Source organism: Chrysemys picta, chromosome 16 (assembly GCF_011386835.1).
Source record: "Chrysemys picta bellii isolate R12L10 chromosome 16, ASM1138683v2, whole genome shotgun sequence".
Taxonomy (NCBI): Eukaryota; Metazoa; Chordata; order Testudines; family Emydidae; genus Chrysemys; species Chrysemys picta.
In genome coordinates, this window is record NC_088806.1 from 8965361 (window position 1) to 9036375 (window position 71015).

The window sequence follows — 71015 nt, forward strand, 5'->3', positions numbered from 1 at the left end:
TCACAGGCTGTGCACTGGAGAGTTGTGCCCATGGGATTTAGACGCTTTAGAGGAAGGTGATTGTACATGTGTTGTGTCACATCTCCAACGCTGAACTGAAATGTGGTCTCTGCATTCTCTGCCGGGGTCTCCTTAGTCTGATGATTCAGCAAAACCAGCCCCTCCCCCTGCTTTTCTCCTGGTAAGATCCAGCCAGTCTCCTGCCCCCTCCAGGTTGAGGATTCCCCGATTCCCCGAGTGTCACAAACCCCCTGCGAGGGGCCCGGCGGGGCAGGGCCAGGCCCCGGGAGGAGCCGCCCCTTCCTGCCCCAGCCCGGGAAACCTTTGTTTTTGCAGCGGGGCCATGGCCGGGGCCGGGAGCGCAGCGCGGAGGCTGCTCCAGCCCTGCAGCCCGCGGGGCAGCGCCGTGGGTCCGGGGGCAGCGCGGAGCGGGCAGGGCCCGGGTGGGCAGAGACACGCGTGGGGCGGACACGCTCCTGCCAGGAGGGGCCGGGCCCGGCTGCCTGGTTCGCCCCCTGCCCGGGTGGGTCCCCGAGCTCCCCGCGGCCGGAGAGGGGCTGCCCGGGGCGAGTGTCCAGGGCGGGACGGAGCGGAGCAGCCTCTGCTGCGGGGCCGGGGCGACGGAGCCCGGGAGCGGCTGGGCTGGGAGCTGCAGGAGGGGCCTGGAGCGCGGCTCGGCTGCAGAGCTCGGAGCCCAGGAGCGAGGGGATGGGGGATCTGGGGGGTGGATCTGGGGTGTCAGAGCCGGGCTGTGGGGTGGAAGAAGCGGCTGGTACTGGGGACTGGGGCTGCTGGGAGTTTGGGGTGTGCTGGGGGGTCAGGGCTGGGGATTGGGGATTTTGGGGGGCTCCAAGTCCAGATCTGGCCCTGCGGGAGCTTTGGGGGTTGGAGCTGGGGAAAGTGGGGGACTGTCTGAAGTTGGCTGCTTGGGGTGTTGGTGAGGCCCCGGTCATGTGGGGAGCTGGGGATTGGGCTGCACCCCGTCACTGCAGCCTGGGGTCCTGCCTTTTCTCTGGGAAAGCTGCTCCCTGTTTCACCATCTCCTCTCAGTCTGAGTCCCAGCGACTCTGCACTGGAGTCTGCAGGGCAGGATGGGCCATGAAATCTGACAGCTGGGAGGCCCTTTACAGCAGTTTCTAACCCTCCCTCCCCTGCTTCTTCCAGGAGGTACCAAAAACGCATCTGGCCCCTCTGGGAAAAGAGAGAGAAGCAGCCAAAGCCGAGGAGGAGCGGCACAGCGAGGAGCTGCTGGTAGGTGCCCAGAGCTCCCCGCCACTTAGGTTTGCCTGGCATAAGAATGACCTGGTGAATGCAGGGCCCATCCTGCCAGCCTCAGCCAGAGAACCATCCCCACTGGAGCCCAGGGAGAGGGCAGGGTCACGGGCCTAACATGATGCCCTTAGGATCCAGGAGGCTGCTGGGCAGGAGAAGGTCAGTCTGTGTTAGCCCAGAGACCTGCCCATGGGCTGTCTGGATGTCACAATGACCAGGGATCCTTTCTAGCTCCTAGGGAGGATGGTGGGGAAGGAGATGAAATGTGGGCTGCAGAGATGGAGGATTTGGCTCAGTGCAAGTTGATGAGGTTTTGGGGAAAAGAGTCCCTACTGTTGGTGATGTACAGCTCACCCCAGCCCTGAGCCCTCCTCCCTTCCCAGGATAAATGAACTTCCCATTACTCACCACAAGAGATCTTGTGTTCTGGTAAATAACTCTGCCACCTGCCCCGAGACGCATTTATGATTTTCCCCAGTTACCGAGCAGATGAATTTCAATGTTGATAAATGCAAAGTAATGCACATTGGAAAAGGTCATATCAAATACACATAATATGATGGGGTCTAAATTAGCTGTTACCACTTGGAGTCACTGTGGATAGTTCTCTGGAAACATCCACTCAATGTGCAGCAGCTGTCAAAAAAGTCAACAGAATGTTGGGAATCATTAGGAAAGGGATAGATAATAAGAGAGAAAATATCATAATGCCTCTGTTTAAATCCATGGTACGTCCACATCTTGAATACTGTATGCAGATCTGGTCACCCCATCTCAAAAAAGATACTTTGGAATTGGAAAAGGTTCAGAAAATAGCAACAAAATGATGAAGGGTACGGAATAGCTTCTGTATGAGGAGAGATTAATAAGACTGAGGCTATGGCTACACTACATAGCTTTTAGCAACACGGCTGTGCCGCTACAGCCGTGCTGCTAAAAGGCGCGCAGTGTAGCTGCTGTTTGTTGGCAGGAGAGAGGTCTTCTGCCGACAAAAATCTTCCACCCCCCACAAGCGGCAGCAGCTTTGTTGGTACGAGAGCGCTCCTGCCGACAAAGCGCTGTTCACCCTGGCGCTTTTCATCGGTAAAAATGTGTTATTCGGGGGGGGTGGTGTTAACACTCCTGAATAACAAGTTTTGCTGACGAAGTGCCAGTGTAGACAAAGCCTGAGACTGTTCACCTTGGAAAAGAGACGACTAAGGGGGGGATATGATGGAGGTCTATGAAATCATGACTGCTGTGGCAAAAGTAAATAAGGAAGTGTTATTTACTCCTTCTCATAACACAAGAACTGGGGTCACTCAGTGAAATGAATATGCAGCAGGTTTAAAACAAACAATAGGAAGTATTTCTTCACACAACGGACAGTCAACCTGTGGAACTCTTTGCCAAGATACTAACTCGGTTAAAAAAAAAACTAGAGAAGTGCATGGAGGACGGGTCCATCAATAGCCATTAGCCAGGATAGGCAGGGATGGTGTTCCTAAGCTCTCTTTGTCAGAAGCTGGGAATGGGCAACAGGGGATGGATCACTTGATGATTCCCTGTTCTGTTCATTCCCTCTGGAGCACCAGGCATTGGCCACTGTCAGAAGACAGGATAGTGGGGTAGATGGACCATTGGTCTGACCCAGTATGTCCGTTCTTATGTTCTATGTTCCCCTGTTACTGAGCCACCCTCTCCCTGTTGCAGAAACAGACGGAAGCTGAGAGGCGGAAGATCATCTGGGAGTGGAAGGAGCTGCGAGGGTTTTTGGAGGGGCAGGAGCAGTGGATGCTGTCCCGGCTGGAAGAGCTAGAGAGAGCCATTGTCCAGAGAAGGGATGAGGGCATCTGCAGCCTGTCCTGGGAGATTTCCCTGCTCAGTGAGAGGGGAGGAGAGAAGGGGAAGCAGCCGCTGAGCCAACCCCTGCAGGTCAGGCTGTCATTGCAGTGATCATACGCAGTGTTTCTATAGGAGCTTCTGAGCCCTAGACCCCAAAGCACTTTACAAAGTGGGGTCAGGGGCATTATCCCTACGGGACAAATGGGGAAAGTGAGGCAGAGGAAGGGGCAGAGCCCTGCCCAAGGTCACACAGTGAGTCTAGCAGTGGTGCCAGGGATGGGTCCTGGGAGTCCTGGATGCTGCAGCCCCAAGACCTTCTCTCCTGGAAATGTCTGTCTGCATTTGCACTTGGAGAGTGAAATCCCCTCCCCCACCATGCTGAGGTCCCGAGCAGGCCTAAGGCCCCTCCCACTGCAGGTTAATGGGTTTAGTGGGGCCAGGGGCCTTCTGGATCTCTCAGCACTGGGCGGAATTTGATTCTCAATGCAGAGAAATATCTTCTGCCTGTAAAGTGCCCGGGGAGAAGCTTTCCGCAGTGGCGACCTGCCTGCAGGGATTGCTGGGGCTGTGTAGGGGAAAGTCCCTGGTAGGGGGTGGCAGCTGCTCTGGGAATGTAAACCTGAAATTCCCGTACTACCCGAGGCTTCAGTGGTGACCTCTGCAGACCAGGAGACCTCCCCACCCAGGGACACTCCCACTGACTGCCTCCTCTTTGTCTCCCTCTTTAGGGTGCTGGGAGCACTAGGAGCAGGTAAGTCCTGGGCTCCATTTCCCTCCCCCTCATGGGACGTTAGGTTTGATAACTGCACTGAATAGGAAGCTGCCCCCTGCCCTTGGAGCGTGTGATTCTGTCTCCCGTAGTGGCTGACTTGGGTAGGAGAAGAGCCGTTTACTGTCTGATCGCTAATGAGGTCACAGCAGGACTGCTAGACATAGGGTCGATGGGACAGACCAGGCCTGTCTCCTGGACTGATGTGGCCGCATCACATATTCAGAGGGTGCAGAATCTCAGCTTTCACATTTTTTAAAGTGAGTTCCTGGCCCTTAGCACCTCTGCAGTGTAAACGGAGACAGTGTTGCCTTGCTGGGGCTGGTAGCAGCCTGAAGCTGTAGCTCTGAGAGCGTGAACTCTCCTGTCCCCTGTTAATGTCATCGTGGTGTCAACTGAAATGACGACACTTCGATGTCAACATTAAACGTTCTGTGGCTGATCACTTGAGCAGGTGGAACGAGGAGGGGGTGGGAGTGAAGCCTTTGTGGGGTGGGAATAGGGGGTTTCTGTGGGGAGGGAAGAAAAGAGGAGAGACACAAGGACAAGGAAGCAAGAGAGAAATGGAGAAAGGAGGATGGGAAAGGAAGGGAAACACAGGGAAGAACTAGCAGGGGCCCAACAGGGGTGTCCGGGAGGGGGCTGTTTTCCTCCTGAGTGATACTGAGTGTGCCAGACAAAGACTTGGCAAAATAATAAGAGCTAAAATTATATTTCAGATACGAAGGGCAGATTCTCCCCTTGTTCCTTGTACGTGGGTGTCCCATGGAGAACAGTGGGTGTTCTGCTGTGAATGGAGCAGGGCACAGAGTCCTAAACTGATGCCCTGGCTCACTGGCCTTAACGGACAGTGCAATATGGCCCTCTCTGCCAAATGAGCTGGATGCCCCAGGGTTACTGCTTCAGCTGAAGGGCTCGAGGGTTTGTTATTTAAGGGCCCACGTTCATTCCCTGCTGAAGACCTGGGCTCTGTCTGTGGCCACTGTCAGCCTGTAGGACCTGCCCACTCTTTAGTCTGTGTCTCCTCCCTTTCTACATAATCCCAGTGCTGGTGCCCCTTGTTACTGCAGTAAACCAGTGTGGGAGGTGGCTCAGCACCCCACAGAACCAGAGCATCCCTGAGAAAGCTCCTGAACAATGTCTCCATTCCTTGCTCTAGTGTCTCCCCACTTCCCATCTCGCTGGGGAGCACAGGGTTGAGGTGACTCACCATGACAATGACCATCTCAGCCTACAAAGCTCAGAGCCAGGTTTCCTGGAGTTTGGGGGTTCCTGGGCTCAGGGTCTGGGGTTCAGGCCTATTTCTCACCCCTCCTTTCCCCAGCAGGGAGGTCGGGATGTTTCGGAAGCCGGAGCCGGGGTTAATGGAGCTGGAGAAGAGACTCAGCGATTTCTCTCTGAAAAGTGCCATGCTGCAGGAGGTGCTGCTGGGATTCAAAGGTGAATTGGAGTCTGGGGGTGGTGTCTCCTCTGGCTAGAGTGACCCTCACCCTGGGAAGGAGACGGGGACTCTAGTGATGTCACTGATCCTCGGCTCCATCTCACAGCCCAACTCAGTGAGTCGCCCTTCCCCATGGGAGTAGCCCTGTGGGGCTGGCTCTGTCTGCAGTGGCTGCGTTATCGGCCTCTGATCTCTGTCACCATCTCGTAGTTAACTGCAGTTACATTAATAAGCAATGGGGATTTCTCCATGAATGCGAGGGCCTGAATTCTCACCTCTCCCATCGTCTCCTTCCCCTAGAGACACTGCGACGGGCGCTGGGGAGCGACACAGGTACGTGTCTGTCTCTGACTGGCCATGGGGAGATTTCAGATTAATAACCATGTTAACCACAGGGGATCGCAGCCTCCAGCACCTGGAAATTGTGTAACAATGGGAAGCGATGTTACTTTGTTCTTGCACCACTATATTTTCAACTGACTTCTCTTAAATATTTTAGCTCATCAATATCACGTAAGCATTTAAAGTGTTTTGCAGTTTTTTTAGTATTTATTAATTTTTTTGCCTTTATTTTCTTTAATTATTGCATTTTTTACTGACTACATTAATTTTAAGAATTTTATTTTGCAGTTTCAATTGCAGTAATATTAATAGTGTTTTTAATTAAGTTTACATAGTCTAATTTTAAAGCTCTTTTTTAAAGACCACTAAGGTCTTTGACAACTTTTCCTGTTTTTGAGTGGCTGCTCGCTTTTTTTTTTAAAATACAAAGGCTGAGCTTTTTTTTAAACATATTTATTTGAAAGTTTGTTGGTATAGGTAGAGTTTTTTGGCTTTTTAAATAAAATATATAGACTTTTGTTGTTGTGACTTTTTAAATTGGTAATGAATTCAAATTTTTTAACTTATAATTATTTTAGTGCACTATTTACCTCTTGTGACACAGGGTGTAGCTGATTTTTACACTTTAAATAAATAAAACAGCTATTAGCATCTAATTTTGTTAAAACAGCAATTCAATATTTCTTTTTTGCATAACCTGCACTTCTTTAAGAATGCAATGTTTGGTTCTTTTAATTAACTTTTTGCTCTAAACTTTTTTTTATGCTTACATTATGCTTTAATTAATTTATATTTCTAGGAATGATTTTATTCATTTTAGATAGAATCTTAATTTTTTTCCCCCAATGCATTCTTAGCCATCCCGATGATAATTAATTTCTTGGAAACATCCTCAGCAGAATTATTTGAAGGTGTTGCACCAGAGAGTAAAGGCACAGAGGCAGTGGCTTTTGGGAAACAGGGTAGGTTTCATTACTAATGCTGCTCTTAAAAAGAAGGGTCTTTTTAGAAAAATAGTTTATCTTACAAGCACAGAGAGACTTTAAGAAAGTCACTAATCACGGGAGCAATGGGTCTCTTTGGAACATATTTTAACTGACAAGCCCTTATAGCCTTTCTGAGAAACAGGATAGAACTATGGTCAACATTAAGTGCAAATTAATAATCATGCATCATGAGGAGAAAGAGGAGGTTATGCAAGTTAAAATATAATGAAAACAAAGCCTCTCAGAAAAGAAATATATCAGTTTAGTAGCAGTGTTGCCATATCAGGGGTGAGGTGGGAGATGATTTTCTCCCCCTCCCCCATCTCTTTTTAAAAGTCCGAAAAGGAATAAAAGTGGGTGGCATAGTTTATTTTTTATTATTTTGTTTACTAATTAAATCCATATCCCTAAGACCAAATTTGGCATAGGTAACTTTGTTCCCACGTTTTCTTGTTCACCAAGCATAGATCTTAGTACTGGCCCTGAACTACATCATTAGCCTCCTTTTGTTTGGACTAATTACATTTTCTGTAGTTGGTCTTCTTGCACCTGTGCATGGCATTCATGGATGAAAATAATTTAACCTACTTTTCATCAACTTGTTACTATAGGGTATTGTAAGATCTTATGAACTTTCGTCTTCCTTTTACAGTGAAGTAAGGAAGACAGTTCAAAATGTGGGTGTTATTGGAATTAATAGTTCCCAGGGTTGGTCCATATATGTGTCGGAGAAAAACTGAGTTCTCACTATTTTGTTAGGTGCAACAAGTCAGATGTTTATTAACTCTCACATGTGCAGAGGGAGAGCAGACAGGTCTCTCTCTCTGGTAACTAATTACAGCAAGCATTTATACCTTTCATTACAGAAATAATGAGGGACAGCGGCATTTTGTTTATACATAGGCCATCTTGATATCTCATTTCCTCAGTTGTTTTGACTCTTGCCAACATACAATTATTTTCTATACCTTATCTACCCAAGGTCTTCTACACTTTATCTATGCTGAGGTCATCATAACTTCTTACACAGTTCTTTCTCACCCGCCTCACACAATCCTCGCTTCTACAAATCTCGCGTTAACAGGGTTACAGTTAGCCTGACTCTTGCTAACAAACGTCATGCATTACAGTTTCTTTCTGTCAGTTCTTTTCTCTGCTTCCACAACCCCCCCTTTTGTACTTCTAGTACAACAAACATTCTCAAATCTCTATTTGCATCAAGTCCTGGACTTCTGATTCTAAATCAGATGCTTCAACCTTAGGGGTTTTGATTGGATGCAATGACAATGCATGATTAGCATGAACATGAAAGGTATTACTATTATTACATCTTTTACAACAACAATAACATAATCCTAAACTAACTAATAACAATACAAGCAATAACATTCCCATAGCAATACTATAATGGGGTTGTTGTACAGCCTTTGTCATAAAGCACAATACATCATATTTAGTACATAAGGTAGATACTCTATAAGCAGTGTGAAAGGCATACTTTTCTACTTGATATACATTTTGAAGCATGTGAATTTGCCCTTGTACCTCAGAGATTTTCTGGATCTCAGGTAACAATGAAAGCAAATTTTGAAATCTATCAGATAGTAAGCTAGTCCAATTAAAGGGTATCTGGAACCTAAGGGCTACTTGAAAAACTCTATCTGCAGGCCAGTAAATGATATGATTGCCTGCAGTGGTAGTGAGATTAAAATGTATGTCTTGTGATATGGTGTCATTCACATACACACAGCTATCATTAGCTTGGAAGAGTAAGTGTCCTGTCAGGGTAGTTCCTTGTCCCCTACCCTCCCAGCAAACGTAGTCATAGACAGTGACAACTTCTCCTGGCTTCAGTTTACGTGTACACTGAAGCTGTGGGGGTTCTAATGGCCAGAATGTCCATAGGTTACCTAACCCCATCCAAATGTCAGGTGTAATCCTAGGAGCACTAACTAAAAATCGATTGGGCATACCAGGTGGTCTGATTTCCCAGATGTCTCGATGAATTACCCAATCCCATATGCATCCTCCCCATGGACCCGGCAGGATACGGTATGTGGGAGCCCACACCCCCTGTACCGGTCCATATGCTTGGAAGGAGCACTGAGAACGTCCACACTTCCACCCAGAAAGTTTCCAAGTATGTCTCCATGGCCACAGATCAGATGGTACTCCTGATGTGTCTGTAAGGGCAGTGGGCCAAGCCTGGTGCTCTAGATCATTCCGAATGGCCATTAGCTGGTCATTCAAAAAATCCTGAATCTCTGAGCATGCTAGATCCCACTGCAATGCCTTCCCAGCCTCAGTGATATTCAATACCATCTCTGTCAGTAACTTCTGGGTCATAGAACTAAGGGCGGAGATAACATGTAACTCACCAACTCCAGCCTGTACCTGGGTTAGTTGTGCTCCAGAAACAAGGCCTATGGCCTTCTCTAGTTGTCCCAATTTCTCATCATGTTCCTGGTTCTTAAAAATATTCCAAACTGCTGCTGCACTATTGGCCCCATCCCACAGGGATCCGGTCAAGTCTCTTCTCTTTCTAGAAGAAATAACCCAAGCCCTCTGTTGTGCTAATCTAATGGCAGCCCCTTGTGAACAGTTCGGGTATGTAGAGGTAATCTGGAAACTGGATAAGGGCAATGAAAATTTAACAGTTCCCAGTGTGGTGTTAATCACAGTCCATCGATATCCTACTACATCTCTCTTTGGTGTAGTGCTATACCACATCTGTTGGTCAAATACCTTTATGTATTTCCGGGAGGCATTAACATTAATGGTATAAGATGGAGTGTATTGCAGTAAGGTACAAGTCACATTATCAGTCACTGGAATCATTTCTATGCAGGTAAAATTTCCAGTGGCAGAACAAACTCTTTGAGTGCTTGTCTGATTGTTCACTAATTGGGTGATCAAATAACAATAAGGGCCTCTTTCATTTAACACAGTACAAATTCCAGGAACAATCATCATATCTATTTCACTATAGAACCCATCAATTGCAGTTATTAATTCTTGGGGTTCACTAGTAGTGATATCATGTACTTTTATCTCTACAGATCCATTTGTTTTCCATTCAATTGTTTGCTCATATACATTATTTTGAACTTTAAAGAATAATTTCTCTGAGCAAAATTTCAGTAAATCACTGAGATGTGAAAGTCTTGGCCAATGAGTTTCATTGGAATGTGTAGTACTGTTTGTATCTGGATAAGTTACAGTGGTGGTGGCAAGGGTCAAGGGACTAGTGGTAGGTGTAGTCTTTGTAGTGGCAAGGCGTTTTTGATATTCATCATCTGAAAGCCAATTAGGGAGGGCAGTGCATCCTGAAGGTACCTGTCCATAAGCACAAAGCCCTGATCCTGGAAAGAATCCACCCCACCACTGGACCCCACATTCCCAGGAACGTTCCCCACAGTTCCCTCCTTGCCAATAAACAATGCTTCGTTTCTTCCACCAGGGCCAGTTCTTAATGTCTTTTGTAGTTAGAAAGTTCTGGACTTTGGTGGTTTCAGCAGAGCGAGTGTTTCTTCTTTTCTTCTTCAAAAGCAGTTGTGATTCACCATAATACAGGGGAGAGGTTACTAGCACTTCACCCTGTACTGGTGTGGTTCCTGTAAAAGAATTCAAAGGCACAGTAGATCTGTCAGTGGACAAGGGAGAGGTTACTAGCACTTCACCTTGTCCTCTTTCCCTGCTGTCCAGGAGGCACAGCAGAGTTAGCAGGAGAAACAGGCTGATCAGCAGCTGGAGAATCCTCTCCAGGCGGAGGGGTCTTTTTGCAGTGCGAAGCATGGGTCCAGGTGGGCAGTCCTTGGCACTTCACAGCAGTGTTGGTAGTTAACAGGACTTGGAAAGGGCCTTTCCAGCGTGGAGCCAGGGCAGTCTTTCGCTGATGGACCTTTATGTAGACCCAGTCTCCTGGTTCCAGCGAATGGCAGGGCTGCACAGGATCCTTGGGTAGTGCTTCTTTCACCTGTGTATAGAAAGACTTAACACATTTCATTAGTGCCTGACAATACTTAAGCATTGTGTCATCCATTAAATGAATGTCCATCTGAGCTAGGGTCAGTGGGGGCGCAGTTGGTAGTCTCATCGGGCGCCCTGTCAGAATCTCATGAGGGCTGAGTCCAGTCTTTCGATTAGGAGTGGCCCTCATACTCATTAGTGCCAGAGGAAGGGCATCTGGCCACTTCAAGTTTGTTTCAGCACAAATCTTGGCCAGTTTATTTTTCAGAATTCCATTCTGGCGTTCCACTGTTCCAGCAGACTGCGGATGGTGGGGACAGTGAAGGTTGTGTTGAGTCTGCAAAGCTGCACATAACTCTTTTACAATCTGTCCAGTAAAATGAGTTCCACGGTCACTGTTGATACTCACAGGGATGCCAAATCGTGGTACAAAATCTTTAAGCAGAAGTTTCACAACAGTCCTGGCATCTGCTTTCCTGCAGGGAAAAGCTTCAACCCAATTTGAAAATACATCCACCAAAACCAATACATATTCATAGCCACAACATTTAGACAGTTGAATAAAATCAATCTGAATATTTACAAAAGGTCCCCAAGGGGGAGGGTGAGCTGCCTGCCTAACTTTAACAGCTTTACCAATGTTATGCTGCTGACAAATCACACATTGTTGACAATAGTGATGTGCAATGACTGGGAACCCAAATGCACACCAATCTCGGTTAACTGCAGCAACCATCCCCCCTTTGCTCACGTGAGCCATTCCGTGGTATACACGAGCAAGATAGGGCATTAGCATCTTCGGTGCAACCAGGCGACCAGCTGGGGCACGCCAAAGATGATCAGGGTGTAGAATACAGCCATTAGCACTCCAAAAACGTTTCTCAGCTGCCGGTGCAGCTTCCTGGATCTTGGCCAGATCCTCAAGGGAGGCTAGTGGAGGCTGTTCAATCAAAGCACAAGTATATTCAGCCTGAGGTGCAGAAAGGGCCGCGGCTTTGGCTGCAGAGTCTGCCAAAGCATTTCCACGGGTAACTTCATCATGAGGGGTCTGGTGAGCTGTACATTTCACGACAGCTATAGCTTTGGGCAATAAAAGAGCATCTAAAAGAGCAGAGACATACAGACTGTTCTTAATAGGAGAACCAGTGGATGTAAGAAAACCTCTATACTTCCAGAGCAACCCATAATCATGTACCACTCCAAAAGCATAACGAGAGTCTGTATAGATTGTAACTGCTTGATCCTGAGCGAGAATGCAGGCTCGAGTTAAAGCTACAAGTTCGGCCACTTGAGCAGAAAACACAGAAGGAAGAAAAGCACTTTCAATAACAGCATGTGCAGAACACACAGCATAACCAGCAACCAATTTACCCTTAGAATCTCGTAAGCACGAACCATCTACAAAGTAAATAAGATCAGGATTTTGCAAAGGCACATCTAGTAAATCATCTCTTGGACGAGAGAGAACCGATGTCACAGACACACAGTCATGTGGGTCTCCGTCTTCGGGCCCAGGCAACAAGGAGGCAGGATTTAGAACAGGGCAACGAGCCAAAGTAATATGAGATGAAGACAACAAGACAAGCTCATATTTTGTAAGACGAGAAGTGGATAGATGCTGTGTCTTAGATTTTAACAAGAGAGCAGCCACAGCATGAGGAACAGCAACAATCAAAGGAGATCCTAAGACAATAGATTCAGATACCTGAACAGCAAGAGCTGCTGCAGCTACAGCACGCAGGCAAGGGGGAAATCCAGCTGCCACAGCGTCTAGGGCAGTACTGTAATAAGCAATGGGACGGTGTTTGTCTCCGTGCTTTTGCGTTAATACAGCCAAAGCAAACCCATTACGCTCATGACAGAAAAGAGTGAAGGGTTTAGCATAATCAGGAAGTCCCAGGGCTGGTGCACTGGACAGACTTTGCTTGATAGCAACAAAAGCTTGTTCAGCCTCTGGAGACCAAGAAAGAGGCTCAGGGGTACCTGACTTAGTCAGATCCTGTAAGGGTTTAATCATTGTTGCATAGCCTAAAATCCATTGTCTACAGTACCCAGTCATGCCAAGAAAAGTACGCATTTGAGAAATAGTTCCAGGCCTAGGCATGTTTAGAATAGCTGAAATCCGAGAATCTGATAAATGACGAGTACCAGGAGAAATATCATGACCAAGGTAATGAACCTTGGGCTGACACAGCTGTAGTTTTTCCCGGGATGCCTTATGACCCTTAGCAGCTAAAGCAGTCAAAAGAATCAAAGTATCAGTTTTACAAGATTCAAAAGAGAGGGATGCCAACAAAAGATCATCCACATACTGTATAAGCACTGATTTACCTGGAAAAACCACATCATCCAGATCCTTCTTCAGGATCTGGGAAAACAAGGAAGGGGATTCAGTATACCCTTGGGGCAACCGAGTCCAGGTGTACTGGCGTCCTTTATAGGTAAAGGCAAACAGATACTGACTCTCAGGGTGAATGGGGATAGAAAAGAAAGCTGAACATAAGTCCACAACAGTAAAGTAGGTAGCTGAAGGTGGAATACAAGAAAGAATTGTAGCTGGATTTGGAACCACAGGAAAGGAAGGTAAAACAACAGCATTAATCGCGCGGAGATCTTGAACAAACCGATAAGTGTTCTTTCCTGGCTTCTTTACAGGAAAGATAGGAGTATTACAAGAACTGGTGGTAGCAACAATAATACCCTGCTGTAATAAAGACTCCATTACTGGGGCTATACCTTCCTCTGCCTCAGGACGCAGAGGATACTGGGGAACTCTTGGCAAAGCTTTAGAAGGATCAACAAAAATCTTAACTGGTTCAGCGGTCCGAATCTGTCCCACTTCATTAGCATGCTGAGACCAGAGATGAGGAGGAACTTGTGATAACAAATGCACAAGGTCAGGGCTACAAGTTGTTGGTAATTTAGCTGGCTCCTCTATGTGGAGTGTAGCCAACACTAGATTGGTATTCTCATCAGGAACCTGTAAGAATACGCCATCTGGTGTGCAATAGATAGTACAACCTAATTTACACAAAAGATCCCTTCCCAGCAGATTCACAGGAGAGGAGGGGCTGAGCAAGAATGCATGCTTGTCAGCGAGGGGCCCTAGTGAGACAGCAAGGGGTTTTGTGACAGGATGCGAAACAGGTTGATTTGAAATGCCCACAGCATTTACAGACAAAGTTGACAAAGGAACAGAGGGAAACTCTTCGGATCTTAGAGCAGATCTAGTAGCTCCAGTATCCACAAGACAAGTAACAGTTTGTCCCTCAATTTCACAGTTTACAAAAGGACCTTCTTGATCAATGGGAATTAAAGGATTCATGATGTAGTTACGTTCCCTCAGGCTGTCCTAGTATGAGGTAGTTGGTGGGGTAAAGGTAGATGCTTCAGGATTTGGGAAAGGAGGTGGAGGGTTCTGAGACAATCGGGCTGGGCATGCATCTTTCCAGTGACCCTCTTGGCCACAAATGTGGCATGCAGTGTACCTAGGTTGGGCAGGATACAAGGGACCCTTCCCTCTTCCTCGCCCACGACCTCGTCCTCGTCCTCGTCCTCCTCTCATTCCCCCACGGCTCTGGTTTTGATAAGTTTCTAACTGCAGGGTCAACAGTTTTGTTTCAGTAGTCTCTTTCTTCTGCTCTATGCAAGCTGCACAATGATTGGCGACTGTCACCAATTCAGAAAGGGGTTTAGTTTGCCAGCCAATGCAGATAGTTCTTAACTGCTGCTGAATCTTTGGTAAGAGTCCCTGAACAAAAGCAGCCCCTACGGCTTCTCTGGCATTTTCAGCTGGCTGAGCAATTCCCGAATGCTGTTCAAAAACCTTAGTCAGCCTATCTAGATAATCAGCAGCGGACTCTCCTTTATTCTGTTTACAATAAGTAATCTTTGTCCAATCTGTCTTCTTAGGGCAGACTTCCGTGATAGCATTTACGAGACGGTCCCTAGCCTCTCTCAAATTACGATCAATTCCAGGGTCGGCAGCTGGCCAGGCTGCCTGCCTGGTAAGCCGTTGTCGAACTTCGGCTGGCATGATCATTCGCAAGAGTTGATTAATGTCTGCCCAAGATGGATTATAACACTGAACCACCGTCCGGAGTTCGTCTCTAAACTTTTCTGGTTCCTCCCTGATGTTAGGAAATTCTTTCACCAAGTTTCTCAAATCTCCTGGTGACCACGGGGCATGCACTGTGACCAACTGTCCTGCATTTCCAGGCAGGTCTCTTAAAGGAACCTGGAGTGCATGTGCCACACTTCTAGTAAAATAACGGGTACTTTCCTCAGAAAGATTAGAATCAGGGGAGCTACTGGGAGGCTCAGAATCATCTCTTTGTGGTGAAGAGGAGACTTTTCTCCCAGGGGAAGAGAGAACAATGTGTGCAGCTGATACGTGCGGTGGTGAAACTGGCACTGCCGGGTGAGATTCGTTAACAGACCCAGACTGTGCAGGGGGAGGAGGCAGCTCGGGCTGCTGCTGCTGCTGCATGTTACTGAAGAAATCTAAAATATCCTCAGCAGTTTCCTCCTCACTGTTAGATCTAACTAATTGGGGATAAAGGGGAGTAGAAGGAATTGCTCGAGCGGGAAGAGGATGCACAGGAGCTGAAGGAATCACCCTAGGGGGAAGACAGCTGGATGCCTTGCATTTAAGCTGTAAATGTTGCACTTGAGCCTTTAACTTTTCCTGGGAGTCCTTTAGACTCCGCACTCGAGACTCGTGGAGTCTCTTTGTTGCTTCCTCCCACCAACAGACAAATTGCTCCCACTGTGTATCAGAGGCTTTTGGTGAAGCCAGAGTTTCTTTAAGGTATTTAAGTTTGTCTAAATCAAAGGTACCTTCTAGTGGACATTGTTTGGATAGATTTGCACGCGTGTAAAGATTCCAACTATCTAAATACCTGCAGGTTTTCGGGCCATAATGTACGTACATGAAATAAGCTGGGGTACCCTTAGGGGGTGAAAGGGAAGACTTAGACTGTCCCCCACCCATTTTTCCAATCACACACTCAAAGGGGAAGGATGCCCTGTCCGCGCTAGCGGTTCATAAACTAAGGACTCTCCCTACAGGGTATTCACACAGGAGTGACTAACGAGGATAGCCATGACCCCTTACACCTCCCTTCAGCAAAGAGCGTCGGCTAATCTCAGAGAGAAAGCGCCGCTTACTCTGTTGCATCCAGTGAGATGGTCAGACTGTCAGTGGCTCACACGGAGAGGAAAAGGGGAGGGAAGATGGGTGCACACACTCCTAGACCCAGGTAGCCTCCTCGCCGGACGATGCCAGGCCGAGTCAACCTACATGGGTCGGATCTCCTAAAAGATCCTCTAGTTACCGGGCTTGCGTTAGAGTAGTTCTGGTCACGAGCCAAAAGACTTCGCAGAGTACTCTGGGCGTCTTCCGGTAACACTCAATTCACACAGTGCACACACACACACACAGACACAGACTACACACACCAAGGCCTTATACCAGGTACTACTCCTGAGTACCTCCAGGTACTATTCCCAAGTACCTCGATGCATCACTTGAGGCGGTAAAAACCCCTCTTGAGGCGGTAACAACCCCTCAACACAGGTGCAAACCCTATGCACCTAGCATATGCTTACAGGGGGCGGCAAACAATTCCCCTATTACGCCGCTCAGCATCTGACCTTGCTGCACAGTCAATAAGTTCGGATGGCGTGAGCCCAACAGGGGCAGACGGCCCCACGGACAGTCCTCCTCCGACACCCCAATAGAGATTTCAAAAGGTCTCTTACCTCTATTGTGGCGCCATGGGGTTCGAAGGGGAACGATCCGTAGCAGCTGCCGTTGCCTCAGTGGGCGTTGCCATCCCGGACGAGCCCCCAAATTGTCGGAGAAAAACTGAGTTCTCACTATTTTGTTAGGTGCAACAAGTCAGATGTTTATTAACTCTCACATGTGCAGAGGGAGAGCAGACAGGTCTCTCTCTCTGGTAACTAATTACAGCAAGCATTTATACCTTTCATTACAGAAATAATGAGGGACAGCGGCATTTTGTTTATACATAGGCCATCTTGATATCTCATTTCCTCAGTTGTTTTGACTCTTGCCAACATACAATTATTTTCTATACCTTATCTACCCAAGGTCTTCTACACTTTATCTATGCTGAGGTCATCATAACTTCTTACACAGTTCTTTCTCACCCGCCTCACACAATCCTCGCTTCTACAAATCTTGCGTTAACAGGGTTACAGTTAGCCTGACTCTTGCTAACAAACGTCATGCATTACAGTTTCTTTCTGTCAGTTCTTTTCTCTGCTTCCACATATGCCATAGCACTTGGCTCATTCATGCTTTGTCCATATACAATGTAGCACTCTCTTCCCATGCGTAGTCAATGACGATACAAAATAATCTAGGCTGGTGTTTCTCAGCTGGTGGTTTGCGACCCCCGGGGGCTCAGGAAAGGCAGTCTGGAGCCTGTGAGATGTTGAGTGTTTCATTATGATCGAAAGCAAAGAAAATCTCACTCCCCTGTTCATTGTGGTCAAGTATTTTCTGTCAGCCTCTAGAAATATACAAGTTATATATAGACTCAGCATGGATACATGCTTTATTCTTACTTTTTTAGTAAATGTTTGGGGGTCGGAAAAAATGTGGCTTCCAATAAGTGGTACTTGCTTACTTATTTCAGCTGGGAAATTAGGCAGTTTTCAGCTGTGCACAGTAACCCTTTCATTGCCTGTATCACAGCCAGCGAGACTGAAACCCCTTTGGTGGTTAGTAGAGATGGGGACGAGGCAGAAAGTTTGGATCCAAACCGGCATTCAGTGCTGTCAGCGATCACAGGAGAGTAAAGGAACCCAGGGATCGTTGGTCACTAAGTCTCCCAGGGAGAGGGAGGGGAGAGGGGGAAAGAGAAGACAGAAAATTAAGGAGAAATAAGTGAGGGGGGCGGAGGTCACAAACTCCCAAACCTGCCCACAACAAGTCATAGAGTCAATAAGTCTAAGGCCAGAAGGGACCACTGGATCATCTGTCCTGACCTCCTGTCTAGCACTGGCTGCTAACACCACCCAGCACCCGCCCACTAAACGCAACCGCTGGAGTGCGACCAAAGTCTTGCAGCCCACAGGAAACTGGACTATTATATGCCCCAGGCAGAAAATAGGAGGGACCGAGGTGCACCAGTGCCCCAGACTCCTGAGGTGGCATGGAAATGGTTAAGTGAGATATTTCTGGGGAATCCTAGTGAGTGCCCCACACTGCATAGGAAGATGAAACCCCCCCACTGACAAAAATTCCTTCTCCATCCCACCTATAGTGTCAGTTAGACCCTGAGCATGGGAGCAAGAACCAGCCAGCCAAGCCCCTGAGAAAGAGAGAGAGAGACTGACTGAGTGATCAGTGCCACCTCACAGCCCTAGTCCACCCTGCCCAATATCCTGTCTTCTTCTCTGGCCATTCTTGAAGCTTCAGAGGAAGGAGATCAAATAAACCCTAGTACATTGTGGTGGGAAAAATCCCTTCCTGACCCCTAGCAGTGGTGGCTGAAACTCCTGAAGCGTGAGGGTGAGGCACATAATACATTAAATGGATGTGAGCCCCACTTAATGTTCCACTACTTGTCTCTATTGACAATGGCTTCCATCTTAACATCACCAGCAAACTTCATTTCATTTACTGCACCAGCACTGGGCAGACTTTGTCCTGTCCCTGCCTCCGCCTGGTCCCCATGGTGGGGGAGTTGCTCTCAGGGTTTTAAAACTAGCACAGTGGGTTTAGTGCTGCTGGGAGGGGCTGTGTCTGGGCTGTGATAAAGTGATGGAATGTTTTCCCAGCATGCGAGTCAGAAACATCTTGTGCAGGGAAAGGGCCAGGGCAAATCATGATGTGATAGGAACTAAAGGCCCTTCTGAAATCTTTCCTGTCACCTTTCTCACCCTGACAGGAGGCAGAGTAACACCCACCTTTGACTCCAGCTTGTCCCAGCTTCCCATGGGACAGGGAAGGGAACTGGCTGTAGTGGAGCCAGTCCAGGTAGGGATTATTGCGGGGTTGCTAGTGGCTTCCTCCTGGAGGGAGAGGGGCAGGAAATACTGAGGGCCTGGGATCTTTGGGGAGTTCAGTCTGGAGGTGGGAGGGGGCAGGAAATACCCAGGGTGGAGAAAGGGAGGGGGACAAGGCATGTGACAAACTTGCTGGGAATTGTTTAACTCAAGTCCTGGATTCCGGGAACAGACCCATGGGGTTTGGGGGAGGAAATTACCCTATTTGTGGAATGGGGTTGTGTTGGGGGTGGGGAAACGCTGGACAGCCCTGGGAAAACGTATCAGATTCCCAGTGCAAGAACATAAATCTACTCGCCAGAGGCTGCTATGAGATATGAAGGGGCGGAAGCGTTACTCATCAGTGGGGCGTAGAGTAGATAACCCCTCCCCTACCTTCCAGCTGCTGGCAATGGGAAGCCTGTTGGGACTCCTACTGGGGAGCCAACCCTGGAGCCTGCTGGGGGCCCCATCCCCCACATCAGCCTCTGGCTTGTAGGTGTGTGATGAATGAGAAGACCCTTCCCCCTCTGTCTGCTGGAGGGGAGTAGGGGATCTCTATCTCCCCTCCTGTTTTGCCTCCTGGCTGCTCCGAGCTGGGGGGGAGGGGGACTGTGCTGACTGAGCCTGCCAGAGCTTCCATTTGATTGACTCCTCTCCCTCCACGAATAGTGGGGCTGTGAGTGGGGCAGCAGGTACTGAGTGTTGGACACTTCCTCTTTCAGGGGCCGGTGACCTTCGAGGAGGTGGCTGTGTATTTCACCAGGGAAGAATGGGCTCTGCTGGACCCCTGTCAAAGAGCCCTCTACAGGGACATCATGCAGGAGAACTATGAGAATGTGACCTCACTGGGTAAGGATTCCTGTGCCCTCAGTTCTTAGAAGGGGAAATGAAGAGTTAGGATTCACGCCCCCCTCCCCCATGCCACCTCTGCTCTGCCCTGTTTTAGCAATAGCCCATTGAGTGCATTGAAATGGGGCAGACTTGGTCCCTCAGGGTTCACATGCACCTCCCTTCATATCAGTCACAGCTCTGCCAAGCTGCTCCAACTGCTCCCTCCACCATCCAGTTACAGCTGACCCAGTGCACACAGCTGGAGGGCATGCCAATAAATGCTGGTATTCCCATCTGTGAACACAACACAAACAATGGCACGTTCTTAGTCCTTCATATCTATGGTAGAATCATAGATTTTATGGCCAGAAAGGGTTATTAGGTCATCTAGTCTGACCTCCTGTATAACACAGGTCATAGAATTTCATCCGGTTATTGCTGAATTGAGCTGAATACCTTGTGTTGGACTAAATCCTCCCCCAGAAAGGCATCCACTCTGACTTGAAGACTTCAAGAAATGGAGAAACCTCCACTTCCTTTGTTAGTTTGTTAACCTTTGCATCAGCCTTACTGAGCCATTCCCAGTGGCTAGTCCCAGCTGCAGGGCTAGGGGCAGAGCTAAGGTTGCATTTTAGGGGTGGTGTGTATATTAACTCTTCCTTTTCTGGTTTTCAGAGGTTTAAGTTTAGCCACCACCAGCATAGTGGAAAGGCATGAAACAGAACTGGGCAACCTGTACTCAGTATTTATGTAGGTTATGGGCATTTGATTTCCTTATTTTTTTAATAAACTTTTTTGGCACTCTTGGTCTGCATGAGAGATTTTGCCAGCATAATTCTGTCAATTAAGGATGTGCTTTTTCACATCCCTAACAAACAGAGCTCTGCTGACAAAACTTTGCAGCTCAGAAGAGGCCAGAGTCTGCTAGTGGATTTTAAAACACTTTAAAATATTGCTCTCAGCCCTGAAATTTTGGAATCAGGGAGAAACTTCTAATAGGAACTCCTTCAGAATGCAAGCAAAATGCACAATGCAGTGTAGTGGGAGGAAAGGGATAGGTATGTGGAAGACAGGAGGGTATCAGGGAAGGATGGGTACCATGGAAGGAAGAGGAGGTGAGGAATCAGAGACAGAAGCTCCTGGGAACAGGGAATGTGGTGGTTTGGGGGAGTGGGAGCCTGGGAATGGAGAAAAGGGGGTGGAGGTCCCAGCAGTCTTTAATGAGTTCTCCATAAGCAAAGCTCAGAACCAGTACTCCATCCTTATTCTTCTTGACCTGTCAGCCACCTTTAATACCACTGACCATGGTCGTCTTCTTGAAATCTTGTCTTCTTCCTGGCTCTCCTACTTCTGTAACTACTTCTTCAGTGTGTCCTTAGGTAGATCGTCCTCACCTCCACTCCAGTTTTCTGTGGGGGTTATACAGGGCTCAGTCCTTGGTCACTTCCTCTGCACTTTATCTCTGGGAAATCTGACCCCCAAACACAAATTCAGCTACTGTCGGTATGCTGATGAATCACAGATATACCGCTCTGCTCCAGACCTGTCTCCTTCTGTCCAAACTAAAATCTCAGCCTCCCTCTGATGACTCCTCGTGGATGGCTAGCCATCAACTCAAGGTCAACAGCTCAAATGTTGATAAGAGAGCTCTTAATCCCCCAAACCAGCTCCCCACTTCCTTTCTTGCTGTTCACTCCAGAATTATCTGATGGAATGTCAGAGCCTCTGGCAATATTTCAAACTCAGATGACTGGAGAGGTCCCAGAAGATTGGAGAAGGGTTAACATAGTGCCCATCTTTACAAAGGGGAAAAAGGAGGAGCTGGGGAACTATAGACTAGTCATCCTGACCTCAATACCAGGGAAGCTACTAGAGCAATGTATAAAACATTCAATTTGCAAATACTTGGAGGATGAAGGGGTAATCGATAGCAGCCAGCATGGATTTACTAAGAAATAGCATGACAAACCAGCTTGATATCCTTCTTTGATAGGGTGACTGGTTTGGTGGATAAAATAGACCTGGACTTCAAAAAGGCTTTTGACACAGTCCCATGAGTAAGCTGGAGAAATGCAGGCTCAACAGAACTCCCATTAAGTGGATATATAATTGCTTACACAACCTCAAGCAAAGAGTAACTATGAACGGAATGATGTCAGATTGGAGGGATTTCTCAAATGGGGTTTCACAGGGATCTGTTATGGGTCCGGTGTTACAGTGGAGTTGCATCCTACGTGGGGGTTAGGTTCTAAAGTCAGTGCGTAATGCAAAAATTGCGTATAGTCAAAATTACCATTGAGTGTAATGGCGGGTGGAATCCCCCACACTACAAGTACAGTATTAAAATTGTTGTTCTCTTTTTTTATTTTTTTTGCTGAGCGCATATAGTTAAAATTGTGTACGTTGAATCCGCATATGATGTGACTCCCCTGTATTTAACATCTTCATTAATGACCTGGATGTAAGAACAGAGAGCATACTGATCATATTTGCAGATGACACAAAGCTGGGGGGTTGTCAACACTTTGGAGGATAGAGCAAAACTTCAAAGGGATCAAATTGGCGAACTGGGCTATAGACAACAATGAAATTCAACAAAGACAAGGGTAAGGTGCTACACTTTGGGAAGAAAAACCCAATGCACAAATACGGAATGGGGGATAACTGGCATGGCAGCAGCACCGCTGAGAAGGATCTGGGAGTTGTGGTGGATCACAATCTCAACATGAAGTCAACAGTGTGATTCTGCTGCAAAAAAGAAGCAAATGCATTAACAGAAGCATAGCATGCAAATCATAGGTGGTGATAGTACCGCTCTACTCAGCACTGGTTAGGCCTTAGGGGGAGTCCTGGGTCCAGTTTTGGTCACCACTGCCTAGACAGATTGTAGAGAAACTGGAAAGAATCCAGAGGCAAGTGACAAAGATGATCAAAGGGATGGAACGCAAACCAGTGAACAAAGGCTGATGGAACTGGGTGTGTTTAGTTTGGGGAAAAAAGAGTTAATAGGGAGAGATATGATAGCGGTCTTCAAATACTTGAAAGGCTGCGTAAGCGTGTGTGGCTATCCTTCCTGGTCTATCTCTGAGGGAGGGCAGGCCTCCTCGCTGTCGTGCTCTTAGCACTGCAATCAATTAAGGGGAATTAGCAGTCTTCAAAGCTCAGGCCATTTGATCCAGGCTGAGCAATAGTTAATCTATGGTTCCCGGCCCTCAGGCAGGACTGGCCACCAACAGTCAGTGCTCTGGCCTGCAATCAGGGCAGAGCTGCAAAGTCTCCAAGCCCAGGCCCTCAGTCAGGGTGGGACAGCAAACAATTAGGGGCTTTGCCCAGGGTGAGTACCAAACAATCTAGGGCTCAGGCAGGGGCAAGCACCAGTCTAGCATCCTAGCTCAGCGGATGGTAGACCAACACAGGCCTCCTGGCCAAAGGTGGGGTGGCAGGAGGTAGGGGGACCCTGGCCCACCTGACTCCACTGGGTCCCAGCCCCGGGCCCAAACAGTGGCAGTGTAGTCTGCCACTGGATCAGGGGGGATCCGCCCACAATACCCTTACTTAGTGTCAGGCCAACACTCAGCCAGACAATGGTCTAGTTTCCCTGGGCTACTTCCTACAATCCCCAGGGTTTGTTATCTCTGCCTCAATTTTCCCGGGATCGGTGGTCTGTGGCAGCTCCATCAGCTCATTGGCACCTCGACTGGCTGGCAACCCTGAGAGCTTTGGCCAGTCCTATGGCGGCCGCCCCAGCAGGTCCTCGGTGTCCCGCTCCGGCAGCGGGTTATAAGCGTCTGTCTCCCTCAGAAGCTCCAGCCCAACTGAGCTGCAGGGCCCTCCTTTTGTACTTCTGCTTCCTGTCCTGCCCCTCAGCTTCCAGAGGGGTTGAGGTGGCTTTCCTGGCTCTGTAGCCCAATGGGCAGGTTGTGGTCCCTGCTGGTCTTCCCCGCTACAGGCTGTCATACGAAGGATGGAAAACAGTTCTTCTCTCTTGTCACAGAGGGCAGGACAAGAAGGAGTGGGTTCAAAGTACAGCACAGCAGATTTAGATTAAATCTCAGGAAAAACTTCCTAACTGGAAGAACAGTAAGAGAATGGAACAGACGCCTAGGGCGGTGGTGGAAGGTTATTCACTGGAGGTTTTCAAAAGGAGTCTGGAGCCATCTGTCTTGGGTGGTTTAGTCACAGCAAATCCTGCACCTTGGCTAGATGACCTTTGTGGTCCCTTTTAACTCTATGGTTCCATCTAAGGGGAACCGGGGTTCGCACTTGGAAAAAGCTAATACTAGCATGTCGCACATTAAGGGTATGTCTTCACTGCATCTGGAAGCTGCCTCCCAGCCAGAGTCCATGCTGACTCACTACAAATAAAGGTGTAGGCACTGTTGGTTGGGCTGTAGCTTGGGTTCTAAAGCCAGGAGTTGAAGGGGTGGGTGGGCTGGATGGTCTGAACTCCAAGCAGAGCCCTAACATCAAAGCAATGTCTCCACAGCCATTTTTAATGCACTAGCATGAGACTCAGCCTGGAAGGCAGCTGACTTCCTGATGCACTGTAGACATGCCCGAAAGAGGGCAGTCCCAAGGGAGACTGTATAAAGGTTGGGCCACCTAACTCCCTGTAAATCCATGACCCAGCCCCCTCCCTTGGCACCCTGTCACCGTGCCTTAGTGGGTCACAACTGAGGATGCCAAATTCAGGATGAACCCCTGAGAAATAGGGCAAACACAACCCAAAACTGGTGGTTATTCTTTTATAAGCTTCTGAGTAGCAGCCGTGTTAGTCTGTATCCACAAAAAGAACAGGAGTACTTGTGGCACCTTAGAGACTAACAAATTTATTTGAGCATAAGCATGCCTCTGATAAAGTGGGCTGTAGCCCACGAAAGCTTATGCTCAAATAAATTTGTTAGTCTCTAAGGTGCCACAAGTACTCCTATTCTTTTATAAGATGGACCAAACCAGCCACAAAAGTAAACTCCTGTTTCACCACACTGGTTAACAAGAAAACATAAAGGCAGTTTTCTCAGGCATTCCGGTTCTTATAACACCATCAAAAACACCGGATTCAGAGATGAGTAGTTTTCAACCAGTGTCATTAAATGATCGTTTCTTCTGATCCCAAAGGGCCAGCCACTCCCAGGTCAATATACAACTTAAATTTTACCCAAAAATCATGCTGGTGCCAATCCTTTAGTATCTAATATTTAAAGGTTTATTCATAAAAAGAAAAAAAGGTGAGAGTTAAAATCGGCTAAGGGAATCAATTACATACATTAATGGCAAAGTTCTTGGTTCAGACTTGTAGCAGTGATGGAATAAAATGTTGGCTTAAGTCAAGTCTCTGGAGTACATCTACAGCTTGGATGGGTCATTCAGCCCTTTGTTCAGAGCTTCAGTCTGTAGCAAAGTTCCTCCAGAGGTAAGAAGCAGGATTGAAGACAAAATGGAGGTGTTTCCAGGGCCTTTTATAGCTTTTGCCATGTGAAGAGCATCCCATTGTTCTTACTGTGGAAAATTACAGCAACAAGATGGAGTTTGGAGTCACATGGGCAAGTCACATGTTCATGCCCAATTTCCCTCAGTCATTGCAGGAAGCCATTACCTAGATTCCAGACAGCACATTTACATGACAGTCCACTCAGTGTAGATGGGGTTCTCCCATGGTCCATTGTAAACCAAATGTGTCTTGATGAACCACTTCATTTGAACAGTCCCTCCAAGATGTGCTAGCTAGCTACCTTGGGGGTGTTACCCTGTTATGCTCATAAGAAGCACACGGGATCTTTTTCAGGGGAAAAGGCAATACGTCACATTTACTGAAGATACAACAATTAGCATATGCATTCAATCACACACCACACACACACACACTATCAAACCAGTCAATGTTATAGTTACCAGTCCAGAGTCAACCTAGTGGCCAGCTAGGTTGATCATGGGTAGGACAAGCCGAGTTCCATTGGTCATGACACATTGCTCTGGGGAAGTCTTGGTAGGATGAACCCAAAGTTTCCTGGCAAGGCACCCTGTTTATATAGCGATTTTCCTTCATTGGGACCAATGAGTTTTGCACCGTCATGCTGTAATCAATTGCTGTTTGACGAGTGCTTGTTTCCTTAAATTGTCCTTCTCATCCTTTATCTTGTTCTTTCATCAAGTTCCTCAGGGAGTTATCCCATGTTGGTTTTCATCACAGCTACCTTGTCCCCATTGATAGGTGCCTGTCTCATCTTTAGAGTCATCAATCAGCCCTCCTCTGACATTTCAATAGGGGCATGTTGCAGCCTCCTGGCGCCCTTGCGTCTGTCTCCAGTTCCTCCCTCATACATCTGGTTCAGCGATGGCCTTCACACTTTCCTCTTAACACATACATTCCTCATTCACACACAGAACAGAATTAATTTACACAGAACATTTTGAACAGGAACATCAAATTGCAATGCAAAAGAAAACAATCATGGCATTCTACTTATTTTAAAATGCTAAACCTACAACAAATTGGTGACCCTCAAAGGTCTGTTACTGCCTTGAAATCAGTCCAGACACTCATTTGGAGTACTGTGTGCAGTTCTGGTCTCCCATGTTTAAAAAAGATGAACTCAAACTGGAACGGGTGCAGAGAAGGGCGACTAGGATGATCAGAGGAATGGAAAACCTGTCGTATGAAAGGAGACTAGAGGAGCTCGGGTTGTTTAGTCTGACAAAACGAAGGCTGAGGGGGGATATGATTGCTATCTTTAAATATATCAGAGGGATAAATACAAAGGAGGGAGAGGAATTATTCCAGCTTAGTACTAATGTGGACACGAGAACGAATGGATATAAACTGGCCGTGGGGAAGTTCAGGCTTGAAATTAGACGAAGGTTTCTGACCGTCAGAGGGGTGAAATATTGGAACGGCCTTCCGAGGGAAACGGTGGGGGCGACGGACCTGTCTGGTTTTAAGATTAAGTTAGATAAGTTTATGGAGGGAATGGTTTAATGGTAAAACATATTAGCCAAGGAATACCAAGCAATGGTAGGTAAATAGTATAATGGCTAACAGGGGTCAGGTTGGAGACTCTTGCCTACATGCTCGGGGTCTTACTGATCGCTATATTTGGGGTCGGGAAGGAATTTTCCTCCAGGGTAGATTGGCTGAGCCTCTGGAGGTTTTTAGCCTTCCTCCGCAGCATGGGGCAGGGATCACTAGCAGGAGGGTCTCTGCCAATTGAAGTCACTAAAACACAGGATTGGGGACTTCAACAGCAGAGTCAAGTGAAGGGGTAGGGACGGTTTTGTGGCCTGCGGCATGCAGGGGGTCAGACCAGATGATCATAATGGTCCCTTCTGACCTTAAAGTCTATGATTCTAAATTCTGGCTGATGTATTTGCCCATTAGTCCATTCCTTTCTGTTATTCAAAAAGGGTGTCTAGCAGGATGTGATCAGATCATACACCAGTACACTTAATACATGCTACATAATTATTCTTTATCCTTCATTCCAAATTATATAAAATACCAACATAAAATCCTACTACTACATTTGGGGAAGAGTTTGCGGGAGTTCAGTTCCTGATTTTTATTTGACCTCTCTCCAGCACTTGTTTTGGTTTGGCCTTCCCCTTTCCATCCCTCTTTGAGGTTTCTGTCTCTGTCCCAGCAGGTGATGCAATGGTATGTGACAAAGAGGAGCAGAATTCTCAGAAGGAAAATATTGAGCAAGTGGATAAACACAGAGCATTATCGCAAAGATCGAAAAGGAATGTGTCCAGGAGTCATGAGCAGGGAAACTCCTGTGAGATTCAGCGCAGACCAGAAAGAGAACAGGGAAACCATCCAGGGGAGAAAGTGGGTAAATGTATTTCCTGTCGGGGAACTCAGAAGGACCTCAATGAAACCACAACACAGCAGGAAATCCTCAGGGGAAAGAGAAAAAATACATGCACTGAGGATGGGAAAATTTTATGTGACTACTCAGTCCTTATTAAGCATCAGAGAATCCACACAGGAGAGAGGCCCTATGAATGTCATGAGTGTGGGAAATGCTTCACTAAGAGCTCATCCCTTTCTGAACATCAGAGAATCCACACAGGGGAGAGGCCCTATGAATGCAGTGAGTGTGGGAAAAACTTCACTCACAGATCAGGCTTTTTTCGCCATCAGAGAATCCACAGAGGGGAGAGGCCCTATGAATGTAGTGAGTGCGGGAAAAGCTTCAATCGCAGCTCGCACCTTATTCGGCATCAGATAATCCACACAAGAGAGAGGCCCTATAAGTGCAGTGATTGTGGGAAAAGTTTCACTAAGAGCTCAGCCCTTTCTGAACATCAGAAAATCCACACAGGGGAGAGGCCCTATGAATGCAGTGACTGTGGGAAAACTTTCAATCGCAGCTCGCACCTTATAAGGCATCAGAGAATCCACACAGGGGAGAGGCCCTATGAATGCAGTGAGTGTAGTAAAAACTACACTACCAGCTCAGCCCTCTCTGAACATCAGAGAATCCACACAGGGGAGAGGCCCTATGAATGCAGTGACTGTGGGAAAACCTTCAATCGTAGCTCAAACCTTTTTACCCACCAGAGAATCCACACAGGGGAAAGGCCCTATGAATGCAGTGAGTGTGGGAATACCTTCTCTTGGTACTCAGAGCATTTTAGCCATCAGAGAATCTGCAAGGGAGATCAACACCATAAAAACCTCTAGTGCTATCAATACTTTTTCTTTAAAAATTTTCCTGATTCCCACATAGTAACTTTTGAAGCTGTTTGAACTGTTTGCAGCACTGTTATCCTTCAACTTGACCAGATGAGTGGCCCAGTTTTGCCTTTTTGCAGTTTCCCCTGTTTTGAGGTGGACCCATTTGTCCTTTCTATCAACTCCATTGTCTCATGAGTAATGGAAGTGTGCCCTTCCTCTCAGGAACCAGGGACCATCAGATTTATACCATTCCTCCTATTGCAAAGTTATTGTTAGAGTCACCAATGAGTCAGATGATATCATTGCCAGTTATTCTCACATTGCTCTGGGTTGTGCTGAAGAGCAGTAATATTGGGAACTTTACAAATTATATGTAAATGAAGAGGACCAGAGGCAGGGAAAAAAGTGTCATTTCAGCCCCTGTGACACCAGAAGGATACAGGGTGACTCAGAGATTCCCTCCTTCCCCATCACCGCAGAACTGTTACCTTTTGTGTGAGCCATGCAGAGTTTATCTTCTTCACATTCTATCCATCCACTTCTCAAAGTGTCATGTGATGAAGCATTCTCCATTGTCTGTGCTTGGAGATGATGCTTTGACTTCTTTAATCCTATATCAGAGTCACTATGAGTGGAGATGAAAGTGTCAAAGACCTGAAAGGGAAATTCAAATGAATCCCAAACACAGTTTGATCATTTAGAGTTTAAATCCGAGGTTCCATCTATTGGTAAAGCCACTTCTTACAAGGTAGCTATTTTGTCCCCCATTATGGCAATGCTAGGATACTAAAAATGTTGTAAATAACATAACTGACTATTGAAACAGTGGTGAGTGAAGCAGGTTTGAATGAATCAGAGGAGAATGTGATGGGAGAATGTCTTGTCCTGATTCTGAATAATCAGATGTAACCTGCTCTGGAATTTCACTTGACACTTCCATTGTCATATATTCTGTCTCTCTGTGGTGTGGGTTTCTATCTTTCCTGAAGGCTGTTTGGTCACCCAGTTGGATATTAGTTCAGTTTGATATGATGTAGCTCAGATTTATTGGAGAACTTAAGACATATGACCATTAGCTAAAGTCATCATTTCTCACTTCAGCTTTGCTTTTTCCCCATCCCTCTATGATGACATGGAGAAAGTTCAAGTGCAGATCTGTCAACAGGAGAGAACTCTCCAATTTACTGGACATGCTAACAAAGAAACAGCAGTGATTTAAAATCTCCATTCAGAAATGGTGAACAACAGCAAACCCCAACTAACTGAAGGAAATGCATATGATCACAGTGTAGTTCAATTGTTAAAGTCAATATTGTCTCAGATGATCTGGGGAGAGAATTCCACGGTAAGTGATTTTGAAGTAGGCAAAATGCCCATGTATTTGATTGCCAAATCATGTGTAGCCCAGGCCCTACAAAAGATCTCTCCTAGCTAATTCTATGTTATGGGGAATGCTGCCCTTCATGACACAGATGTTGAGAAAATAGAAGTGGGTTTTTTGTTGAATTTATCCTTTGTAGGTGTTGAAAATGTGTATAAAATCAGTTTTGGAAATCTAATAGCTGCAGAAAAATAGCTATTTTTGAGTAGAATCTCCAGCTCTGGTAACAAACAAAGTTTATGATCTAGCGCTGTATCCAGTCCCTTGCCTGGAACTGTGCCACCTAATTAAAGAAAAGCTGGGCATGCTTCGGGAAGCCATTCCTCACTAACATGGCTAAGATTTGGAGTGGTTTTGTAAAGGATTCTACTTCAGACAAGTGTAAATTTACCCTAACCAAGGTCAAGGATTTGGAAAGAACTGGGGTGGAAAGAATACACACTCAGTTCTTGGTTTCCACCCCAGTAAAGGAAGCTATGGGGACCAATGACCCAAGGAAAATTGTTTGTACAACTCCACTTCCTAGTTCAGTGTCACTGATTACAGTTCCAGAGGATACCAGGGTTAGACTGAGAACAATCATCCTTCACCATTTGGATGAAAAGAGAGAGTGCTTCATAGGACATTCCTTCCCCGTGAATCCCAAACTGGCTGCCTGATTGGGTAACAAGGACTTTCAGGCTGTAGAAATGATGGTAACCCATGAGGCAACTAATGTGTCAGGCTCCAATTTCAGACTTCTGGATACTCGCATGTTGAGTCCTGATTCTATGGTTTTGTGTCTGACGCTATAGCTATACAATAAAGCTGATGTCGGCGCAGCTGCATAATGTAGCTGCGCTGCTGTAGCACTGCTATTACAGATGCTCTCAGCCAATGGGAGCGATTTCTCCCATCAGACTTTATTAGTGTAGCCCCCACAAGTGGAAGTGGCTATGTTGGCAGGAGAAGCTCTCCTGCTGACGTATCACTATCTACACAGGAGGTTAGGACTGTGTAATTACATTGCTCAGTGGAGTGGATTTTTCACATCTCTGAGCAATATAGTTATACCGAAAAATGTCTTTAGTGTAGACCAGACAGTTCTCTCTTGTGTTTTATGCATTTACATCACTTCTCCTCTATCTTCACCTACTTTGAAAGATTAAAAAGTGTGAAAAGAGAGGTATTTTTCCTCATGATGCACATGGGCCACATATTTCAGAAGCTCCTGAGATATATATACTCATAGAAGTGGTTGGGACCTACATTGAGACGAACCACAAATTGAGCCAGGGTTCAGTTGTTGGCAATGGGCATTAAAAGAAAACTAACATATATTATAAGAATTTGTGATCTTTGAATATGTTCTTGTTCCCAATGAAAATGAAATTATAGGTGAAGTTATTGGTTAAAGAATAAGAGACTAATTGTATGATAATATGAATTATTTTGGAAAAGTGATACTTGTTTTCTTGTTTTGTTAGTCGTACAGGAAATGATGGCTAATCTTGAAAAGTTAATTTGATTTAATTTACCCCCTGTAGTGTAAGAAGATCCAGTAGAAAACCTCACTCCAATGGTTGGGATGGAAGAATGTGTGTGAGAAAGAGTGTATAAGAGAATATTGGTCCTGTATAGATTTTAACTTTTTGTGTTTCAAATAGAACTTTCTTTGCTTAGTTTCAAAGTCTATTTCTATTAAATATTCGAAAAGACAAGGTGTATAAGTTTTTACCCACTTAGACTGTAAGGGTTACTGACTTCCCCACTTCTCTAATTTGCAAAGGAAAGGCATGACATCTGTCATAGGATGTGTTCAGCAGGTAGGGAAGCTGCAATCGTCAACCATCAATATGAAGGAAAAGGCTGAAGTCCATTCCTTTTAGGTCAATAAGACATCTAAAGGCTGGTCTATGCTGAAAAGCTATGTTGACATAGCCACATCTCTGAGGGGTGTGAAAAGTCCTCTCCACTGAGAGAAGTAGTTAATGTGACCTGAGCCCCACTGTAGACAGTGTTAGGTTGCCAGAAGAATATTTCCAGTGTTTGAAGTGTAGACATAGCCTTAGACAGATTGATCCCCTATGGGAAGCGAATCATGACATCAATTCCAAATTTGACCCATCTCCCTGTATGTGAGAAAGCTGCTAGTATGGAGGGCTGAGCCAGCTGTCCGATCGCCTGGTTCCTCAACTGTAGCTACAGCTCTTAGTGCCCATGAATGCAAAGACTGAGAGAAATGGAGAGTTCCAACCATTGTCGTTTTAGTATCTTATTGTTCCTTTTTCTATTTTTTGTGCTGGCCTTTCTATTATATCAGGGTGTGACTGTGTAGCTCAGTGCATGTGTGACAAAAGCTTATTGGTGCCAATTGGCAAAGGGGGTCATTGTTATTCACAAGCAACTCCTGTCTCAGACCTGACAAATACACCACAGCTAATACACTGCTTTTATGATATTTATCCAAGAAGCATAGCAGTGAGATCTCTACTGAGAGCTTGTAAATTACTGATACTCCTACGCACTACAAGAGGTGTGTACGAGTCATATTTAAGGAGTAATGTAAGTACATGGAAAATTATGCCCCTATGGTATTGTCATGAAAGTGAGTCACCCCAATCATAGGTCTTAGTGGGGATGGCCCATTCAAGTGGGAGGGAATTGTCTTCTGTTCCTTGCTGACCAATTATGCAATGTATTGCTCAATTGTCAATCTTTGCACCAACCCAGAAAAATGAATGGAAAACCATCAAAGACAAACTATAGACATTGAATCCTTGTGAAAGTGAAAAGGACAATATCACAATGAGGAGATTGTCCTTTCTGTGAATAAAGAGAAAAGTCTGATTCGGTTTATAACAGGGTGGAGAAAAACACTCTGGGTCCATTTGCCAAGGAGATCCCTACTGACCAGTGGTTCTTTATGAAAGGCAGGGCCCTGGCTTCTAGGGACTAGCAATCATTGCAATAGACTGACGTGTGAGGTGAAAATCTACTTAGATAGGAAAGGTAACTATTAAAAGTGGAGGTTGCATTTTGTGATTTTGTTTTGTTGGTAACAGTTGGTTTCCATCACTCACATTTGTTTCTGTTTAAATCTCTATCCCTTGTTAAATAAATTTCCGTTTGTTCAATAACTGTACACAAGTGCTGTGTGTGATACAGTAGCAGTGGTCTACAGTAAAACTGGTAACCTGGTATGTACCATTGCTTCGGGAAGAGAGGATCTGGGATTTCTCTGAGTGTCTGGTGATCGGGGCTGGACCCCAGAGGGGGACACATTGAAGGAACTCAGGGGTTGGGTGCCTCTATTGTCAACTGTCAGGGCTGCTGCAGCTCAGAAGAGGGTGCTTGAATGTATGACAGGCTGGATGAGTTTCATCACTGACATCCAGCTGCCAAATGTAAAAGTCCCTCTTTCTAGTGGCAGATGGCAACAAGGAGACTCACAGCCCTCAGCACCCTGAGAAGGGTCACAATGTGCATCCACCTTTGAAATCCACACAGTGAAGGCACCCTTTGGCATAGATAACTGAATCAAAATAGCCCTAAAACTCTGCCCTACGAAATCATGGAACATGTGCTCTTAGCTCTGTGAAAGCATGTAAAGAATCCAAGCGCTGGAGGGTAGGGATAGGTATGACAGTGTACCCCAAAAGGCTTTATGGGGGGGTGCTTATAAATGTATGTATGACATAACTGGAATATGTTGTGCTGCCTGTGCCATGTAATGTATCTCCGTAAAGGTTATGGTCTACTATATCTATTCATCCTATTTGTACACATATATGTATATGAGGTTAAGAATATGGGCTGTGTACTTGCTTGGTTTCTAAGTAAGCTTTGTAAGGCATTTGGTCAGTTTCTTTAGGATGGATTCACAAGGTTAAGTACCTGATCAGGAAACACTTGGAGAACAATGCATCTTGGAATGCTCCAATCCATATAAGAAGTCTTCCTGGAGACATACAAGATACCATGTGGACAATGGCTTCAGCCTGTAAAGACTGAGTCATGCAGGGACATGTGACTTGCCCAGGTGACTCCAGAACTCCATCTTGGAGCTGGACTTTGCATAGGAGTGAGGAGGGGGGTCTCCACCCACAAGAGAAAGTCTATTTAAACCCGTGGGAGACCCCTCCATTTTGTCTTCAGCTGGCTAAAGAAGGAGCCTCTCCACCCCCCAGGATACGTGAAGGAAACTGGAACAAAGGACAGTAACTACAGGGGGTGTGAGTGATTGCTGGACTCAGGCTAAAAGGAGATTAGCCTGTAAAAGGGAGCATTCTGGAACTAGTGAGGATCTTATCTCTTTTTAGTTTGATTAGACATAGATTTGCACATTTTATTTTATTTTGCTTGGTAACTTACTTTGTTCTGTCTGTTACTACTTGGAACTACTTACATCCTACTTTCTGTATTTAATAAAATCACTTTTTACTTAGTAATTAACTCAGAGTATGTATTAATACCTGGGGGAGCAAACAACTGTGCATATCTCTCTATCAGTGTTATAGAGGGCGAACAATTTATGAGTTTACTCTGCATAAGCTTTATGCAGGGTAAAACGGATTTATTTAGGTTTAGACCCCATTGGGAGTTGGGCATCTGAGTGCTAAAGACAAGGAGTTGGTTATTAGAAGCTGTGGGGTTGCTAAAGAACCTGAGTAGTAATAACTTTATACCTTTATTCATAATACAAGTTTTGACAAGTTTCCTTGCCCCCCTTTTTTTGCCTTATCTCCCACCCACTATTATAATTTTTGGACATGTGCCTTTCTGGTGCCATCAGTCATTTTAAAATTGCATTTAATGTATCCTTATTGGCTACATTAATAACTGTAGCTTTCATACCTTTTCCTCATTTTAAGAGGAAAATATGCCGCCTGTAGAATTCTAAATTGAGTAAATAGGTGTATGACTCATGCATGGCTTGTGTGACAGTCAGATGAGCTCTTCTTTTGATAGGAGAGCGTATAATGTTGCCATTCAGGACCCCACGGGTAAAGGGAGAACAGAGCCGTGGGAGGGGAGGAGAAGGGGGAGTAGCTAATTCTGGGGTGCCAGGACATGGGGAGGGTGTGTGCAGGATTAGAGCTAAGAAGCAGCAGGGAGGGAGGAGGTAGTGAGTGACGAGGAGGAAACACAAGAAGCTACCAAGGTACCGGGAGGTGGTGATGGCTGAGAGTAATGGGAAGAACGGGAGGAGTGTGTGGAGGAAGGGCACCCAAGAAGTGGGCTGGATGGGTCAGTGGGAGGGAGAAGAGGTTTGGGGATCTAGAGCTGTGGGGGATCCCAGACCTTTAACCCCAAATCCCTACCCAAGCCTTATTGCTTTAGAGCCTACACTCCAGTTTTATTTCTGTTCAGTTTCACTTCATTATACATTTTTTCCCCAAATATTATTATTTTAACTCTTGACCTCCCTCTCTCACTCATTACCCCCCTCCCCATATAACCTCCCCATCTCTATGCACAGCGACCCTGGCCACCGATGCTGAATCCTTGCTGCCTTCCTCCCTCCCATAGCAGGGCCCCTACCCAGGCACAAATGGCCACTTTGTTGTTGATGTCACAGGATGGTAGTGTCGCCTGTACAATTTTTACCCCTATAAGGTTACGTATTCCAAAGCTCTTCACACCAGTCAGGTTTATCTCTATATGCCAATATAATCTGTTCCCCAATGTTCCTTTCCCAGCTCTGATGCCGCAAAGCATTTACCCCGTGACCCCCTTCTCAGCTCTCATGCCGCAGAGGTTTGCCTGTGTCCGGGTTCCCTTTTCCCATTCCCGCCCCCCTTAGCAAACATTCGACATTGGTGAGGCCTCATCTGAAGTATTGTGTCCAGTTTTGGGCCCCACACTATGAGAAGGATGTGGAAAAATTGGAAAGCATCCAGCGGAGGGCAACAAAAATGACTAGGGAACTGGAACAAATGATTTATTAGAAGAGGCTGAGGGAACTGGGATTATTTAGTCTGCAGAAGAGAAGAGTGCGGGGGGATTTGATAGCTGCTTTCAACTACCTGAAGGGGGTTTCCAAAGAGGATGGATCTCTAGACTGTTCTCAGTGGTACCAGATGACAGAACAAGGAGTAATGGACTCAAGTTGCAGTGGGGGAAGTTTAGGTTGGATATTAGGAAAAACTTTTTCACTAGGAGGGTGGTGAAGCACTGGAATGGGTTCCCTAGGGAGGTGGTGGAATCTCCTTCGTTAGAGGTGTTTAAGGTCTGGCTTGACAAAGCACTGGCTGGGATGATTTAGTTGGGGATTGGTCCTGCTTTGATCAAGGGGTTGGACTAGATGACCTCCTGAGGTCCCTTTCAACCCTGATATTCTATGATTCATAGAATCTATGATTCTATGATTCCAATTTCTCTTCCCTCTCCTGTTTGACTCCGTTTATATAGTAATATTCTCAGCTATACCTTAGCCAATCATTGTGCTGAAATTTAACTAACCAATTCTAACATATTGTAACATAATTCTCTAACCAATTACATCCCACTACCCTAATTAACTTACACCTAGCAAAATTAATTATACAGCAGACAGAATCAATTAGAGAACCAGACTGATTATGGCCACCACTTTTACATTGTTAAAGATAAAACAATACAGAAATGAGTTTTTCACAACCATAATCATTGATAAGTGATTTCTTGCCAGACAGTGTAGCCTGATTTGGGGTGTGTTACTAATGTTGATTTAATTTATCCACTTAATGTATTTCATTTAATTAATTTTTAATTGATTGATAACATTAATTAGTATGGGTTTAGGCTCGCCAATTTGTTTGATCAGAAGATAAAAGTTCGTCCTGAATCAGGCTTCACAGATGTTATAAAAGGACTTTCGGGGGTATGACAGGAAGTTCACACTGAGACAGATATAGTCATAAAGACCTTTTCTTAAAATCAATGAAATAGTAAGCAGATGGTAAAACAGTTAGAATTACAGAGTTGCAATTGTACTACATTTATTCAAGAGATACATATGATAATACAATATTATGTGCTGCAAACTTTGATTAATACTCACACTCTGTTTTAATAACCTGGTGTTGGAAGATACAGGACCCCGCCTCTGGCAGTTCTGGCTTCACACCTCTACCAGAGGAAACTGATGCAAAGAGCTGTTAAAGCTGTTTACTCTCTAACTTAACTTAATAAACCTTAAACAGAAATAAAGCGTAGGGAAACCAAGCTTAGCCTAGTCCCCTTAAAACTTAAAGTTTGAAAAGAAACAAAGTACGGCCTATTAATAGTTAATAGCCGTCATAGATGGGGAGCATCGATACATTGTTGAATATGGAGACAGTGAAGAGTAGATTGCCTCTAAAATGGTGAGATGAATCATCTTTTTATAGAGCATTGGTCAGAAATCCTTCCTCTTATGCCCAAATTTCATCCTTCCCCCACAAAAATGTTAGGGTACACTTACCTCATAGGCTAGTATGTATATGCGTATGGATGACAGGTATGTACGCACTTGTGGTGTACTTGTTAAGTCTGTGGGTACAACTTTGAAAAATGCCCTTTGCCATCCTGCATTGTGTATTGGGTTAGGTAAAGGTCTCTAGACATCTGCTTGGGTGTTTTATCTATTTGGGTCATCTTTACTTTTCTGGGTAAAGGGTCCCAATATAGATATGCTAACTTTGCTTTAACTTAACATACAGGGTTTTAGCCTATAGGTCTCTTGCATTACAGCCAAACTTACTTTTAATATAAATCTATAAACGTATTACATCAAATACTCAAATTTATAATTAAAGATATATCTATGCAAACAAGCAGATTAAACCTTAGGGCTATAACAGGATGCTATCAAACTAACGGTATGTCTACACTATGATAGTAGTTCGATTTTACTTAAATCGAATTTGTGGAACCGATATTATAAAGTCAAACGTGTGTATCCACACTAAGGATAGTAATTCGACTTTGTGAGTCCACACTGACGGTGCAAGCATCGACATTGGAAGCGGTGCACTGTGGGCAGCTATCTCACAGTTCCCGCAGTCCCCGCTGCCCATTGGAATTCTGGGTCGAGCCCCCAATGCCTGCTGGGGCAAAAAATGTGTCGAGGGTGGTTTTGGGTAACTGTCGTCATTCAACCGTCACTCCCGCCCTCCCTCCCTGAAAGCGCCGGCGGGCAATCAGTTTGTGCACTTTTCTGGTGAGTGAAAGCGCGGACGCCACAGCACTGTGAGCATGGAGCCCGCTGCGATCATCGCTGCAGTTATGGCCGTTGTCAACACCTCACACCTTATCGTCCACCTTTTTCAGAGTCAGATGCTGAGAAATCGGGCGAGGAAGCTACAGCAGCGCGGTGAGGCCATTAAGTCTGAGAGGGGCACAGACCTCTCACAAAGCACAGGACCCCGTGCCGTGAACATCATGGTGGCAATGGGTCATATTGATGCTGTGGAACGGCGATTCTGGGCCCGGGAAACAAGCACAGACTGGTGGGACCGCATAGTGCTGCAGGTCTGGGATGAATCACAGTGGCTGCGAAACTTTTGGATGCGTAAGGGAATTTTCCTGGAACTTTGTGAGTTGCTGTCCCCTGCCCTGAAGCACAAGGACACCCAGATGTGAGCAGCCCTGACTGTCCAGAAGCGAGTGGCCATAGCCCTCTGGAAGCTTGCAACGCCAGACAGCTACCGGTCAGTCGCGAACCACTTTGGCATGGGCAAATCTACCATGGAGGTTGCTGTGATGCAATTAGCCAATGCAATCATTGAGCTACTGCTGTCAAAGGTAGTGACCCTGGGAAACGTGCAGGTCATCATAGATGGCTTCGCCGTGATGGGATTCCCAAACTTCAGTGGGGCTATAGATGGAACTCACATCCCTATCCTGGGACCGGACCACCAGGCCAGCCAGTACATTAACAGAAGGGGCTACTTTTCAATGGTGCTGCAAGCACCGGTGGACCATAGGGGACGTTTTACAAACATCGTCGGATGGCCAGGCAAGGTTCACAATGCTCGTGTTTTCAGGAACTCTGGTCTGTTTAGATGGCTGCAGGAAGGCATTTACTTCCCGGACCACAAAATAACTGTTGGGGATGTGGAGATGCCTATAGTGATCCTCGGGGACCCAGCCTACCCGCTAATGCCCTGGCTCATGAAGCCCTATACAGGCGCCCTGGACACTGAAAAAGAACTCTTCAACTACCGTCTGAGCAAGTGCAGAATGGTGGTGGAGTGTGCTTTTGGGTGTCTCAAGGGGAGATGGAGAAGCTTACTGACTCGCTCTGATCTCAGCGAAACCAATATCCCCATTGTTATTGCAGCTTGCTGTGTGCTCCACAATCTCTGTGAGAGCAAGGGGGAAATCTTTCTGGCAGGGTGGGAGGTTGAGGCAAATAGCCTGGCTGCTGATTACGCCCAGCCAGACAGCCGTGCGATTAGAAGAGCCCAGCGGGACGCGCTGTGCATCCGGGAGGCTTTCAAAGCTAGGTTCCTCAGTGAGCAGGGTAACCTGTGACTATTACGTTGTTTAAAGAGAAGCTGATCCTGCCCCCGTTTCTTTACGCAGTTAATGTTGACTCTCCTCTGCAGTTACATACCCCGTTCCCCTCCATCCAACACATGTTTAAAAATAAAATAAATGGAACTTTGTTAATGAACACCGTTTTCTTTATTACGGATTTCGTGGCAAAGTGTTGAAACTGGGATGCAGACTGTGGTGGGGAGCGGGCGTAGTGATGGAAAGAATGCTTCTAAACTTAAGGAATGACAGGCTCCTGCTTCTAGAGCGGTCCGCAGTAGTGGACTGGTTGTTTCAACGGAGCCTGCCACCCCTCCTTTTCGGGACTGTGGGGGGGGGGGCTATGTGACTTTGTGGCAGGGGAGGACGGTTACAGATCTGCTGCGTGGCTCTGTGATCCAGGCTAAGGACCGCTGCATCAGATCTCTAACCGCCCTCTCGCGCCACAAAGTGACATAGCCCCCCCACACACAGAACATGAAAACCACCTCCCAGACTGACCAGGGTGCCTGGTGACTGCAATGTGTGTGTGACCTTCTGCTGAATGTGCCCCTGTGTCTGTACCCTGGTAAAGGTGACTGTCCTCTCCAATTACCAACCCCCTTCCCCCCCTTCAAACACACTCGCCTCTAAAAGAACATGACGGAAACAGTAATTAAGAGAAACATATTTTTTATTAGCAACTACACAGTTAGGGGATGAAACTGGGACGGGGGCTTGGGTGAGGTGGGAAGGAAAGGACTTATCAGATTTTTGGGAATGAGAGCCTTCTGGTACTTGAGCAGTCTGTAGGGGTGGAGTGACAGTTTTCACGGCTCCTGCCGCCCCTTCTTCTTGTGACTTTGGGTGAGGGGGGTATGGGACTTTGTGGCTGGGGAGGGTGGTTAGAGAGAGACTGCAGCGGGGCTCTGTCCTCCTGCCTCCAGTCCTGCAGAACATCCACAAGGCGCCGGAACGTGTCCGTTTGCTCCCTCATTAGTCCAAGCAGCGTTTGAGTCACCTGCTGGTCTTCCTGCCGCCACTTCTCCTCCCGTTCGCTGTGTGATCGCTGGTATTGCGACATGTTCTCGTCTGCTGGGCTGCCTCGGCTCGGGAGCAGCCCATAAGTTCTGAGAACATGTCGTCCTATGTTCTTTTCTTTCTCCGTCTAATCTGCGCCAGCCTATGGGAGGGGGATGCCGGGGTAGGTCGGGAGACAGTCGCAGCTGTGGGATGGGGAAAAGGAAGTGAATTCCTCACAAAGATACATTTTTGTGAACAATGAACATAGTCTTTCTCTGTGAACAAGACCATGCACAGCACCTATCACATGCGAACTCAGGACAAGGTTGAATTTTCGGCCTTCGCATTCAGTGCCTGGGGTCTTGCAGTGGAGATCAGACAAGCGGGGCAGGACAGCGGAATTTGGGTATCGGGCTGACATGGTAAGCCGTAGACTTTTGGCTGCTTAAAACTTAAATTATAGCACTGACCTCTTTTCACGTTCAAAGCAATGCTCCTAGCGTTGGCCAGTTCCTGCTGCCGGCAATCCGGCAAGCATGAACTCTGCCCCTGTCCCACCCCCTCGCGGCTGTCCCCGGGAAAGATCCCTGTATGCTGCCCCTCTCCCGCCTCCACCGCGTGGCTGTAAACCACCAGTTACAGTTATGTAAAGAAACAGGCAAGCAGTCCCAATACTAACATTCCCCTAATTTAAAGCAGGTCACCATGAGTGACATCACTCTGATGAGGATTTCTGACATAGAGAAAGACCACTCTTTTTGCTGCGTGAAAGCCAGCAAAAACCAGGGCTGTATGCCACCATGCTCTGCGAGGCAATGATCCCAGAGTACTTGATGATAGCCTGGCGCAGAAAAGTTTCCTACCACGGAGGCCACAATAAGGCCGCTCTCCCCAGGAACCTCATGCAAAGGCTTTCCAGTTACCTCCAGAAGAGCTTCGTGGAGATGTCCCATGAGGATTTCAGCTCTATCCCCGGACATATAGACCTTATTTTCCAGTAACTGCACTGGAAAGGACTAAAAAGTAGAGTGTCTAGGGCAAACTAATCATGATAAACCGGACACGGTTAGATTCTTTCGCAGTAGTTGCACTGCCAAGGACTAAAACGTTAAGCGCCTAGGATAAACTAATCATGAAAAACCTATTATTAATATTCCTGTTCTGTTCAAAATAAATGTTTACATGTTTAAAACACTTACCGAATGATCCTTCCCCTGAATCAGGGTCCGGGTTAACGCCTGGGGAGGGTTGGTAGGGGCTCTCCGTGAGGGTGATGAAGAGATCCTGGCTGTCGGGGAAATCAGTGTTGTAAGCGCTGTTGACTGCCTCATCCTCCTCATCTCCTTCCTCATCTTCCCCGTCCGCTAACATCTCCGAGGAAGCGGCTGTCGACAATATCCCATCCTCAGAGTCCACGGTCAGTGGTGGGGTAGTGGTGGCGGCCGCACCTAGAATGGAATGCAGTGCCTCGTAGAAACGGCATGTCTGGGGCTAGAATCTGGAGTGTCCATTTGACTCTTTGGTCTTCTGGTAACCTTGTCTCCGCCCCTTTGTTTTCATGCGGCACTGCGTTGCATCCTGGCTGTATCCTCTCTCTGTCATGCCTTTTGAGATCTTCTCGTAGATCTTCGCATTCCGTTTCTTGGAGCGCAGCTCCGAAAGCACGGACTCATCGCCCCACACAGCGATCAGATCCAAGACTTCCCAATCAGTCCATGCCTTTCTAATCTCTTTCTATTCTGAGATTGCATGGTCACTTCTGCTGGAGAGCTCTGCATCGTTGCCAGTGCTGCTGAGCTCGCCACAATGTCCAAACAAGAAATGAGATTCAAACTGGCCAGGCAGGAAAAGGAATTCAAATTTTCCCGGGGCTTTTCCTGTGTGGCTGGTCAGAGCATCCGAGCTCGGACTGCTGTCCAGAGTGTCAACAGAATGGTGCACTGTGGGATAGCTCCCGGAGCTATTAGCGTCGAATTCCATCCACACCTACCCTAATTCGACATGGCCATGTCGAATTTAGTGCTACTCCCCTCGTTGGGGAGGAGTACAGAAATCGAATTTAAGAGACCTCTATGTTGAACTAAATAGCTTCGTTGTGTGGACGGGTGCAAGGTTAATTCGATTTAACACTGCTAAATTTGACATAACCTCCTAGTGTAGACCAGCCCTAAGTTTTCTTTAACCGTCTTAAGATCTGTTTCTTTATCTGGTGGTGATGCGCACTATCCGGACAGTATCATCTTCCTAACAGCCCAATAGCACCTTATTTCAACATGACTGGTTTGGGAGATGAGGATGTGACCGTACACTTCCCAGCTTATGGCTGCCCCTGCTGCTTAGCCAAAGGCCTTAGCCTGAGAACAAGGCCTCAGACTCTCCTAGTGAGACAAGGCCCAGACACAGGCGGACTGTGATTTTGATTCTTAGCTAATTACAGGGGTATAAAGACAAAGTGATAAAAATACACCTAAGTTCTTAAAGTATAGGCTTTACAGGCAGGCCTGAATTTCTCTATTCTAACAGTAGGTTCTACCCCTTCCCCCATTCTGTGTCTGTCTTGTCTATTTAGATTGTAAATTCTTCAGGGCATGGGCCATCTTCTATTCTCTGTTTGTACTTTGCCTAGCACAATGGGGACCCACTGTTAGTTGGTCCTTAGGCATTAAGGTAATGCATATGATTTATAATAATAATAACTCTCATGCCACTTTGAGCCAAGGAAGCTGGCCTTGGGATGTTACTGCTTAAAAATGAGCTGGGGTTCAAACCATGGAATATTCTTTGTGACAAGTATCCCACAAATTCCACTGACCTCCCTTGTTTTCTTTGCCTGGAGTAGGGTTTCCAATTTCCAAACCTGATGTGATCTCGCAGCTGGAACAAGGGGAAGAGCCATGGGTCCCGGACCTCCAGGGCTCTGAGAAAGAAGTGCTCCCGAGAGCTGCCTACACAGGTGAGGAATTGGTTAAACCAACTCAAAAACTGTTTGGGAACGCAGAAAACATTTGGGATGCCCAACATAGACCCTATGAGCTCTCCAAGTTCAGGATTGTTTCCTTCAGATGTGGAATCATTATGGCAGATGTCACTCATGGCTTCCCTTCTATACTGACTGACAACTGGCAGCAGGTTCCTCCCTGATATCGCTTTCCCCTGAGTGTTCTGGTGAGATACGGACCAAAACTGATCCCATCCTCTCTCCTCTGGGGAAGGGTTTGGGGAAAATCAGCTCCTGATAGGTTTGATCTCTCGTGCACATATTTTGGTTTGTTCATCCCTTTTTCCATTCCTGTCTCTGAGATTTCCTTTCTTTCTGGCACAGGGTGTGACCTATGTCTGGATTCTCTCTGTCTCCCATCAGGTGATGGGATGGTGAGTGAGAATAAGGAGGAGAAACCCCAGGAGGAAGATGCTGAGCAAGTGGATCCACATGGGACGTTATCAGGAAGATGCAAAGGCAATGTTTCCAGGTGTTGTGCACTCCGAGAAAAAGCAAAAGGCTGTGAGACTCAGCAGAAGCCAGAGGAAAACTTCAGTAGGCACTCAGACCTTATTACACGTGACAGAATCCACTTGGAAGAGATATGCTACAAATGCCATGAGTGTGGGAAAAGCTTCAATCGGAGCTCAGACCTTGTCACACATTGGAGAAACCACACTGGAGAGACGCCCTACACATGCTCTGAGTGCGGGAAAAGCTTCAATAAGATCTCAAACCTTATCACGCATCAGAGAATCCACACTGGAGAGAAACCCTACACATGCTCTGAGTGTGGGAAAAGCTTCACTCACAGCTCACACCTTGTCACACATCGGAGAATCCACACGGGTGAGAAACTTTATAAATGCTCTGAGTGTGGGAAATGCTTCATTCATAGTTCAGCTCTCATTTCACATCAGCGAATCCACACAGGGGAAAAGCCGTACACATGCTCTGAGTGTGGGAAAAGCTTCAATCGGAGCTCACACCTTATCAGACATCGTAGAATCCACACAGGAGAGAAGCCCTACACATGCTCTGAGTGCGGGAAAAGCTTTAATTGCAGCTCTACCCTGAGAACACATAGGAGAATCCACACAAGTGATAAACCTTATGGATGCTCTGAGTGTGGGAAATGCTTCATTCATAGTTCAGCCCGTATCACACATCAGCGAATCCACACAGGAGAGAGGCCCTACACATGCTCTGAGTGTGGGAAAACCTTCAGTCGGAGCTCACACCTTATCCAACATAAGAGAATCCATACAGGGGAGATGCCCTACACATGCTCTGAGTGTGGGAAAAGTTTCAATCAGAGCTCAAGCCTTATTACACATCAGAAAATCCACATGAGAGAGAACTGTAATAAATGCCTTGACTAGGGCTGGCGAAAGAATTTTGCACCATCTTCACCGTGATCTCTCAGCTCCACCAGATGAGTTGCCTGCTTCTACCTTTTGCAGCTCACCTTCTTTGGAGTCAGTCCTGTGATCTTTTCTGTCAACTCCTTTCCTTTTGAGTTATAGGAGTGTGTGTCCCTCCAGCCAGGAATGTTCATCATCTCCAGGTGGGGGAGAGAGGTTTGATAAAACAAGGTACACTGAGGCAAAAACTACCTGTGTCTTACATCCACTAGGACTGTACATGGCATTGGCTGCTCAAGTTAGTGATCTTGGTATAAAAAGACAATTATAGTTGTAGAGCAGATGCAGCCCAGGTGCAGTGATTGGCATTAGCTTCCCCCTTGACCTGACCTAAACTCCATCACTTTTCCTAATCTAAACAAACCCTGAGCATCATGGTTATACTGTTCCCCCATTTCAAAGCAATTGTTAGTTATCAAGTTCCCCTTCGGGCAGGGCCGACTTTAGCAAGAGCAGGGCCTGATTCCTGGGGGCGGGGCTTGCTGCAAGCCCCGCCCCCAGGAATCGAGCCGCGCCTGGGGGGGGGAGACCCGAGCCGCGCCGCGGGGGGGGCGGGGGGAGACCCGCGCCGTGCCGCGAGGGGGGGATGGGGGGAGACCCAAGCCGCGCCGCGCCGCAAGGGGGGGATGGGGGGAGACCCGAGCCGCGCCATGCCGCGGGGGGGACGGGACGGGGGGAGACCCGAGCCAAGCCGCGGGGGGGGGATGGGGAGACCCGAGCTGAGCTGCGGGAGCCGTGCCGCGGGGACAGGGCCGGAGCCGACCCGAGCCGCGGGGGCCAGGCCGGAGCCGACCCGAGCCGCGGGGGCCGGGTTGGAGCCAAGCCGGGCCAGAGCCGCTGGGGCCTGCGGGAACGGGCCGCGCCTCCCCGGAGCCCTTCTCACGCCCCCACCACCCCAGCTTACCTTGTGCTGCCGGCCCGCCCCTGCTTCTTTTCAGACTTCCTGCGAATCTCTGATTCGTGGGAAGCAGGGGAGGGGGCGGAGCGTTCAGGGGAGGGGAGGAGGGGGAAGTGAGCTGGGGGCGGGGTGGACAGCTGCAGCGCGGGGCCCTCTTGGCGCGGGGCCCAATTCAGCCGAATCGGCTGAATCGGCCTAAAGCCGGCCCTGCCTTCGGGAACAAGTTGTTTCATTCCCAGTTGCTCTGATGTTGCTTCATGTTGTTGTGTGTGAGCAGATATTTTTACTACCATTTTCTTCACTTAAAATATATTGAACTATAACAAAGAGCAGGAAGAGGGCAGGGATAGGGAAAAATGTCATTTCACCCTCTGAAACAACAGAAGAAGATAGGGTAAGTCAGAGGGATTCCCTTATTCCCCATCACCATCCCAATCCCCCTGTTGTTCAATTGGTTAGGTCAATATTTTTTCTAAAGGGCTGGGAAGAGGATTCCCTAGTAAATAACTTGGAACTAAGCAAAATACCCATGCATTGGGCTCCCAAAGCAGTTGTGGCACGGGCTCTGCAGGAGGTCGCTCTTGAAAATATCTCCTTCCTAATCAGGCGCATGTTGCCTGTTATTTGGGAAATGCAATCCCTATCTAGGTAGAGATGGGGAAAATGGAAGTGACATTTCTGTTCAGCTCATCACTACTGATATGTTGTGTGGTTGGTGAAGAATTCTATGCCAGAGAAGTGTAAAATTATTGCAAGTAAGGTCAAAGATTTGACAAGACCTCAGGTAGAAATTGCCGGTACTAGTAGTTAATTTTCACCCCAGAGATTGACACTATGTTGACCTATGGCCCAGGAAGACTATTTTTAGAACACTGCTCCCTTGTTAAGTGGCACTGATCACACTCCTAAAGGATGCCATGATTAAATTGGGCACAACTGTCTTTTATCTTTTGGATCCAAAGTTTCATGAAGCACAGAGAGAATCATAGAAGATTAGGGTTGGAAGAGACCTCAGGAGGTCATCTAGTCCAACCCCCACTCAAAGCAGGACCAACACGAACTAACTCGTCCCAGCCAGGGATCTGTCAAGCCAGGCCTTAAAATCCTCTAAGGATGGAGATTCCACCCCTTCCCTAGGTAACCCATTCCAGTGCTTCATCACCCTCCTAGTCAAATTGTGTTTTCTAATATCCAACCTAGACCTCCCCCACTTTAACTTGAGATCATTGCTCCTTGCTCTGTCATTTGGTACCACTGAGAACAGCCGAGCTCCATCCTCTTAGGAATTCCACTTCAGGCAGTTGAAGGTTGCTATCAAATCCCCCATCACACTTCTCTTCTGCAGACTAAACAAGCCCAGTTCCTTCAGCCTCTCCTCGTAAGTCATGTGCCCCAGCCCTGTGATCATTTTCGTTGCCCTCTGCTGGACTCTCTCCAATTTGACCACATCCTTTCTGTAGTGGGGGACCCAAAACTGAACACAATACTCTATAAGTGTGGCTGTTGTACTTAAAGTACTGCAATGGATCTTTTCAGGGGGAATAAGGCAAAATGCCACTTTTATTAGTAATACATGTATTAATTTACACTGTATCATATGCATATGATATATATATTACACTCATGCACTCACATACACACACACACACAGAAGCACACTCCTGTCTTGTTGTTGTTACCAATTAGTTGCTCCCGTTAACTTCACTGGCCAGGTGAGTTACATGGGGAAAGGGGTGGAGCCGGGCTTCTGCTGATCCAGATCAATGCTCCCATGTTGACAAGATGAGACCCAGGGTCCTCTGCAAGACACTTCACATTTATAGCAGCTTCCCTCTCATGCAAATCTATACCAGATTTAAAATCTGTATCTGTGTCCTTGGTCCTTTGTGCTGCTTCCTTCTGGGTGTTGAACCACTGCTGTTCAAAGAGGGCGTTTTCAAAAGAAGGTGCTTGCTTCTAACCCCCAAGGCCGTCTATATGTCTGCTCTTCTTTAGTGAGCCCACTTGACAAGTTTTATTTTTCTTGGGTCTGGCTTCCATCCCCTCGCCAACTGTTGCAGCTGTCTGGAGGTGCTGCCTTTCACGCCTTTACTCATTCACACCTTGTTCATTCAACAGGGCAATGGGTTAAAAGGGAAGTGGGGGAGAGATCTTACTCTACTCCTAGCAAAAAGACATTTTTTAACATTATACCAAGGCTCAATACAAATTTTTCTATATAAGGATCTGATACAAAGTTGTATGAAAATAGAGGCATAATACAAAGTCATGAAAGTTATGTGAAGATGCTTATTGCCGAGATTTAACGACATGGCCTCACCAGTGCCGAATAGAGGGTAATAATCACTTCCCTTGATCTGCTGGCAATGCTCCTACTAATGCAGCTCAGTATGCTGTTAGCCTTCTTGGCAACAAGGGCACACTGCTGACTCATATCCAGCTTCTCATCCACTGTAATCCCCAGGTCCTTTTCTGAAGAACTGCTGATTGGCCAGTCAGTCCCCAGCCTGTAGTGGTGCATGGGAGTCTTCCATCCTAAGTGCAGGACTCTGCACTTGTCATTGTTGAACCTCATCAGATTTCTTTTGGCCCAATCCTCTAATTTGTCTAGGTCCCTCTGTATCCTATCCCTACCCTCCAGCATATCTACCTCTCCCCCGAGCTTAGTGTCATACGCAAACTTGCTGAGAGTGTAATCTATCCCATCCTCCAGATCATTAATAAAGATGTTGAACAAAAGTGACCCTAGGACCGACCCCTGGGGCACTCTGCTAGATACCGGCTGCCAACTATACATTGAGCCTTTAATCACTACCCATTGAGGCTAACAATCTAGCCAGCTTTCTATCCACCTTATAGTCCATTCATCCAATCCATACTTTTTTAACTTGCTGGCAAGAATACTGTGGGAGACTATACCAAAAGCTTTGCTAAATTCAAGATATCTCACATCCATCGCTTTCCCCAATATCCATAGAGCCAGTTATCTTATCATAGAAGGCAATCATGTTGGTCAGGCATAACTTGCCCTTGGTGAATCCATGCTGACTGTTCCTGATCACCTTCCTCTCCTCTGAGTGCTTCAAAATGGATTATTTGAGGACCTGCTCCATGATTTTTCCAGGGACTGAGGTGAGGCTGACTGGTCTATAGTTCCCTGGGTTCTCCTCCTTCCCTTCTTTAAAGATGGGCACTATTTTGCCTTTTTCCAATCACCTCCCCTGATCGCTACGAGTTTTCAAAGATAAAGGCCAATGGCTCTGCAATCACATCAGCTAATTCCCTCAACATCCTCAGATGCATTAGATCTGGACCCATGGACTTGTGCATGTCCAGCTTTTATAAATAGTCCTTAACCTGTTCTTTCACCACTGAGGGCTGCTCACCTCCTCCCCATACTGTGTTGCCCAGGACAGCAGTGTGGGAGCTGACTTTGTGAAGACCGAGGCAAAAAAAGCATTAAGTACTTTAGCTTTTTCCACATCATCTGTCACTAGGTTGCCTCCCCCATTCATTAAGGGTCCCATACTTTCCCTGACCTTTTTCTTGTTAACATACCTGTAGAAACCCTTCTTGTTACCCTTCACATCTGTTGCTAGCTGCAACTCCAGTTGTGTCTTGGCCTTCCTGATTACACCCCTGCATGCTCAAGCAATATTTTTATACTCCTCCCTAGTCATCTGACCAAGTTTCCACTTCTTGTAAACTTCCTTTTTGTGTTTAAACTCACTGAAGATTTCACTGTTAAGCCAAGCTGGTCGCCTCCCATATTTGCTATTCTTTCTGCACATCGGGATGGTTTGTTCCTGTGCCCTTATTAAGGCTTCTTTAAAATACAGCCAGGTTTCCTGGACACCTTTCCCCCTCATCTTAGCCTCCCAGGGGATCCTCCCCATCAATTCCCTAAGGGAGTCAAAGTCTGCTTTTCTGAAGTCCAGGGTCCATATTTTGCTACTCTCCTTTCTTCCTTTTGTGAGGATCCTGAACTCAACCATCTCATGGTCACTGCTGCCCAGGTTGCCACCCACTTCTACTTCCCTACCAATTCTTTCCTGTTTCTAAGCAGCAGGTCAAGAGGAGAATGGCCCCTGGTTTGTTCCTCCAGTAGTTGCACCAGGAAGTTGTCCCCAACACTCTCCAAAAACTGCCTGGATTGTCTCTGCACTGCTGTATTGCTCTCCCAGCAGATGTCAAGGTGATTGAAGTGCCCCATGAAAACCAGGGCCTGTGATCTGGAAACTTCTGTTAGTTGTCTGAAGAAAGCCTCATCTACCTCATCCTCCTAGTCCGGTGGTCTATGGCACACAGCCACCACGACATCACTCTTGGTTCATTTACATGCACCTAAGATAACGAGCCGATTGCCTTGCTTTCTCAGTATGAATCAGGAGGCCCCCCCTCTTGCATCCTCCTCCTTGTGTTTCCTCCTGGTATCCCACTTACCTCAGGGCTTAGGTCACCGTCCCCTGGCAAACCTAGTTTAAAGCCCTCCTCACTAGGTTAAGAACCCTGTCTGCGAAGATGCTCTTCCCTCTCTTTGTTAGGTGGATCCCATCTCTTCCTAGCAATCCTTCTTCCTGGAACAACATGCCATGGTCAAGGAATCCAAAGCCCTCTCTCCGACACCACCTGCGTAACCACACATTTACCTCCACAATTCAATGATTCCTACCTGGGCCTTTTCCTTCAACAGGGAGGATGGACGAGAACACGACTTGTGCCTCAAACTCCTTCATCTTTCTTCCCAGAGCCACGTAGTCTGCAGTGACTCACTCAAGGTCATTCTTGGCAGCATCGTTGGTGCCCACATGGAGAAGTAGGAAGGGCTAGCGGTCTGAGGGCTTGATCAGTCTCGGCAGACACTCCGTCACATCCTGAATTCTAGCTCCAGGCAAGCAGCACACTTCTCAAGTCTCTTAGTCTGGTCAACAGATAGATGACTCTGTCCCCCTTAGGGAAGAGTGCCCGACCACCACCACCCGTCTCCGCCTCTTGGGAGTGGTGATCATGGAACCTCCATCCTAGGACACTGCATCTCATGCCTTCTGGTCGATGGGATCTCCTTCTGATCCCTAGATTGCTCTTTCAAATCATTCTCTACAGTAGAACCTGTGCAGAGAGCCTGAAAACCGTTTTGTACCTCTATCTGCATTGGGGGGTACATGGGTTCTCCTCATTCTTCTTCTGGAGGTCACATGGTGCCAGTTTTCCTCCCCGTTCTGCACTGCCCTCTCTGATTCTTCGGTATGTTGTGCCTCCAGAACCAAATGCTGATTTCTGTCCAGAAAGTCTTCATTTTCTCTGATGCAATGCAAGGTTCATACTTGTGTCTCTAGTCCTTTAACCTTCTAATATGGAGACCAGTTTGCACTTTGTACAGCCAAAGTCACTTCTATCCTCTGGGAGAAAGGCAAACATGGCACATCCTGTGCAGGTCACAACAGATGATCGCTCAGTATCCATGTCTTCCTCAGATGTTGTATTTACTTCTCACAGAAGCCTGAAAGGCAAAAACATTCTGTGGGAACTTCCCCCAGGCAAACTCCCAGGCAATAGCTGATTCCTTCAGAGCCATCCCATGCCTATGGGTCCCAATCTGGCTGCCTTGTTGAACAAGAAGCACTTCCATGCTGGGCAAATGATGGTAGCCAATGAGGGAATGTATCAGATTCCAAGTTCAGACTGCAGGATACATGAACGCTAAGTCCAGAGTCTGTGGTTTAGTCTCTTAGATTTGCTATAAGGTTAAATGCATTTGTATTACTTCTCCTGCTGCTGCTACTTTGAAAGATTAGCAAGTGCAAAAATAGAGCACGTGTTTTTTTTTTCTCATGATGCAGACTTCCCACGTAGTGTGAGACCCCTTCCACCCACACTTCTGGGAGAAGGCCCAGGGAGAAATGAACTCACAGAAATGGAAGGCTCCTAGGTTATTGTAGAATGTGACTTCACACAAAGCTCACTGGGTGGAAATGGGAATTAAGAGAAAATGGCCCTATAGGTTTATATTTTGTAATCATTTAATAAGTTGTTACCAGTGACAATGAAATTAAACATGAAGTTAATTAGTGTAATGTAAGAGGCTAATTATGTGATAACCTTCAGTGTTACAATATAATTCAGGTTTTCTTCTAGTTCTCTCCCTGCCCCGTCCTACTATATTGGAAATGGTGGCTAATCCTGAAATTAAAACCTTACTCCAAAGGAATTAGCATGGGGGAATATGTGACAGAAATAGCATGTACGAGAATAGAGACCCAGTGTGGCCTGTAATTATTTCTATTTAAAATGGAATTTATTTTGATAAATTTTAAATCATCTGTTAAGAGGAAAATTACTTGAGACAGGATTTTGAACCTTTTATCCAGTTAGAGGGTAACAGCCACAGAGTTCTACAGGTCTCTTGTTTGCAAAGCAAAGATGTCACATGAGGCAGGAGATGTCAAAATCTACAATGGTGATGGATGTGTGATGGTTTTTTTTTTGCAGCTAGTTATTTTTATAAGTGCTGAAGCCCCTTTTCCTTTTGAGCACAGCTGTTTAACCCTCAGGCCTGGCTCTGGAAACTTCCTCAGAGCTGGCCTTCTGTTTCTGTCATGTTTGATATCTTTGGGGTTCACACATCCACACTACGTGCGGTTCACAGCAAGAGATACTTTGAGAAACCTGCTGGGTTAAGCGGGCCTTTTCCAAACTGACATTGGCCCAAAGTCTGCCTCAATTCAGCTGGATTGGGACACGTCCTGTATCAAAGGAGTGGTTCACACCTGATTTGCCCAGGGTCCTCGGGGCAGGTGTGGTAAGATAGGATAAGTAGGAATTGACAACAATAAAGTTAAAGGTAAGGGTGACAGACCTTCACCTTGCAGGTCAACAAGCCTGTTCTGTTCATTCCCTCTGACGCAGCTGGCACTGGTCACTCTCAGGCAGCATACTGGGCTAGATGGAGGACTGGGGATTTCCTCATCTGAAAGCTCTGCAGCCACTGCTCGTCATCCCAGATGTGCATGACAATGTGATCCCACCACTCAGTTCTTGTTTCCCAAGCCCAAAAGCGGCATTCCACTGTGGTCAGTACCTCCATGAATGTCACAAGCAATCTCCTGACATAGCTACTGCATGTGGTGAGATTAATGTCGAACTCCTCTGCTTTTGTAGTTTAAGGAATAACTCCACTGCCACTCGTGACGTATAGCATATTGGTCAACAGTGCGGGATCCATTCCTGCAGCCCGAAGAGGCAGAATGCACAGTACACCAATCATTGAAAGATGGCGCCAAATGCAGACGGAAGCACAGGGATTGCTGGGATGAAAAGCAGTGCCTCACGGGCCATTGGGACAGGACCCAGGATGCCCCACGACCCCCTCTGCCTTCTCACGACACTTAGTGGCAGAAGAGGAAGCAATGCTCAGTGGGATGGCTGCCCAGAGTGCACTGCTCCAAACACCGCTGCAAGTGCCACAAGTGTGAACACGCTATTGCACAGGCAGCTGACAGTGTGAACACACAATAGCAGTTTCCCTTCAGCACTCGCTGAGCGGCACTGTAACTCCCAGTACTGTAGCTCTGCCAGTGTAGACATAGCCTCAGAGAGACTCACTGCCAGGATCCCAGGACTGATCCCCTCTGGGGAATGAAGCACAATGGTGACAGGCTATGCAGCCTTCACAAGTCTCCCTGTACCTGAAAAGGCTGCTAGCCGAAAGTGCTGGAGCATCTATGCCATTACTTGGTTCCTAAACTGCAGCTACAGTTCCTACTCCACGTGAATACAAAGACAGAGAGGTGCAGAGACCCAACCCCTTATAATCTTAGGAACATTTTGTTCCTTTTTCTATTTTGTGTCAGTTTCTTTTTATTAACTTGGAGACCTCCCAGCCTTTCTATTAGATTGCGTGTAACAGTGTGGCTCAGTGGGTGTGAGTGTGTGAGCACCTCTGAAATCTACAAAGGGACGATGCTCGGAAGAATAGTTCCCCGAATCTGAATAGCCTTAAAACTCTGCCCTATGAAATGACTGAATGCATGCTCCTCATCTATGGAAGCATTGCAAGGCATTGAGCTGTCAGATGTGTATTGTTCAGCGAGAGCTGTGTGAACTTCTTTTACTAATGTCTCTATAAGGTCTGTATGTGTTTTGGGGTGAGAAGACAAGAGGAGTATTAGCTACACAATAGTGAAATCGAAGGAGAAAACTGTAATTGGCTTTGAGGTTGTAGGCTAAATGTAAGCAATAATTTGGTTTCGGTATTGAAATATTCAGCTGGGTAAATCTGGGTTGCACTGCCTGGGTAAAAATCTCTGATTCGGGTTTTGGCATCACTAAATATGCACCTGCCTTCTTGGGTTGCTCTTTTAGGATTTTTAAGGGTTGATTTTCTGCTGTATTAATCTGATGGTTTGACTAAATTGACGACTTGATTCCAGTGCAATATCCATGTTAACTCATTGATTTATGATTTGACCTGAACTTTATCACTGTATTGTTTAACCCTTAGCTGAGTGGTGTTTATAGTCATTTAGCCTTAGTGATGTGTGCTCTTGGTTTTATTTGTTCATGTTAATAAAACATGTAACTGGGATATTGAGTCAGTTCTTTTAATAAGCAACAGGGGCTGGAACTTTAATTTGTATATTTCCCTTTAATTCAATCTCCATTTTCTTCATTTCATACTCTTCTAAATTAAGGAATCTGCAGCAACAAAAACTGACACAAACCTTGGCTGCCCCATTCTGTGCCCATCCAGCAGGAGTAGAGAACAAACCCCTCCTGGAGCAGGGATTGTCACACTGGACTGTAAATACAGATTCATGTTCCCAAGGTTTGCTGTCTTTCTCAAATCCTGGCATAAGGGTGACACCTACAGCTCTGTGTAATCACGCCTGGCAGGAAGGAGACACCTATGTGCATTCCCTTGGGAGGCAGGGGGATCTGGGGGACTCTGGACACTGGGGGCTATTTGCTATCTACTCAGGGGTGATGCAGTGGAAAAGGGCTGGGTGCTGCTTTCCCCATTTATTTCTCCTTATCCCCTTTCAGTCTCTCCATTTTCCCTTTCTTCCCCCTCCCCCCACCCTCTGGCAGGGAGATATGGTCACTTCCCTGCTCCCAGGGACGCTCACTGTCCCATAGCTGGATTGGTCCCTGCGAGTGCTAATAGGAGCGAGAGCCTGGGTGCAGGTCAGTCCCTGCAGCAGCTCTGGGACACACACAGGCAGGAGGAAGAGCAGAGATGGGGCTAGTTCCCACCTCAAAGTCCCTGGCCTGGTGCATACAGTAGCTGCAGCCCAGGTTGGGCTTGAAGGAGCTGGAGCAGTGAGGAGCTGGTAGGAAGAAGGCAGGAAAAACAAGGAAAAGAGCTGTGGGGAAGTTCCTGGAGGCGGAACTCTGTAAGGTACAAGACATTGCTGGTGCTGCTGCCTCCAGTGTGAGCTGGGAGCCGGGGCTGAGCTCTGGGCTGCTGCTGCGGCCCCAGAGGGGCTGCTCCAGGCAGACCCAGATTAACCTTTTGTGGGCCCGGTGCCCAACATATTTGTGGGCCCCCATGGGGCCAATGGTGCAGGGGGTTTGGTCCCTGGAGCGAGCAGCTGGCCAGAGGCAGCATGTCCCTTCCCCTCGGGGGTGGGCACATGCTATGCCACAGGGTCCCCCCCACTCAACACTGGACCAGCCCTCTGATTCCCTATGGCCAGAGCCCCCCCCCGGACCCGCTATGCATAGTGCCCCCACCAGCCCCTGCCACAAATGCACAGTGCCCTGCACAACACCACCCCTGCCCAGGGCCACCTTGCCCATAGCCCCACCACAACTGCCCAGCACCCCAACAGAACCCCCACTCCCTAGTGCCCCAGCACACACCAACCTTCCCCATCCCCTCACAGCCCAGCACCCACTCCCTACCTCCTGGCCGCACTCACCAACCCTGCTGGGAGGCAACTGTCTGCTGAGCTGAGCTGCCAGGGCTGGTCCCGGGGCGGGGACCCCCAGTCAAGCCCCCCACACTGCCCCCCCCCAACTGGCCAAGACTGGCCAGCCTTCTGCACCAGTCCCAGGCAGCTCAGCTCTGGGGAGACAGGTGGGGCCCCACAGGTGGTGGGAAGCAGAGACTGGCTGGAGCTGGAGATGCACTGGGGTCTCGCCAAGGAGCAGAGAGAAGATGGTGGGTGGGGCCGGGGGGTGGAGAGGAGCAAGTGGTGGGCGGGGTGGGGGGAGCCAGCGAGCTGGCAGGGTCACAGTGGAAGCAGAGCAGTCTGGCTCCAGAGACAGACTTTTACGGAAGCACTTTCTGTGCCCATCCAAGGTGGGGACTTTCTCCAGCCGGACCCAGTCTCAGGCTCTGCCGCCCCCGGCTAAGAGCTGCAGGCACCAGGGGCCAGAGAGACCCGGGGGCCAGCGCTGGGTGGGCAGGACAGAGATTCTGCCCAAAGGCTCTGGGAGCAGCTGCTCTCGCAGCCCCTGGAGATCTGCTCCCAAGCAGGGAATGTGCTTGGGCAGGTCCTGGACAGTGATGGAGCCACTGCCCTCACGCTGCCTCAGGTGTAGTGTGAGAAACTGCTATCTGTAGGAATTTCCTACTTAGGGTGTACTGAGCATGCTCACATGAACTGAGCATGCTCAGTAACATCTGCTGAAGCCACTTCCCTTCACCCTGCCCTTTCTTGGAATCAGATTCTGGGGACTGCTATTTACAGGGATTAAAAAGGAGCAAAGGGGGCAAATCGGAGGAGGGGGGTGGCTGGGATCTGAGGAGGGAGTGGAAATTGACTGGTCAGGGGGGTCAAGCAGCTGGAGGCAGGGTTAGGATGGGGACTGAGGGGCAAAAATCAGGCCTGAAGGAACTGGGGTTAAGCCCAGGGGAAAGGCGCTGCCAGATGGTGACAGAGGGCAAAACCCTGGCAGAGGCAGGGGCAGAGGGGGTAACAGTTACCTCGGTGGACTGAGACACCAGTGTTTGCAAAAATAGGGGAGGGGGCAGAGGGGCTTTTTTATTTCCCCTCCCACAGACAGCACCTCTCAGCATGGGCTTCCCAGGGCTGGGTTCTTAAAGACACAGGCATCCCAATGCCTAGTCACTGCAGCTCCTCTCTGTCTGTCACCTACTGAGGTGCTGTAGGAGACTTAATTCAGTGAAATACTTTCTCATAGCAGTTCACAAATTTGTCTTATCTGCTGCTGGGATTCCCTGAATTACTCTTATCACTTCGTCATTTAGCTTTGTTATTGTGCAGATGCATGTCATTGTGCTATTTAATTTCTATTTTACTGTGATACAGCAGGACTAGGGAGCAGTGGGACAATGGTCTTATTGAGCACCGGGATGTGGGCAGGCGCTAGTGCACCCACTGCTAAAAGCCCTTCCCCCAGCTAGGGAGGAACTACTAAACCCAGAACCCAACCAAGTTCGGGGGACAATAAAGGCAATAACAGGAACAGGTGTGGAGGTCAAAGGCCCAAAACTAGGGAACCAGAAGGGGACACCGAGCAGAGAACCCCGGACAGTGCCCATTGCTCCTCGAAGGCATCGAGAGAGTTGGCGGATGCTGCCCAGAGGAACTCTTCCCGGGTATGTGAGCAGATAAAAGAACAAACGACAGCCCCCAGTCGCAGGGACCCCCCCTCTGCCAACCTCCTCTCCCTGGTGTTATGAATGGCCGCCATGGCCAGAAGGAGGTTGATGAGATGGTCCCGTGACTTCATGGGGCTTCGGATTGGGTGTGCGTAAATTAACAAGTGCGGGGAAAAGTTCAGCCAGAACCTCAATAAGCAAGTTAGGGGCTCAGGGCAGGGGGTTGGGGTGCAGGAGGGGTGTGACAGGAGGCTCAGGGCAGGGGGTTTGGGGCTCAGGGCAAAGGGTTGGGATGTTGGAGGGTGCAGCAGGGGGCTCAAGGCAGGGGTTAGAGGGCTCAGGGAATGGGTTGGGGGTGCAGGCTCCAGCCTGGCACCACTTACCTTGAGCGGCTCTTGGGTGGCAGTGGTGTGCAGTGCAAAGGCAGACTCTTTGCCTGCCCTGGCCCTGCGTCACTCCCAGAAGTGGCCACATATCCAGCAGTGGCTTCTGGGGGTGGGGTGGGACAGGCGGCTCCACCACGTGCTACCTTCGCCTGTGGATACCACCCCGAAAGCTTCCATTGGCCACGGTTCCCCATTCCCAGCCAATGGGAGCTCTGGGGGGCGGTGCCTGCAGGCGAGGGCAGTGCATGGAGCCCTCTGTCATCCCCCCCTCCCCCCTGAAGCAGCTGCACTCCCTGGGGCTGGCAATCCCGTGGCCCGGATTGAAAGCCCTGATGGGTCTAGGCCACAGTTTGCCCTCCCCTGATCTATACACCCCCCTGAGACACTGTCAACTCACTCCCCATCCCAAGTAAATCCCCTTCTGCTCCTTTCATATAGATGCCAGGGATACTCCCTCATGCTGTGTCCCTGCGGCCTCAGGCAAACTCTCAGCTCCTGAAGCCTCTGCCACTCACCTAGTGCCCCAGGGGCCAGTCCTAACCCTGGTTGTTGGAGCTGAGACCGTGCAGGAGCCTTCCCTAGGTCCACAGGCCTGCGGCTTTGGGAGACGGAGATTGACTGAGACATCTGAGTGTTGGAAACCATATGGCCACCCTTTAAATCAGGGGCCTGTTCCAGCCCTGAAACTGAGCTGCCAGGATCCCCCCCCCCCAGAGCAGGGTGCCCCAAATTACAGCATGCAAATAAGCATGTGAAACTAACTCCTGTTCTCCCTACATCACAACTGTGGGTGGAAACACCCCTCCATTGCCATAGGGTGTGTGGGCCTCATGCACCATGCAGCCATTCATGGAATGAGCACTTCTATCAGCAGCCCTGTGCCAGGCACAACAGCCCCAAAGGGGCCATGCTGGGCTATTTACACCATCCCTGCAGATGTGCAGCATGTCCAATTGCAGCTGGAAGGCTTTGCTACCAGGGAAGTCAGGGCCTGGCTTCATTCTCTATCCAGCCCATGCTGCTATTTATACCAACAAACGCTGCATTTGTGGACAAGTGAAATCAATCCCAACGCTCCCTTTCATCAGCCCTGGAAATTCATTTAAGCTTATGTTTTGCCGCAGAGAATTACACAAATGTGTCTGTTAACAGAGGGGAGTCGAGTTCAATCCCTTGTCACCATCAATGTGCAAACCAGGACCCTGTTGCTTTGCGTTCCTGATGTTCTGGCTGCATCGTGTGGCCATTCGGTGTCAGTCCTTTTAAATAAACAATTTTTTTTTATAGAAACCATATTTTCCTCATAGACACACATGAGCAGATTGATCTACAAAGGGAAGGTGATTCTGAGGCAGTTCTGGAGGGAGAAGGGAACATTTGCAGCATTACTAAATTATTATATTACAGAACGTTAATGTTACTGAATGGTATGTCTAACCCTGCAATTAGTTAGATGCAGAAACAACCAGCTCTATGGGTGGCAAATTTACAGAGGCTCTGCTGCTGATCGTGAAATAGAAGCTTTACCTTCAAACAGCTGCTATTTCAATGCCTCTGGAAGTTACAGAAAACAATGATCGGTGTTAAAGGAAAGTTGTCATTTCTCAGAGCCCCATTTTCTATTGTGTATGTACAGGAAGGTTTGAATGTGTCACGGGTGGTTTGGTAAAGCGTAGCTATTTTATGTCTGTAACAGGCTCCTGCCCACCTCCAGCAGAGGTTTCAATCACATACTATGGCAAATTACCAAATGTCACACAAACTAGTCCATTCCTCCCCGTATTCAGTCTCTGACCAGAATGTTAGGATGAGGCAGAGAACTGGGACAGTATCACAATAGGAATACATTAAAAGCTGGGATTAATCAAAGCTGGGATGCAGACAGAGCCTGTTCTATAGCTGGTGAAGTGACAGGGACACACTCCCGCTAGTTCTGGATGTGAAATAACAGCAGAAGCAGATCAAAGAGAATGAGCTGATGTGGGAGCTCTGGGCAGCTGCCCTGTCAGTGCATCACTCACCTGGGAGGTGTTACACAAAACACAGCACTTGCTCTCTGGAAGAGAAACACTTCCCCCCACTGCCGCCACTGCTGTTTGTCCTGCAGGACTTTGATCTCTCTGGGTGGTCCATGGTGATCATAAAAGAGCCATTAGGGGAGCAGGAGTCATCCCAAAGGAAATCTCTTCACTTCTTTCTCAGTGCCACCTTCTTAGCCCTGGCTTTGGGTGATTTGACGTTGACTCTCTGGTCTTAATTGTAGGTGGAATCTTGACCACCTTCTGTGGCTTGGCAGCTTAGAACTTTTGGGGGCTTTTCTCTGCCTTTTTGGTTCCCACTGCAGTCACCACATTCTGATGATTAAGCCTAGACATGGCCATGGTGGCCTTCCTGGGGATCTTGGCAGCTTTAGCCAGTTTCTTGGTGGGTATATTCCTGCTCAGAGCCACTGTCTTCTTCTCATGCCTTGTCCTGGGGGCCCAGCTGCTGGTTGAATGTGAAGGGGCCACGGTGCTGGTGACTTTAGCCTGCACCAAGTTGCCTTTGCTCATCAGACTCTGGAACCCGAACTGGATGTGGTTCTTGTTCTTCTGCACAGCATAGCCCATGGAGAACAGGGATCTGCAAATGTGCATTCATATGATACCTTTGTTTAATTTATGTAAAACATAAACTAGACACAGAAGACTGGAATGATTTCAGCTGATGGACAGGTTGCTACGTTTTTATGCATTTGCATAGCGAAACATTAAGTGTTTACATTCATTTCAAGAATCCTCATAGAGGGGAATTTGTGAGCATAATGGAGAATATAAATGAAAATGTTTTCCTTTAAAAAAACAAAGGTTATCAGAGGGAACTTGGATTTGAACCAAGGACCACTTGAGCTGTAGTCAAACACTCTACCACCAAGCTATATCCCCATGACAACAGTGGGTTGGAATCATGATCTCCAGGACTTTGAAGGACAGCCCCTGCTTCATCAAGTTCCTTTTCTATTCTCAGACCACAGGTGATTTTAAAAATGGGGTTCAATTAAACTTCATAAATGTGATAAACACCACAACTTGCACACCCACCAACATACCTTCGCCCACTGACATAGCTACCACTTCCTGGGGAAGTGGATTAACTACACCGACAGGAAAACTCTCCCATCAGCATAGAGCAGTGGTTTTCAAACTGTGAGTCAGGACCCCAAAGTGGGTTGTGACCCTGTTTTTATGGGGTTGCCAGGGCTGGCGTTAGACTTGTTGGGGCCTGGGGCTGAAGACAAGAGTCTGATCCCCACCACCCAGGGATGAATCCCTCAAGCTTCAGTTTTGCCCTCCTGCCAGGGGGGCAGGGCTCAGGCTTTGGCTCCCTCCCCACCCACTGTGGAGGGGCTTGGTGTTTGGTCCCCCTTCCTGGGGTTATGTAGTAAGTTTTTTTTGCAGAAGGGGGTTGCAGTGAAATGAAGTTTGAGAAACCCTGGCATAGAGCATCTTCATTAACTGAGCTGCAGCAGCGTAGACTCAATGTTTGAAATGTAGACTTGTCCTTAGCCTATGAGTAAGATTAGACTTGGCTCCCTGTGTGCTCAGGCACTGAAAGTACAGCCATGAAGACATCACACACCTGCCTTCCCTAGTTGGCAAGAATCAAACCTCCACAGAAAGACCCCCATGGTTTCCTAGGTTAGATCACTCAGCCACAACCACTTAACGCAGGGGCTTTTTTTACACTATGGTTCTGTTCTCACTGAAGGGTCATTTTCAATTGTTTGCTCAGACCAGCTTCCACAGCACACTCACTGCTGTGCAGCTCTGTAAGTGTGTCCATGGCTGAACAGCAAGAATTTCTGCCCATTTCCCTACTGGCTGGAGCATGGTTAGAGTGTGTTTGTGGTCAATGACATAGTTGTAGATTGTTCATTCCCTGCCTTGGCAATTCAGACAGTCCTTTTTCCTGTCATATCTCCAGCACATCAGTGATTCCAATACCGGTAGTAGGGGCAGGTTTTCTCTGGGGCACTGAGATTTTTCAGGGAGTTGGTGGCTCCTTTCTTTCCTCACCCTGGAGTAAACTTAGCTTTTTATTCCATCGTTCATGTTTCACGGAACAACAACAGCCACATGAAGAAAGAGGAGAGTGAATATCTCACTGTCAGGGCTGAAGGTGGCCATGTCCCCTCTGTCTGACCATTGCCATTGCCGGAGAGAAAGTTCCAATGGAATTGAATGCCCTGGCTCAGACTAGAGACACAGAAAGCTTGTGCTGTTCATGGATCTGTACAAAGGAAATTGTGTCTCTGTGTAAACCTGAGGAGAGAAACAAAACGCCCACACGGTGACACAATGCCCTAAGGAATGAGGGTGTAGGACTCAGGCTGAGAAATGACTGAAGTGGACTCACCTGGGATTGAAATGACATTTGTTTCTGTCCAGTAGTGAGAAATGTGACATTAATTGAGATGCGGGGTTGAGACTTCTTTAGCTCCTTGTAAAAACTTGAACTTGATTTACCAGAAGGGAGAAAGGGAAAGTCTGGAGCTGCCCTTAATCCCTGGCTGGGGTCACCTGGGCAGTGGAAAACACCCCTTCTTTGGTGCTGTCAAGGGGATTGTGGAGAGCTCAGACGTCTCTCGGCTTGGATCAAAGGGGGATTTTGGATGGAATTTATCACAGAACCGTCCCTGCTCCCTAAAGCCCCATGGGGACAAGCTAGAGAAGGGAGAGTCATTCCTCACCTACATTCCCAGAAGAGTTGCTAGGACTCCTTCCTGCCAGCTACTCATCCCCTGGATTCATCCTCAGCTCCTGGGATCTTTCTGCTGCAAAGGCTCCAGAGTCCTGGGGTGGGGAGGGCGTCACTGCACAGTCTGAAATACAAGGGAGGATTTTGGAATTGAAGGAACGGGGGGAAATGGAGAGGAAAGAAACAGAGAAAACGCCTCTTCTCTCTCCCCTCCCCTCCCAGCAAGAAATGTTATCAATGGGTTGAGTGTGTAGCTGGATAAATTGACGATATTGCTGGGTGAGCTGTTGTGGCCCCATGTGGCAGGTAGGAGTTTAGACAGTTTAGACAGCTGTCTAAACTCCTACCTGCCACATGGGGCCAGCTACACACTCAACCCAGCAGAAGAGTCTGTCCTATCTCGGGGACTCTCTTTTTGCCCCAGCACCCCCACAAACATGATACAGTTCTGCGGTGATCTGGAAACCTACTTTCGCCGCCTCCTACTCAAAGAATACTTTCAAGATAACACTGAACAGTGCATTTATACACAGATACCCTCCCACCAACAACACAGGAAGCAGAACTCCACATGGACTCCTCCTGAGGGTCAAAATGACAGTCTGGACCTATACATAGACTGCTTCCGCCGACGTGCACAGGCAGAAATTGTGGAAAAATAACATCGCTTGCCTCATAACCTAAGTCGTGCAGAACGCAATGCCATCCACAGCCTCAGAAACAACCCTGACATTATAATCAAAGAGGCTGATAAAGGAGGTGCTGTTGTCATCATGAACAGGTCTGACTGCCAGACGGAGGCTGCCAGACAACTCTCCAATACCAAATTCTACAGGCCACTTTCCTCAGATCCCACTGAGGAATATACTAAGAAACTGCACCATCTACTCAGGACACTCCCTACACTAGCACAGGAACAATTCAACATACCCTTGGAGCCCCGAACAGGGTTATTCTATCTACTACCCAAGATCCACAAACCTGGAAATCCTGGATGCCCCATCATCTCTGGAATTGGCACTCTCACTGAAGGACTATCCAGATATGTAGACTCTCTGCTCAGACCCTATGCCACCAGCACTCCCAGCTATCTCCGTGACACCACTGATTTCCTGAGAAAACTACAATGCATTGGTGATCTCCCAGAAAACACCATCCTAGCCACCATGGATGTGGAGGCTCTCTACACAAACATCCCACACACAGATGGCATAGAAGCTGTCAGGAACAGTATCCCTGATGATGATACAGCACAACTTGTTGCTGAGCTCTGTGACTTTATCCTCACACACAACTATTTCAAATTTGGTGACAATATATACCTCCAGACCAGTGGCACCGCCATGGGCACCCGCATGGCCCCACAATATGCCAACATTTTTATGGCTGACCTGGAACAACGCTTCCTCAGCTCTCGTCCACTCACGCCCCTCCTCTCACCTATGCTACATTGATGACATCTTCATCATCTGGACCCATGGGAAGGAGACTCTTGAAGAATTCCACCATGATTTCAACAGCTTCCACCCCACCATCAACCTCAGCCTGGACCAATCTATGCGGGAGGTCCACTTCCTAGACACCACAGTACAAATAAGTGATGGCCACGTTAACACCACCCTATACCGAAAACCCACCGACCGCTATGCCTACCTTCATGCCTCCAGCTTCCACCCCGGACACACCGCACGATCCATCGTCTACAGCCAAGCACTGAGGTACAACCGCATCTGCTCCAACCCCTCAGACGGAGGCCAACACCTACAAGATCTTCACCAAGCATTCTCAAAACTACGATACCCACACAAGGAAATAAGGAAACAAATCAACAGAGCCAGACATGTACCCAGAAGCCTCCTGCTACAAAACAAGCCCAAGAAAGAAACCAACACAACTCCACTGGCCATCACCTACAGTCCTCAGCTTAAACCTCTCCAACGCATCGTCAGTGATCTACAACCCATCCTGGACAATGATCCCTCTCTTTCACAGACTTTGGGAGGCAGGCCAGTCCTCGCCCACAGACAACCTGCCAATCTTAAGCATATTCTCACCAGCAACCACACACCGCACCATAACAACTCGAACTCAGGAACCAATCCATGCAACAAACCTCGATGCCAACTCTGCCCACATATCTACACCAACAACACCATCACAGGACCTAACCAGATCAGCTACAACATCACCGGTTCATTCACCTGCACATCCACCAATGTTATATATGCCATAATGTGCCAGCAATGCCCCTCTGTTATGTACATTGGCCAAACTGGACAGTCACTACGTAAAAGGATAAATGGACACAAGTCAGATATCAGGAATGGCAATATACAAAAACCTGTAGGAGTACACGTCAACACAATAGCCACACAATAGCAGATGTAAAGGTAGCCATCTTACAGCAAAAAAACTTCAAGACCAGACTCCAAAGAGAAACTGCTGAGCTTCAATTCATTTGCAAATTTGACACCATCAAATCAGGATTAAACAAAGTCTGTGAATGGCTAGCCAACTACAGAAGCAGTTTCTCCTCCCTTGATGTTCACACTTCAACTGTCAGAGGGGTAGCCGTGTTAGTCTGAATCTGTAAAAAGCATCAGAGGGTCCTGTGGCACCTTTAAGACTAACAGAAGTATTGGGAGCATAAGCTTTCGTGGGTAAGAACCTCACTTACCAGATGCCTTGCCTGCTCCCAAGCCAGGCTCTCTCAGTTACTAAGAAGGCTCTTCAGCCAGCTCTTCCCAAAGGCCAGTCTCTAGAGGCTTTTGTGACATGATGGACCTCAAAATAGCCCCTGTAGCCCACATATTCATCATTCATATATGGCTGTGATATTTCATACAAAGCATTCCATATAAGTTATCATATGAAAAGTCATGATCTGCTGAAATCTGTCATTCTGTCCAAATATGTATAGCATGAGGATGTATGAAGTTATGCATTTTGCTGTATGGTTGTTACTGAAATATGCTATAAGTTTGCTAGTGACACACAAAGAACCCCTACCCAGGAGGGTGTTCAACAACCATGAATCAGCAGAGGAATTGTAATTAAGGGATTTCCAATTCAATGACAGATGCCCAAACACAACACTATGGGGACTGCTCAAGTCTATGACTCAGTTGCACACCTGTTAATGCATCCCAGAATCACGTTTGCGTTTTTTGCAACAGCATCACACTGTTGACTCATATTTAGCTTGTGGTCCACTATAACCCCTAGATCCCTTTCTGCCGTACTCCTTCCTAGGCAGTCTCTTCCCATTCTGTATGTGTGAAACGGATTGTTCCTTCCTAAGTGAAGCACTTTGCATTTGTCTTTATTAAATGTCTATCAGGGATGGTCTAGACAGTATTTGGTCCTGCCATGTGGGCAGGGGACTGGACTCGATGACCTCTCGAGGTCCCTTCCAGTCCTTGAATCTATGAATCTATGAATCTAAGGCCGCACCAGGAGGATTCCCCAAGCTAGTGACTCAGCAGACCCCACCCGGACATGTCTGGGCAAGTATTTCTAGACACTTGAACTAAGAATATAAAATAGGAGACTGTGGCATCACGTTTTTGCCTTTCTCCTCCCCCACCTATGCTGGAAGCAGCAGGAATCCTGAGAAAATGAAGGTAATCTGAGGACAGTAATCCAGGTTTCAGGGGGAATTCTATAGGGTTACCATACGTCCTCTTTTTCCCGGACATGTCCGGCTTTTCGGCAGTCAAACCCCCGTCCGGGGGGAATTGGCAAAAAGCCGAACATGTCCGGGAAAATGGCGGCTCTGCTCCTCCCCTGACTCTTCGGCTCTGTTTAAGAGCCGAGCTGCCCGAGCGCTATGGGCTTCAGGCAGCCCCCTTGCCTCCGGACCCCAGCCGCCGGCCAGGCACTTCCCCTCCCGGCTCCAGCGGCGCAGGGTCCAGAGGCACGGGGGCTGCCCGAAGCCGGTAGCGCTGGGGCAGCCCGGCTCTTAAACAGAGCCCAAGAGTCGGGGAGGAGCAGAGCCGCCGTGGCTGGAGGCTCTGCTCCTCTTCGGCTCTGTTTAAGAGCCGGGCTGCCCGAGCGCTACCGGCTTCGGGCAGCCCCCGTGCCTCCGGACCCTGCGCCGCCGGAGCCCAGGAGGGGAAGTGCCCGGCTGGGGGCGCAGGGTCCGGAGGCATAGGGGCTGCCCAAAGCCCGAGCGCTACCGGCTTCACGGTTTGCCGGGCAGCCTCCACACCCTGCGCCCCCGTCTGGGCGCTTCCCCTCCCGGGCTCCAGCTGCGCTGGGGAAGCGCCAGCCGGGGGCGCAGGGTCTGGGGGTTGCCCAGCAAACCGTGAAGCCGGTAGCACTGGGGCAGCCCTTTCCCCGTGGCTGGGAGTGGGAGGGAGGAGGGGGCGGAGTTAGGGTGGGGAAGGGGCGGAGTTGGGGCGGGGCTAGGGTGGGGAAATGGGCGTGGCCATTTTTTATTTATTAGATATGGTAACCCTAAATTCTATGTTTTAAGGAGGGTAACATCTAGTGGTGTGAGACAATTGCTTGACCTAAGTACTGCCTAGTGTAATAAATTGTAAAGTTTAGATTGTGCATTTATCTTTAATTTCTTTGGTAACTTACTTTGATCTTTTATGCCTACCACTTACAATCCTTAAAAATCCATCTTTCTGTAGTTAATAAATCTATTTTATACTTTACTTAAAATATCGTATTTTGTTTGAAGTCCTTGGGAAATCTCAGCTCAGTTAGAAGGTTGGTGCATGTTCTGTTCACAATGAGAGAGAGGTAGACTGGGTAATAAACTCACACTGGTCAGGCTTCTGACTAGGACAAGACAGTATAATCCAGGGGTGCAAGGCTCCAGAGCTGGGGGGAATTGGCAGGAGGCTCTCTATCATTAGTTTTATGAGTGGCTGGGAGAAGCATTCATGTATCTCAGTTGGATGTGTCCCTACCTGTGGATGTCTGTGTAAGTGCAATATGTGCCAGAGATTCGCAGCTTGTCACAGCATCACAGTGTGAGGAGGAGTCCAGGCAGTGGGACAAAGGGCTTAGGAGTCCCACTGTTCAGGTTGCATCCAGGAGATCCCATCACAGACTTTCAACAACCACAGCAGATGTTCACTGAGACAGAGAGAGAGATGCCAAAACAGTGATCTCCAGTGCCTGCAGACACCAAACTATCAGGAATTCTGCGCACAGAGAGGACCCTGCTAGTGGAAAATGCCTTTGGAAAAGACCCTTCTGTCAGCAGCTGTGATAGTACAGTGCTTAGTGCTCTGTGTTGTGGCCTCAAGAGCCATGGATGCAAGTTGAGTTATGGTGACCTTTTCCTTGTCTCCACGTTTCTTAGGTGCCTCCTTCTGACACTTGTCAGAAAAAACGACCGGTTTCTTTTGCAAGCATTTGCATTGCAAGGCAAAGGCAGTCTTCTCTGTTTCCTCAAAAGATTGACCAAAAGGTGGGAAGAGCAGACACATTTGGCAAGGCACCACTGGGTGCTGCATCGCTAACCTCCACTTTACCTGGCAGGTGCCTTGGCCAGCTTAGCAAGGGTGCCACTCTCTGGGACTTTTCTCCTAACTGTTCCATTTTTCATCAATGACAATCAAAAGGAAGGTGACATGACATCTCTGGGTAGACACCCCCAGTGAATCACAAGGATGTGTGGCACAGGCTCTCGTGTTGCAGCAATTGCAGTCGAAGCAACCGCCATGCCAATGCCAGTCACAGCAGCCTTTTCATCAACTCCAGGCTTGTGATTTGATTCTTTCCAATGCTTCTCTCCAAAGAAGCCTTTTCCTTAGCAAGCAATTACTTGGATTACCAAGGGAGGTGTCTCCTGTTTCCTAGAAAGACACAGGAAAATGTGAGCAGAGGAGATAAAAGCCATACAATAAGGTACCACTGGGAGTTGAACCCAGGATCTCCTGTTTACTAGACAGGCACTTTAGCCAGCTAAGCTACAATACTTACCTCCCAAAAGTATTCGCAAGTGATCTATTTGATGATAAAGGACAACACCTGCAAATTCCAAAGTACAGACACTCCCCATTTCCCTCAAGACTGGCAGACCTTGAGGTGTATGGCTCTCTGTGCACAGAAAGCCACAGCTCAGTTGACACAGGGCTTCTAACATGTGCTTCTCCCACCAACCACTGTGATCATATAGTGGTTAGTGATCTGTGTTTCAGTCGCAGCAATCTCAGCTCAATTCTGAGTCATGGTAACCTTTCCTTCAGCTCTAGACTTCTCATCTGCCACTTTCTAAGTTTGGTGGTGTGGCTGCCCCAAACAAGCAGGAGAAAGTTTAAGGCAGCCTTGCAAAGGCTGCGTAGAACCCAGACTATCAGGAAAGGGCTTATTGGGAGAGCCAATCAGTAGAAGGCTTTCTGGAGCAGCCCATATATAAAGGGCTGCTCAGCACAGCAAGAGTCAGTCACTCCTTGGAGTTTGAGGAGGGAGGATTGACGGCCCTGAAGGAAGAAGAAGGGAGGGCACCATGATCAGAGTAGTGATGGGTGGGTAAGGGGAACATGAGTGAGCTCCTGGTCAACTACTGCCAGACTGAGGCCCTAATAAAAAGGTGGAGAAAGGTGCTAGGTCTGTGGGGAAGTAGTCCAGGGAAACAGACGTCGGGGGTTGGAGGTTCACCACTTTTGCCTCAGTTGCCACTGATACATGTGGCTACACTCTGGTCTGCAGCCAGCCACTGAGGCAAGTGGCTGGGAAGAGGACAGCCACCCCCCCCCGGAAGGGGGGAGAGAACTGAGTGGGGCACAGCCAGAGGGCTGTGTATATAAGAGGACACTGCAGTCCTGAGAACAACATGGGTCCTAATGATAGAAGAGATGGTGGCCAGATGCCACTAGATGAAGGCGCCCCGGTGAACCAGAGCTAATTCCCAGGATGGCCAGCAGGAGGCACAGCAGTGGTGAGGCATGCCCAATTACACTAAGACTTAGCCGCAAGGAAGTCTCTCTCTGTCTTAAACAAGCGCTTAGAAGGATTGTGCTGACAGCTCTTTTCTTTTTATGAAAAGAGATACAAAAAAGGAGCCAACAGAGACACCAGGTTCAGCAAGGAAGAACTGACAGGCCAAGCCAGGATCTCCTGGTTAGTAGGAAGGCTCTTAAGCCAGCTCTTCCCAAAGACCACTATCTTGAGGCCTTAACAGCCACTGCAGATGTTCACCACAAAAGAGACAAAGAGATGCCAAAACAGAGTTCTCCACTGCCTGCAGACATCAAGCTACCAGGAGTTCTGTGTGCAGAGGGGCCCCTGCTGGTGGAAAAAGGCTTTGGTAGAGACTCTTCTGACACCAGCCGTGGTCATATAGTGTTTATCACTTTGTATTGTGGCTTCAACATCTACAGATGCAAGTTCAGTTATGGGGACATTTTTCTTGTCTCCGCATTTGTCTAGTGGCTCCTTTCAACACTTGTCACCAAAAAGACCTGTTTATTTTGCAAGCAATGTACAGCTAGGCAAAGGCAGTCTTCTCCATTTCCTCAAAAGATTACCAAGCTGTGGGGAGAGGAGACACATTCAGCCAGGCACCACTGCGTGCTGGATCCTGAATCTCCTCTTTACTGAGCAGCTGTCTGTTTGGGGGGCTTCCCTTCATCCCCTGCCCTGGTTCTTGTCATGCAGGCAGAAATCAGGAGACCAGCAGTCGGAAGTGCAGGCAGTGCAATGTTTATTGGGGTTAGTTTCAAGCAAGAATATCCATAGTCCACATGCCAGCAGAGTCTGTTTTCCAGTGTTCCGTTCCCAGCTCTGAAACCGCAGAGCCTTTATCCGTGTCCCTTTTCCCCACTTCTCTTTCTTAGCAGGCCCAAATATACCTGCAGTGCATGCTCCTGGTCCCACCCCTTATAATTTATGGTCATGTTCTGTTTTGGAGAGTTGTGAATCTGGGAACTTGGTACCTCCTCTTTTCTATCCCATGGGAGAGGTAAGAATTGAGGTTGTGTACTGGTCAAGGCCAGGCTATTCTTTGGCTTTTAGTGTACTTTTGCCTTCCCCCATCCCCCTCCTTGCCCCTCCCAACTGGTTGCTTTACCTTGGTTTGAGAGAGGAGCCAGGCAGCCTGCCACTGTATGCTCATATATTACACTCCTACCATACCTAGTAACACTTTACTGCTATCCCTTAACTTTTCCATTATACTAACAAGCCCATCTGGCTGGGCAGAAGCAACATAGTTTCTTTGTTCCTTGTTTACACATATTAGTAAGGATATAAGAGTATCAAAAATCAAACCCAAAATTCTATCTCAGGCCAACAAACTATGTACTAACGGGGCCTTGGCCAGATTAGCCACATTGCTGCTCTCTGGAACTTTTCTTCTAACTGCTTCATTTTTCATCAATGATAATTAAAGGAAGTTGAAAGGAGAGTAACTCTCAATTCCTGCAAAACCTACTGAGATCGCACTATTAGGGTCTCTGTGTGCAAACATCTCCAGCAAATCACAAGGACGTGTGGCACAGGCTTTTGTGTTGCAGCAATTGCAGTCCAAGCAACCGCCTTGCCAATGCCAGTCACAGCAGCCTTTTCATTAACTCCAGGCTCGTGGTTTGATTTTTTTCCCAATGCTCCTCTGCAGAGAAGCCTTTCCCTTAACAAGATTACCGATGGAGGTCTCTTGTGTTTTCTAGAAAGATATAGGAAAATGTGAGCAGAGGTGGTCATAGAATGGTAGAATCATAGGGTTAGACCAGACCACAAAAGTCATCTAGTCTAACCTCCTCTTCTCGGCCTGATGTTGTTTAACATTTTCATTAATTACCTGGATGTAGGAAGAGAGAGCACACTGATCAAATCTGCAGATAACTTTGCCTACTATTTCTCTGAGTTGGTTGAAATCCAGCTGTCTGAAGTCCAGTGCTCTTGCTTTGCTGTTTTCATGTCCTCCTTTCCACAGGATCTTGAATTCTATCAGATCATGATCACTTCTCTCCCAAGTTCCCCACCACCCTCACATTCCCAACTCATTTACCCCTGTTAGTCAAAACCAGATCCAAAATGGATAACCCTCTGGTTGTTTCCT

The 71015-nt window shown here is 47.6% G+C and overlaps 2 protein-coding genes and 1 non-coding gene across 17 annotated transcripts; 2 read left to right on the forward strand and 1 right to left on the reverse strand.

The window, feature by feature from the left end:
• The first annotated feature begins 263 nt into the window (after nt 1-263).
• Nucleotides 264-33948, forward strand: LOC101942091 (zinc finger protein 154-like). 14 transcript variants are annotated; one of them, XR_010593141.1, is made up of 11 exons: nt 271-523; nt 1165-1251; nt 2965-3186; nt 3825-3847; nt 5190-5305; nt 5607-5639; nt 6506-6610; nt 18526-18614; nt 19348-19474; nt 27094-29478; nt 31041-33948. XR_010593141.1 is itself a non-coding variant. In XM_065569698.1 (10 exons), the coding sequence occupies exons 1-10, from the start codon at nt 344-346 to the stop codon at nt 28137-28139; spliced, it is 1911 nt and encodes a 636-aa protein (XP_065425770.1). In that variant the 5' UTR covers nt 265-343; the 3' UTR covers nt 28140-33948. The 14 variants fall into 14 exon arrangements, 13 of the variants coding, with proteins under 13 accessions (XP_065425775.1, XP_065425770.1, XP_065425773.1 ...); XM_065569698.1 differs by having other exon boundaries at nt 265-406; nt 27094-33948; XM_065569691.1 differs by having other exon boundaries at nt 27094-33948.
• Nucleotides 33949-39461: 5513 nt separating this feature from the next.
• On the forward strand, nt 39462-44830 carry LOC112060941 (gastrula zinc finger protein XlCGF17.1-like). Of its 2 annotated transcripts, none has more exons than XM_024113209.3 (2): nt 39462-42952; nt 43361-44830. In XM_024113209.3, the coding sequence occupies exon 2, from the start codon at nt 43369-43371 to the stop codon at nt 44359-44361; it is 993 nt and encodes a 330-aa protein (XP_023968977.2). In that variant the 5' UTR covers nt 39462-42952; nt 43361-43368; the 3' UTR covers nt 44362-44830. The 2 variants fall into 2 exon arrangements, with proteins under 2 accessions (XP_023968977.2, XP_023968978.2); XM_024113210.3 differs by having other exon boundaries at nt 39467-42952; nt 43322-44829.
• Nucleotides 44831-60108: 15278 nt separating this feature from the next.
• On the reverse strand, nt 60109-60180 carry TRNAC-ACA (transfer RNA cysteine (anticodon ACA)). The gene has a single exon. It is a non-coding gene; the product is annotated as a tRNA-Cys (tRNA).
• Between the last annotated feature and the right edge of the window lie 10835 nt (nt 60181-71015).

Bases quoted from the DNA above. Each gene is read 5' to 3' on its own strand.
- LOC112060941 (XM_024113209.3), top strand. From the start codon at position 43,369: ATGGTGAGTGAGAATAAGGAGGAGAAACCCCAGGAGGAAGATGCTGAG.
- LOC101942091 (XM_065569691.1), top strand. From the start codon at position 344: ATGGCCGGGGCCGGGAGCGCAGCGCGGAGGCTGCTCCAGCCCTGCAGC. The intron at 5,640-6,505 runs GTACGTGTCTGT...ATGCATTCTTAG, and splicing joins GGCGCTGGGGAGCGACACAG to CCATCCCGATGATAATTAAT. The intron at 19,475-27,093 runs GTAAGGATTCCT...TCTCTGTCCCAG, and splicing joins TGAGAATGTGACCTCACTGG to CAGGTGATGCAATGGTATGT.